The 72,089-nt window shown below is 39.2% G+C and overlaps 2 protein-coding genes across 2 annotated transcripts; both read left to right on the top strand.

Annotated features, from left to right (window-relative positions):
• Positions 1 to 33,665: 33,665 nt before the first annotated feature.
• Positions 33,666 to 34,929, top strand: LRAT (lecithin retinol acyltransferase). Its single transcript, XM_054383232.1, has 2 exons — positions 33,666 to 34,202; positions 34,777 to 34,929. The coding sequence occupies exons 1-2, from the start codon at positions 33,666 to 33,668 to the stop codon at positions 34,927 to 34,929; spliced, it is 690 nt and encodes a 229-aa protein (XP_054239207.1).
• A 19,128-nt stretch (positions 34,930 to 54,057) lies between these two features.
• On the top strand, positions 54,058 to 62,620 carry RBM46 (RNA binding motif protein 46). The gene is made up of 4 exons (XM_054383064.1): positions 54,058 to 54,211; positions 55,964 to 56,431; positions 57,924 to 58,706; positions 62,586 to 62,620. Exons 1-4 carry the CDS (start codon positions 54,061 to 54,063, stop codon positions 62,618 to 62,620), a joined length of 1,437 nt encoding a protein of 478 aa, XP_054239039.1. The 5' UTR covers positions 54,058 to 54,060.
• The last annotated feature ends 9,469 nt before the right edge of the window (positions 62,621 to 72,089 follow it).

The following is a 72,089-nucleotide window of genomic DNA, read 5'->3' as shown; positions in this document are numbered from 1 at the left end:
TGCATGCTGAACTACAGTTTTTTTCAAAGAGCTGTACCACCTCTGCTATGAAGACAGGCTGAGGGAGATGGGGTTGTTCAGCTTAGGGAGGAGAAGATTCTGAGGGGACCTTATAGCTGCCTTCCAGTACCTGAAGGGATCCTACAGAAAGGCTGGAGAGGGACTTTTCCTAAGGGTATCTACCAATAGGACAAGTGGAGGGAGAGTAAGCTTAGACTGAACCTAAGGCAGAAGTTCTTCAGTATGAGGATGGTGGGACTCTGGAAGAGAGGTTGTGGATGCCTCTGCCCTGGCAGTGTTTAAGTCCAGGTTAGATGAAGCCTTGAGCAGCTGAGTCTAGTTGAGATGCACATAAAGCTAATCTAATTTCTACTTTTTGAAGCAGAGTCCTCGGGAAGCTGTTATTTGGCTCGCTGTACACCATAAGCAAAAAGAAGCTGTAGAAATCTTCTCCAGAGAGATAGCACCAGCTGGAACTGGCATGGGTAAATATTCACATCATCTTACAAGAATTTTAAAGTTGTTGGGTTTTTTTGTTGTTGTTGGTTTTTTCCTGAACACGACTAGAACCCAGAGAATTAGTTGTGTTCAGTTTCATTATGCTGTACATAGTGAGATCTTATTTTTTTTTTAAGATATTTATGTTGGTGCACAAATGGGACCTTCAGACATTAAGAAAATTATAAAAATGAAAGTTTTGAAAGTCCACCTTTTCATTCCTTTGAGACTGTCCTTTTGCTGCTGCTGCTTTTTTCTGTTTCCTTATTTGCCTGTTTTCTTATCCATGGTTACACTGATGTACAACAGTGTCCTATTCTGTTTTACCATGTCGTTAAAAGTGAGGAATGCCCTTAGATCTCACTGGTAATACACATTCAGAATGTTATTCAGCTGGTAAAAATTTAACATAGTGTCTAGCTATAACACTGTAGATTATCAAGAGCTGTTCAGTTTGAGGGTTTTGAAGGGTCTCTTCAGCACGTAGATATCTGACGTTACTGCAGAGGATTTTTGTAAATATAACTGTTCTTATAACCTGTTTAATGTGTGGCTGCTTATGTTGGTCATTAAAAGTTTCAATTACATTTCAAAACCTCTTAATACAATACTGCAGTGAGAATGCTAACAGCCTGCATCTAATTCTCAGTTTAGCTGCAAGGATGCTGTGGGAGATGGTGTCAGATGCTTGCCTGAGATCAAAATAAACCACATCCACTGCACTACCATCATCTGTCCACCTGGTTATGTCCTCGTAAAAGGCTATCTGGTTGATTAAACGTGACTTCCCCTTGGTGAAACCATGTTGATTGCCCCCAGTGACCTTCTTATCCTTGATATGCCTAGAGACAGTACTAAGGATAAGTTGTTCCATCACCTTTCCAGGGATGAAGGTGAGGCTGACTGGTGTATAGTTACCTGGGTCCCCTTCTTGCTCTTTTTGAAGACTGGAGTGATATTTGCTTTCCTGTAGTCCTCAGGCACCTCTCCTGTTCCCCATGACTTATCAAAAGTGATGGAGAGTGGTCTAGCAATGACTTCCGCCAGCTCCCTCATCACTCGAGGGTGCATCCTATGAGGACCCATGGACATCCAGGATGCTCAACCCTAACCCAGTCCTCATCAACCAGGGCAACTCCTTCTTTATCCTGACGTACTCTGGGGCCTCAGGGGTCTGGGGCTCCTGAGATCAATCTCCAGCAATATAAACAGACAAAGAAAGCATTCAGTAGCTCTGCCTTGTTTGTATTCCCTGTCATCAGGGCACCCACCACATTTAGCAGTGGGCTTACATTGCCTCTAGTGTTGATGGACATAGACTTGTAGCTCCAAATTATTAAACTCTTCTTCTTTCATAAAGCAACTGGTGTGCATATAAAGTTTGTTTAAAGTCTGAAAGTGCTAGGTTTGTTAAGGTTTTATTTTAATTTCTTCATTTTTCTTCATAGAATAAAAATATCAAAAGTCTTTGCTGCCTGGGTTGGGTGGATTATGTCCAGTATTGAAATTGAGTTACCAGAATATGTGTCTTAATGTGGCTGGCAAGCTTACAGTTCATGTTATCAGGCCTCTTTGTGATGAAACAGATGCATTCTTGTGGAGAATCAGGTTAGGCAGTCTGTGGACAACACTGAGGGTGCTGGTTTTGTTTCCTAAAGGAACAGCTTAAACTTTTTGTAACACCCTGCAACATTTATTCTCAAAAGGAAAAGTAAGTCTGTTTCAATTCGTGGAATTGCTGCTAATGAGCAGCAATGAGAAAGAGCCTATTTCTGGAATTTTGGGGGGCATCCAGTGATAAATAGCACTTTTGCTTGCCAGGTACAGGACTGCAAGAAGGTTTTTGGCCTCCATGATGTAAATTACTAGTGTCAGAGGGTATCAGAGCTGTTTACTGACATTCTTCCAAGTGCTTGAATCACCACTCCATAAACAGTATTTTATTTAATTTGTGGAAGATACATTGTGACCGCTTTATTCAATCACTTTTTTCAGTGGCTGTTTTGTGGTTGACTTCTATATTACCTGCCCAGATAAACTGTGTATGCAGACAAAGCTCAGGTTTGGGATCTAAATGCTTAGTAAGCTGCTTGTTGATGTGGAATGTTCTTAAAGGAGCAGTTATGAAGTCTCTGTTCTTATTTTTTTCAGTGAGACTTAGCAAAAAAAAAAAAAAATGTGCAGTGCTACCAAACAATAATTAGCAGTGTACTAATAACTGAATCAGATTAATGATGCTTAGTTTCTGACAATGGTGTGGGTGGTCAGAACTTGTTGTGAAGAGCAGAACGAGGAATGCTTGCTGCTTAATTGTCTTAGAACTGGCATCTTTGTAGGCAAGACAAATTAAAGCTCTTATTGGTTAGATGTGTAAGCAGTCTTGGGAACAGAAGCCAGAACCAAGATGACTTTTGTCCTGGTTGAGTACCAGCATCGGATGTTCGTTTCCCTCTCCTTCTCCCTCAGTTTTTTCCCCCTCCCCTGTTTTGCTAGGCCATTTTTGCAAATGATTACTGTTGTCCAGATTGTAGCAGCTTCATCAAGAAGCAGAGCATGCTCCATGGGCATTCAGTCACTCTTACAGGAGGGCTGGAGAACCCAGAACTTCTCCAGTATCCTTAGTAAACGCTCTGAGCAATGAGCAGCTGGTGTCCCTTTTTGTACAGGGTTGCACCACATTTTCTTACAGGGTGTTGAGTATAAAGAAGCTGTGGCTGCTCTTATATGAATGGAGCATGCCTGTCAGATGTGGTTTTGCACATCCCGTATGGGTCTATGTGTGATGTAACCTTATGTGGCTTTGGCTAAAGTGGTGGCAGTTGTGGTGATGCATACCAAGTGAGGTTTTGAGCGTGTGTGACTTTCCTGATGAAAACACACACACACACTTTAAGTGACAAAATCCTGCATTTTGAGGATTGTCAGCTTCGTCGTGTTCCTCCCGCTCTCCTGTTCCAGGAGAGGTATTAACTCTGAGAGTGACTGCAAATAACTCTTTGCTCTTATTTTGTGTATTTTTTTAATGTAAAAATGAGGAAAAGCAGGAATAAATTATAAAACCTTCATAACTAGCAGCAAGGAGAAAGGAGAAATTGTTGTCTTGCAGGGTGATGTCACCTGAATTGAAACACTTCATTATTTTTTGGCTATTTTGAGAGTGACCTTTAAGAAACAAGACTTATTCCATCTGTGTCAGACAAAACTGGAAAAAAAAGGGATAGTTTTTTACTTCTGCTTGGACTGTATCTAGTGATTATGAAGTACTGTCTTTAACTACAGCACCTTTGATCCAAGAATCTTCAGCAAGCTGTGTAAACACCATCATCCTAAGCTTTCTAATGTCTAGTAAGAGTGGAAAGTATTCTGTCTGCTTTATAGATGGCTTCATGAGGTAGTAGAAGGAAGCATAACCACAAATAGAATTTGAATCAGAGTCCTTGGTTCTGCTTCCCTGTAAGAAATGCTAGAGAGGGACTTCACCAATATTTAAGGGGAATTACATGGGGAGTAGAGGAGGAGATGGCTAGAGAAAGAACTGATGGTTTGGATTAAGGGTTACTGCTCTTGTCCATGGGATTTTCCAGTACTCATGTGTTTGAGAGGGAGGCAGCACTGAACCTAGGCTTTTAGATTTACCTGTGTTTATCAGCTGCATCTTCTGAGATGACATCTCAAAGCAGGAGCACTGAAACTTGTGGTGTTCATCAGATTTTCAGCCTGCTAGCTGCTGCTCGTGGAAGGAGTCCTGAGCTAGATTTGGTAGGCAGTTTTATTTTGGTTAGAAGAGTATCATGATATGGAATTTATAAATTGTAAATAGTAGAGGTATTGATTTCTTTAATAGCCAGTACTAAACCCCTAGTTTTGGTTGTTTTAGACTGAATTTAAATCACTTGAGTCAACATTTTTAGAGATACTTGCTTGTTAAACTTTTTTGAGGGGGGATTTCAGTTACTTTATTTCAGATTTGCAGACCAAAATATTTTTTTTCTTCCTGTGATTAAAAAGCATATTACAACAATATTGATGAGGAGTGGGCTTCCTAATACTTCACAGCAGAGGCTTAAAACCTAGGATGTTATGTCTTGAGTGTCAGAGATGTGATTTTTAGCTCTTCTAGTGAATTTAAAGTCTTAATGACATTAATTCTTAAGTTTTGATTAATTTTATGGCTTTGACTATTTCAAACATTTGTTGATTTGACACATCTTTTTGTTAAATGTATATGTAAAGGATAATTAAACCTAGGCCTCGTTAAAGGGGAGTGCTGTATAATTTCTGGTCAGTATGAAAGTGCCATTCCACCACCCCATTTATACTTCTGGAAATCAGTAGAAAGAAAACCATCTCAGGGTGTTGTGCTGATTCAAAATTTCTTATTTTTTATGAAATCTCATCCTCTGTGTCAGAAAGAAAAGATAGAGGAATGCTACTTATATGTTGGAATGGGCTGAAGCATGTGTGTTTGTGCTTGGCAGTATAGACAAGGAGTTAGATCTACAGAAGAGAAGATTGGGAAGATGGCATCTTTTAGAAAGCTTCCATAACCAAGAGTGAAAGGCTGAGAATTCCATAGCTATTCCCTAACATCTTTATCTAAGGCATTTTTAATTCTCATTGTTTTTGTTTAACACCAGTGGATTACAGGAGTGCACTTGCACAGATTTTATGGAGCCTTATTAAATTTCAGATGAGATTGTTAAACCCAGGGAAGATTTTAAGGTTATTGTTTCTAGACAAGCTATACACTAGAGAGTCTTTTATTTTCTGTTTGGAATGGAAAGCTTTTCCTGTAAATTTCTGTTAAGCAGGGCATGTAGTTTGCCTGTTCAAACACTTAATCTGATTGTTTTAATTTAGATTATGCTCTACTGGTGGTCTTAAAGGGATACAAATGATTAAAAAACCCACAAAAAACACAAAACAAAAAACAAACACCAAGAAGAAAAAGCAATCAAACAAAAAAAACCCCAAAACACAACCAACAAAACCCGACAAAACCTAGAGAAGCAATGAAGAAACCACCAACAACCAAAACACACCTAATCCAATGTGTTGTTGGGTTTTTTTGGTTGTTGTTGTTTTGGTTTGGTTTGGTTTGGTTTTTTTTACAGTTAACACCTGAGACTGTTAAACATTCATTTGGTAAGGCTAGGCTTTCTCTTTCTTCCTCAATACTTTGAAAGTTGATAATAGCCAGGATTTTTACCAGCAACTAGCAAATTTGTTTAGTTCTGTGAATTTATGGTCTTCTGAAAAAAATAAAACCTTTATATGTCTGTGATGTTCAGTCTTAATACTGAGGTCTTTGGAGCTATTTTCCTGTTCTGTAAAGTAAGTTTTTCTATACTTGGCAATGAAGAATCCTGGACAGACTGACTCAGATTTTAAAGTCTAGAGTAGGCTGTGGGAGTTCAATGCAGTTCTGCATTGCCAGGCTATAGAAATTCAGCCTTACTTCATAAAAGGTAGCAATCACAGACCACGTTTGTACTCCACAGTGAAAATGTCTTTATATACTGTCCAGTATAGTTGGCATTGAAATAATTTGTGTTGATGCAGTATATTTATTTTCTCCTTTTAAAATTCACATTTTTTTTTCTGAATAAAATGCGGTATAGAAGAGGCTCAAGAAGAGCCTTTCTGTGGGAAACTGACATTTACAGTTTAATAGGAGTTCAGTAGCAAAGAATTGTTTTACTAATAGCTAAATTCATGTGCTGACCCTTATTTCACATTAAAATGACCGGAGTTTGACACTAAGATGACAGCTGGTTAACACAACTTGAGATTTTAAAGTGCTTGAGTATATGTAAATATTATGACTGATTTCCTAAGCATGTTGGAAGACAGAACAAGGACATTTCTGGAAGTAAGAGTTTACTGCAGTTATTTATTTATTTTATTTTTTAGAATAATATTGCAGAAGATAGTTTATCTGTTGTATTCAGAAGACAGAGAATAATTAAGATCACACAACTGACCCCTGTAAACAAAGATGATATACTTGACTGTACAGAAGAAATTAAAATCTTGGATTTCAGATTGCTCTGGTTTAATCACTTGAAAAAAATACAATTTTTGTCTGTTTCTTATATATAAAGACATCATTCCTTAGAACATGCAGTAAATAGATAACCTTTTGGTGGACCTAATTCAGCTACTGGAAATATAAGTAATAAACCATCTGGCATAAAAAACTGTAAACTGATGAACAGGAGGCATTCAGAACTCAGTCAAGTTTCCAAGAAGTAAGTGTCACCTGTTGAATTTAAAGTACTTAAAGCTTTTTAGATTTCTAGTAGTCAGAGTATTTTCATGCTTTATTCCAAAACATTTTACAAAATGTTTTATGCAGTCTATAATTTTTTTCCATATATTGCATAATGTTTTATTAATATATTGCTTAATGTTTTATTGAAAAGTACAGGTATTTGTAGAGGAAGATTTATTATTTTTTGATAGAAGTAGATTAAAAAGTAAGAATTAATAAACTGAACTTGGGTGTGGTTTTTAAAGTAGAATTTGAATAGGTTAGGGAATGTATCAAGGAGGCAAAACATGAGGCTTTCCTACCATCTGAAAATCCAGTTACCAGAGCTGGAAGGCATGAAGCTTGTTTTGCTGGGAATTTGCATCTCATAGGTTAATTCCAGGTTCCTACCAGAACTTTTCCATTCTCAGATGGGGGTTGTAAGGTGAGGGAAAAAAGGTTGAGAGGCAGCTGGAGAGAGAAAACATACATGTATATTCAGAAATGGTAGAGCTGCGGTACCAGGGAGTATATTTTGAGTGGTCCTTGTGTTACCTGCAGGCATATCTGTTAACTATACTGCTGCCAAATCACAGAGTGGTGGCAGTCCTGCAGTGGTAGCATGCTTTGATATTTTTGATATTCCTCTTCGTCTTCAGTTTTGGGTGAAATTTGCCATAGGATCAAAAAAATGTGATCTTGCAGGTCTGCTGGAAGAATTGTGAACTCAAAGGAAAAGAACTCTGACAAATACACATTCATAGAATCATAGAGTGTTTTGGCTGGAAAAGACCTCTAAGATCATTGAGTCAAACCATTGACCTATCACCACCATGTGGCCATTAAACCGTGTCCCAAATTGTCATGTCCACATGTTTGTGGAACACCTCCAGGGATGGTGACTCCATCACCTCCCTGGGCAGCCTGTTCCAAGGCCTGAACACTCTTCCAGGAAATAAATTTTTCCTAATATCCAGTCTGAACCTCCTCTGGCACAATTTCAAACCATTTCCTCTCATTCTATCACTTGATACTAGAGAGAAGAGACTGACCCCCAGCTTCCTACAACCTCCTTTCGGGGAGTTGAAGAGAGCAATGAGTTCTCCCCTCAGCCTCCTCTTCTTCAGACTGAAGAGTCCCAGTTCCCTCAGCCATTTCTCATAAGACTTGTTCACCAGACTCTTCATCAGCTTTGTTGTCCTTCTCTGGACACTCTTCAGTAACTCAATGCCCTTTTGTAGTGAGGAGCCCAAAACTGAACACAGAATTTGAAGTGTGGCCTCACCAGTGCTGAGTACAGGGGCACGACTTCCCTGCTCCTGCTGGTCGCAGTATTCCTCATCCAGGCCAGGATTCTGTTGACCTTGGCCACCTGAGCACATGGCTGGCTCACGTTCAGATGGCTGTCACCCAGCCACCTGGAGAATTTGCAGTTACTGGGCGAGGTCCTCAGGCACTGCAAGGGGAAATGCTCTTGGAAATGGTGAGCTTTTGGGTCATGTATACTTGAAGCAAAGTAACCATATAGACCAGAAAAATATTGTACCTACAGATGAACATGAACAGAATATAAGTAGATTAAAAGGAAGGTCTCAAAGGCATTTAGCTCATTTTGCAGTGCATCAGTTTTGTGCCGTTTGAGGCACAGAATCCGGTGAGTTGTCTACCAGCTTGAAGCGAAACACTTGTTCAAGAGGGTGAGCGGTGACAGAGAGGATGACACTGAGCTTAGTGATACTTTATCTGTCTTGAGGAACTAATGAACAAGAGCTCTGATAGTAAACAGTAGCCATGGAAAGTTTCTGGGAAAGAAGATCAATGAGCTTCAATTTAACTGATGATATAATCAACTCAATAGCACAGCCTGACTGATACTTGTTATACAAGTACCACAAATTATTCCTGTCATTGTAGCTGAAGATAAGTTTTTTTCCAGAAAGGAGGGTGGGAGAGCATCTGTGCAGATATCTAAGCAAGAAATGTAAAGTGAGCATAAAGTACAGATCTTTTTAAAGCAGATCTTTTTAAAGAAGATGTCTTGTGACAATACTTGATCTAAGGATATCACAATTAATTTACAAGAAGTAGGTCTAGCCACGGTGACAAGCTCACTATTACCTGATTATGTTTCGCCTTCCATTGCTGTCTTTCAGTTTTACTGGAGAAACGTAATGAGGATCTGAGCTCTGGGTTGAGATGAGGTGGTGTAGCTTACAGCTGCTTACACAAGTAAATCACTGATGATAAGCCATAAGCAATTTAGAATTTGCTTTGTCTTCTCCGCCTGAACTCTAAATAGATAAAATTTAATTGTACTTGCAAGTGACTGCATCTTACTTACGTTATCATAAATCATGAATAATTGTAATGGATATCATGGATAACTGTAAGATAGAAATTAGTGTTGCAGCTGGAATACTGCTGTAGCTTTGCTTTGTAATTGCATATATGTGCAGGGGTAGCTGTAGTATGTCCAGAGGCAGGTCTGCTGTTAACTGATGTCTCGTGCTACTTGCAACACTACTTATAGCAGGCAACATTAGAAGGTTATCATAGCCTCAAGGTGTAAGCAGTGGTTTCTGTTAGATGGATTGTTTCCTTGTCAGTGTTTAGAAAACTGCTTTGTTGTAGGAGGCAAGTTCCATTGTGTGAGAGCAGGCAAGTGAAGAACTTTCTTTGAGAGCTTTCAGGAACTTAAAACTGATGTTGGAGCAAAATCTGGTATCCTTAATGAGCAGGTCAGCTGTCCAGAAGGAAGTGAGCAATGTGACAATCCACAGATAATTTAAATTAACTAACTTCATGAACCTGTATTTTCAGTATGACCTTACCATATCTAGCATTGTCCTCCAACAACCTAAATAAACAAACTAGTCACATAATTCAGTAAAATAATTAAAATTGGTTTTAATGTTGAATGGCATTTTTCTGCTTGAGACTGCACTGGTATAGGAGTTAGTCTTCACTGAATCATTTAAAATTGTGTAACACTAAGGGTTTGTTTTGCATTTTATCCACTACTACGTATTTTGCAACAAAAATTACTGGGTAGGGAGGTGGTTATTCATTGCTTGTCATTGTTACTGGGTTGTAATTGTTATCGTTTTTATTTTTTTTTCTCATACAAAAGAACATAGACTTTTTTTGGGGGAAAGAGGGGGCATTAATACTAATACCCTATAGCCCATTGTAAAGGTTGGTGTGTTGTGAAGTTCGTTGGTTGGGGTTTTTTTCAGCATCTGGCTAAAAATACAGTCAGTGAGGTCTGCTTATCTTGTGAAGTAGTTACAATGTGTGAGTACTGTACTAGCACACTAGCCAGGCTAGCAGAGTGATTATGGACTAGCCTCAGGCAAAAGACCTCTTCTGTAACTTCAGGTTGATTCACTGTAATTACCATCTCTGAATCAGTCACTCAGATGTGCACTGAATTTTAGTTTTGTTGATTCCAAACATGTCTACAATTATAAAGAAGCATAATCAAGATAGGAAGGACTGTGTAACATCATCCCTCTTCAAAAATTTCCTTAAAACACCTTGTTAACCATTATTTCAGGGAAATCACTTCCAATGAAGATGAATGTGGTAAGATTGTAATCCATGCTGCGTTGTACCATCTCTGCTGCCACTAGTATGTGTCTGTGTTACCAAGGCACTGAATGCAAGCTGAAGCTGAGAAGCAGAGGTTATCAGTGTTAGTTGAGCACCTCAGCAGCACAGATACATGGCTTCTAGTCTGTTGGAGCACAAACAGTGAGAATTCACACCTGGAGGAAGCATGAAACTAGTTTTAGCCAGGATTAACTTGAGTAAATACAGAGTGTGGGCAGCTTTACACATCATGTAGTTTTATGGGACTGCCTGACATACCTGTTAATTCCTAGACTGATTGAATATGTGCACTGTACTATTTTTTTCTCCTGCAGTACTGTTTGGAGCTCTGCTCTATTGTGTATGCATGCTCTCCATGATAGAAAGAAGGTTGACATGATGTGCTCAGGAGAGCAGAACTGTTTCTTTCAGAAATGCTGAAATGAGTAGAATGACAGTGAAGCCTGGCCACCTGATAATGAGAAGCAACCAGAATCTAATCACAGTGCTGACTTACTGCAAATCTGGGATGGTGTTTGTGACTTAAGCCCCTAAATTTCCTATCTATACCAAAGAGAGAGTGGGATCTGCAGTGGGATCTGCTTTTTCCTTGAAAAAGCTGTTAGCCAGTGAAAAAGCTAAAAAGATCCACATCAGTCTGAAGCAGTTAATAAATGGAGTCATCAAACAAGCACTAAAGCAGGCCATGGTTCAAATTTGGCTTGTTTCTCTGCCCTCTTTAAAAGTAAATAAAACAGCAACAAAAAGACCAAAGCTATCAAGTGACCATCGTTGTTATACAAAATACTCGGAAGAAGAACCTGAAGATGTAGTTTAAGCTTTGCGTGTTTTGAGACGTTATTTTTTTTCTTTATTTCTTTCTTTCTTTCATTTTTTTTTTAATTTACAATACCTTTTACATGTTTTACCTTTGTAGCTGTTGCATAAAATGTTTAGCCTTATTAATTAATGGGAACATAGGAAATTTGTTAGAAATTTCCCAGTATTAATTAAATGTGTATTGTAAGAACAGTCCAAGCTATGGTAAGCTATGAACACTAGTGTATTGAAGATGGTTTTAACAGTTCTTTTGTGAATTTAATTTCCATTTCCAGCACCCGGCCTCACTGGAGTTGTTGGAGGGCGTCCCAGAGTGTAAGTTCACTCCTGATCATTATTAACTTGTAATGTATGATGGTGGTGTTCCTACCACTCACCATCAAAGGCTTCTCCACCTTGAAACGGCAACCACGGAAGCAACTAAAGCCTTTCCAGTGCTTAATAACTGATAGCAAGCTAATAGTGCTACAAGATATGTAAGCAAATAATAAAATTCTTTATTGAAAATGAGTTATGTAAGTCTCTGATTAGTTCATAACAGTCTCTTTGCTTCAAATGTGACTTTATGGAAGGGGCAGTAGCTCAAGCGTATGTTAACACATGCAGATTTCTGGACCAGATATCTGTCTGTTAGTTTGGAATATAGGCATGGCAAGTTTTTGTCTGTACCAGCTCATTTCAGCCAGGAATTTGAGGTTAAATGTCCCCAGACATCCCACAAATAGCTAGTATGAACCGATTATGTGAGTGAGCTTAAACATAATAATGTTGAGCATGGGCTGAAAACAAAATCTTGGTTTGTTTCAGTATTTTTCTAGATATGGTTAAAGTCTGCTGATGATATATATGCTCATGTTTTCATACTTACTCATGAGAACATCTATAAAATGGTGTTTTCTCCATTATGTCATGTCTTGCATGTAAAGGTGGGGGAAGAAACTCTGGATAAATATCCAGTAGCTTTGTGTGACTAGTCTAGGTGTTACTGTGGAGCTAATGACAGTGAAATAGATTTTCATGGCATGAAGTACACCCTTTGTCAAGAAAATATTTTCATTATTTTGGCTACTCTTCCTCCCACTCCCCCCAGTTAATATTTACTTTCTTAATAATGCTTCTCAGACTTTTGAAAATTATCTAAATAAGCATTGCTAGTTATGGCTACATAGCTTTTGATTTTCCAGGTGTTTGTCTGGAGTATGAATAGGCTAAAGATGTGTGATCTATTATATTCATTAGTTTCTGGAGTTATGCTTGTTGTTTTGTGTGTCTAGGTCTCCAGTTTTGAAGCCGTTTTTCTTTTATTATCCCAAAAACAGTGTTCAGGTAAGACTTACTGCTTAAAGCCTACCTTTTTCATTTTGAAGTAACATGGAAAGTTCTGTTGACTCTGTCATTTTTTGGTGCCTTTGAATCCTAAATCTGAAAAGTATTCTGGTAACTTCGATTAAAAAGTATTTTCCCAGAGACTAATGTTATTCACACAGAACGTTTTACAGCGGTTGAACCACAGATACTATTACAGGCTGCTGCTTAGAGTGGTGAAAGGAAGCCTTAGGAGCACAGGTTGAGGTTTGGGGGTGGTGGTGGGAACAAACAAAAAGCAGTTGATTAAAAAACCAACTGTGCAAAACAGTTATCAACTGCCAATAGATGTGTTCTAAGCCTTTTAGAAAAGGAATGTTGCGTTTCCATTTTCTAACATGCATACTGGTGCTTAGCACATAGAACCCCAGATGTTAAGTTTTTCTTTGGTGCTCTGCATTAGTGGGAGATAATTTAAGATTGATTTCACAGAGGAAATGCTATTTAGTTGTTAAAACTAAGTTTATAAACTGTATAGTAGAAAAGCATTTAAAAAATCTTAGTGCTTCTTGTTACTTAAAGAAGTTCAGGTAGTTTTGATTGTCATTTATGTTTTGCTTTACACAAATAGGTTGTCTTTGCCAAGTTTAGTATGAAATTACTATTGTTATGGAAGTTTACCCTACCTCTTCTTTGTTCATTAAATTAAATGTGAAATTACTAGCTCTGTGATCCAGACATGGTAAAGTGCTGTTGAGATTAAATAGAAACCTAATTTAGCAGGAAAAGAAAGCAGTTTCTCATCTATTCTTTCAAGTACAGAAAATCAAAACCCTTGCTCAATGTAGCTAATGTGATGAATGCACTGATCACTATTAGCGGCAAGCCATATGACCCATCAGTGTTGTATTGCACTAATAGAGGTTATGTAAAAATGTGGTGTGATTCAAGACCTTGCATGAAAGTTTTAGCCAACAATGGTCTAGCTAGATACTTTCAAAGTAAGGTATGAATTAACTGCTTTTCTAGATTGAAATTTCAGTTATAAAGAGTCTAGTTGCTCTAGTTCAGCATTTGACCTAAAACCAAAAAGCCTCCATAAGGAGATTGTCAGGTATGTTAACCTTGCCACAGTGGGTTCTTTTGTTTTGTGTTTGATAACAACTTTAAGGGTGTCAGTCTGGATTCAATATATTTTTTGTTGTTTCCACTGCTCTTATGCAATTGTCCCAATTTTGTCATAGATCACCGGTGGTTTTACAGTGCAAAGAGTAGTTATTTTTTGTATGTGCTTTTTCATGTTTAAAAAGTATCCTCAACTTTTCCTCAGGGAGAAAAATTCCAGCAAACCTACTGAAGGCAAGATCAGTACTTAATTAGAAATATGCTATATTTATTCCTGTCATACTGGATTTCTAATTTGATAATTTGAAACTTTTTCCAGATCAACCTATTTTTAAATGGGCAGCATGTTGAGAGATTTGAAGAGGATCTCACATTTACATCAGATGAGGTTGTTTCATGTGATCCACCTAAGATTAGCAGTGAATTGAAAGGTATGTTTATCTTTTTATTTGTGAATCTATTTGCTATCTTTGACCTGGAAAATCATGGGCTAGTTTTTGACTGTGAAATATGTTTTACCTCTTCATACTATATATTTTCAAGTATGCTGCAAAACACATAAAATACTTTTCTTGGAAGAAAGGAGGTTAGCATCACACAGTACAAAATGTATTTGAGACTATAATAAGTATGTAAGGAAATTGTTATTCAAAAAACCTAAGCCTTAGTTAGACACAACTGAAGGTAGTTGAATACTGCTTTGAAATTGAAACATGGATTCAAAGTATACTGCAATCTTACTTTGTTAATCCCGAAAACACTTTGGTTTACCTTATATCAGATTGTTGTCAATGTAGGGGACAGACTTATAGAATACTTACCATCTGAATATTAAAATTTGGGCCCATTTTGTATGGCAGCATTCACAAAATGAACAAGAATGGGATGAACCTGGAACTAGTGACTTACAAAGAAAACCACACTTGGCTAATGATCCAGCACGGTAATTTCTGTGTTGCTGTTAGACTTGACTAACTAAATTCTCTGCAGAAAGAAAAGGAGAAACTTGAGAAGGGCAAACCAAGGAGCTGAATGGAACATGTCAGGATGTCTGTAGTGAAAAGGAAGTGTTCAATCAGAGTTGTTCATACAAGCGAGGTACTGCATTATGGATTATTAGAAGTGCTAGACACTTGAAAATGTTTATATTCTTTCTAATGGAAGAACTATATACACTGTTACTTAATGTATAGCACACTTCATAATTCCCTTTTCGTCCAAACAGAATCTTAATTACCTTATTCATGCTCACCAGAAAAATGAGAATTAAGTTAAAGCTGTGCATAGCAATTTTCAAATCTAAATCAGGTGACTATGCTTAAAGATTACTTGATAGAAATATTTCTAAAAATAATACTGATGCTGAAAGAGTAATTCAGTCATGTAAGAATGTGTATACTCAAACATCTATTCAGTGCAATGATTTATTTTGTGAAGAAACATACTCAAATATTTTTTCAACTGTTGCATCTATTGCAAATCTAATGTCACATCAGGTACCTGGGAGTTCCCAGGAGGACAGTGGGGGATTTGATCCATTAGACTGGTTCATAGAATCAGTCAGGGTTGGAAGGGACCACAAGGATCATCTAGTTCCAACCCCCCCTGCTGTGGGTAGGGACACCTCACACTACATCAGGCTGGCCAGAGCTTCATCCAGCCTGGCCTTAAACACCTCCAGGGATAGGGCTCCAACCACCTCCTTGGACAACCCATTCCAGGCTCTCACCACTCTCATGGTGAAGAACTTCTTCCTCATGTCCAGCCTGAATCTCCCCACTTCCAGCTTTATTCCATTCCCCCTAGTCCTATCACTACCTGATATCCTAAGAAGTCCCTCCCCAGCTTTCTTGTAGGCCCCCTTCAGATATTGAAAAGCCACAATAAGGTCATCTCAGAGCCTTCTCTTCTCCAGACTGAACAGCCCCAACTCTTTCAGTCTGTCCTCATAGGAGAGGTGCTCCAGCCCTCTGATCATCCTGGTGGCCCTTCTCTGGACACGTTCCAGCATGTCCATATCCATCGTGTAATAGGGGCTCCAGAACTGGACACAGTACTCCAGGTGGGGTCTCACCAGAGCTGAGTAGAGGGGGAGAATCACCTCCCTTGACCTGCTGGCCACACTTCTCTTGATGCAGCCCAGGCTCTGGTTGGCTTTCTGGGCTGCAAGTGCACATTGACAGCTCATGTTGAGCTTCTCGTCCACCAGCACCCCCAAGTCCCTCTCCTCAGAGCTGCTTTCTAGCCAGTCACTGCCCAGCCTGTATTTGTGCTTGGGATTGCCCCGACCCAGATGCAGGACCCTGCACTTGGTCTTGTTGAACCTCATGAGGTTGGCTTGTGCCCACCTCTCCAGCCTGTCCAGGTCCCTCTGGATGCCATCCCTTCCCTCCAGCGTGTCTGCTGCACCACACAGCTTGGTGTCATCAGCAAACTTGCTGAGGGTGCACTCAATGCCACTGTCCATGTCACCAACAAAGATACTGAACAAGACTGGTCCCAGGACTGATCCCTGAGGGACTCCGCTTGTCACTGGCCTCCACTGGGACATGGAGCCATTGACAGCCACTCTTTGGGTGTGACCATCAAGCCAGTTCTTTATCCATCTCGTGGTCCACCCATCAAACCCATGTGTCACCAGTTTGGAGATCAGGATGTGGTGTGGGACAGTGTCGAAGGCTTTGCTCAGGTCCAGGTAAATGACATCAGTTGCTCTCCCCTCATCTATTAATGTTGTGACCTTGTCATAGAAGGCCACCAGTTTTGTCAGGCAGGATTTGCCCTTGGTAAACCCATGCTGACTGTACCCAATCACCTCTTCACTATTCTTCTGTCTCAAGGTTAAGGAATAGGAAGTAATTTTTCTGATTAATAAAGGGGTTGGCAAAGGTCTTGTTTTGGTTTTGGGTTTTGGGGTTTTTTTCAAGGAGACTACAATGCCAGATAGTGGAGAAACAAAAAGCTATTAGACTTCCTTTTTCTTACAGTTTGAGAAGGCTTTCTGAGATGCCTGACATCAGCATTTAAGCAGGCAAACCACCACTTTTGAGGGACAGCAGAGCTCCTCTGCTTGTTTCCCGTGTCCAAACTTTTGCCCTTAGTTGTAAATAGAACTGTTTTCGGTATGCGACTAAGTACTTACCTACTTCTGTGACTTAACACATGGGCAGCACGGATGAGAAATAGACAGATGAGTTAGATTGTAAAAGGAGCAACTTCTTCCAAAACATTTTCTGTCAGCATTTAGTAAGGAGGGAAATATTTTTTTTTAGTTTCATGGTTATCTCAAGTGTGAGGGACTGTTAGTTGTCTTTGAATAGATAAGAGAAATATGTGAAAATGGATTTCAAAAATCCATGCTGCTAGATGTGGTTCTGGGAGAGTGGGATTTGAATTTACCATTTGCCCTAGCCTTGAAGGAAATTCTTTTGTAGATTCATTTAAGATGTTTATTAAATTAAAACAATTTCCTGATAAACAGATCATGAAAGATAAATCAATTAGGGTAATAATAAATAAGAGCACCAGAATACTCTAGAACTGGTTTTGTTCAAAGGGAGACTGTCAAAGACTGTTTAAAATGTCTGACGGAGAAAAGACTTCTACATCTTAGACAATTTACACAAACATTGTCATCCTTCAGACTTTGAAGAAGCTCTACATTTTTTTCTTGAATTCTGTATTGAATGAAATTATTAAAACTTAATGTGATTCCTGTGGTGCATGAAGTGTGGTAGTCTTGTCCAAAATTAACAATGAGATTTAGCTGGATTTTTTCAGATCCTCTCTCAGTGGAGATGCTTAATAAAAAATAATATTCTCCAATTAAATAAATATACCTTTTAATGTTTTCTTCAGAGTTTCGTGGCACATTTCTGCTTGCATTTTACGTGGAAGTGAACATGGAAAAGACTGGGCATCCAACTCAAAGCAAACTTCTTGTGTCAATTCTTTCATTGTATGTTTTCACCATTTCAAATTTCATGCTACTATGACACAAATGCCAATGAAGATCTGTTGTACCACATTAAACTGTAATCCCTCGTTCAGCTCATCTTTGGCAGTGACCTAATATGTGTTATAAAACTTTAGGTCTTAGTTAAAGCAGCTTAACTCTGACATATTGTTGTTTGGTGTGTGGGTGGAGCCAGTTGTGCCAGTACAAGAGGTTGCTGCAGTGAGCCCCTAGTTGTTGGCTATTGTTTTCCCTGTTACTGCTACTCAGACGTGCCAGTAAACCTGCTCTCACAGGTGTTGCCTGATCTGTTTCAACCTAGTACCGGGACACACGATACAAATAATGTGTCATGTTGTGGAGAGGCATTTTTGTCATCCGTGGTATCTTCCACGCCATACCCAAATGAACTTCTGTCCAGCTCCCACTGCCATAGACTTGCAACCTCCCTTTCTGATAGGGAACAGTGAAAAATGCAGCCAGTAGGATTTGGACATAGTTTCTTCCTTTGCCAAAGCTCTTCAGGTCAGCTTGCCTCATGTCTGAGGAGTCATCAGTTCTCTGTGGGCAGGAACGGTTAATGATAATGTTGATTTGGCTAGGGCTGAGATTACCTGGTTGCCTAATGCAATTCACAGAGTGCTTATCTACCCATGCCTTAATAGTAGGTGCATTTTAAATCATACTCGAACTTGTCACAGTGTTAATTATGTTTTTAAGTATAGCTATAATATAAACATTCATTTGTATCTTGAGGATTAATTTAAATGAATGTAGTTACACTACTTACTACAGTCTGCCTTTGGCCAGCATTTAGAGCATAACATCTTTAGTACTGGGTCTCTTAATCCCTAAAAATAAGAACAAAATCACAAAACCAGCACAATAGTTTGATATCCACAGCAGAAGCAGTAACAATACAGAGAAGACAGACTGATGTGTTTTCAAATTGTGTTGTTGGCTTACAATATGAAGTTTGTCCAACAAAATTGATTTGTGAGACCTTCTTTTCAGTTCCTTTTAAATTCGACAGTTGTTAAAACACTAGACATAAATTGTCTGTGACAAGTATATGCCCAGAGCACACATTTTTTTGTGTTTTACCAAAAAATGAAATTATCTTTAGGACATTCACCTCCTGTGGCTGTAGCAGCAGCAGCTTTGACAAAGGAAAGCAGGAGGGCTGTCAGTTCCTTGCGCTGAATGTTCCCCCTGCTGGTGCTCAAAGAGCAGACACTGGGAGAGCTGCAGGAGGATGAGAAAACGATAGGAAAAGGACAGACGAGAAAGCAACTGAGGAGTGAGAAGCCTACTGTGCGAGTCAGGAGCACACATGTTTGGTTGGAGGTGCTGGGACTGAAAAATGCCAGGATGCTGGGAGAGCTGATGTGTTCTCAGGGAAGTTGGATCAGAAGCAAAACTGGCTGGACTTGACTGGATTCTCACTGCCTGAAAACTGGGATATAACCAACACTTCTAGTTCCAGTATTATACTGCTGTCAGCAAATGATTGAAACTTAGTGGCAAAGTGAGAAATCAATCTCTGCCTTTGGGAAACATAAACTAGGCAGTGACAGCCTACTGCTTGTAATCAATGATTGCAAGGGGTCTGTGCTCTGTAACTTAACCATCAGATCTCACATGTAAACTGTGTGGATCCCAGAAGATTGAATTTCTGGATCTGGACAGAAGAGAGTTGGCTTTTTTAATATGTCTATGGATTTTTGTTTGGTGAAATGCAATGTTCCTAAAGGAAAGTCTATTGAAAGTCTATTACTCAGAGATTGACAAGGTAACAAAATAGGACTGGCTTCCTATAGTACATACATTTATGACCTTTTCTTATATAATATTAAGATATTTGCAAAATTAGTAACTCAGAAAAAAGCTCTTGGTTTTATTCTGTGCAGGTGAATAAGTAACTGCTGCAACAGTACATATGAAAGTGAGAGACACACATTGTCTTGAACTTTAAATTGTGACTGTTTTCTGCAGACATCATTGGAATAAACAGACATTACAGAATTACCAGGACAGTAGCAACTACTTGTATTTTCCACCTGCATGGGGAGCAGGGAGATTGGTGTGTTAAGGCAACAAAAGTTGTCAGCTAATCCAGAAATTATAAGTAGCTGCTATGCATCCTTTAGAAATACCACATTGCTAAGACCAAGATGAATTTTCACATTCAGAGGTGGTGGAAGAAGGGTGCCTGTCACAGTATTTGGCTTTAAAAAGGTAATAGGAATTTGGGAGACAGAGCAGAAGGGATCAGTTTTGTAATTTTGGCATCCAGCCTCACCTCTTATTCTCTGGATGCTCTTGTGGGAAGAAAGTTTGTGTTTTTAGGAGTACTACAAACAGTGCAGAAAGTATTCACTTAAAATGACAGTTACTTATTCAAAATGTACTGTTATTTGTAGTTATCACTAAAACACATTCATTTATCTATTGAACAGATTTACCAAGTGGTCCACATACTTACCGCTTAGAAGATCTTGCCTATACTAGAAGTGGAGACAAAGGCAACTCTGCAAACATAGGTATTTTTTTCAGGTTTGCTGAAGTGATGTAAGGTTTTCACCTAAGAGTTATTATATACCAAGAGCTCTTAATTATTTTGAAATCACATGACAGTTGATTTTGATTTTTTTTAATTTGTCTCAAAATAATCCATACAACCCAAGGACTTTACTAATTAAATATATGTAGTTTTCTGTTTATCAGGTGTTGAAATCTAAGGTACTTAAAAAAAAAAACTTTCATGTCATACTATAAAGATTTCTCTTGAGGTTTGCAAAGTCAAGCTCCCCCAAGAAATGCCTTTTTAGGGTTTCCTTTAAATGTTAGTTGCCACTCCTTCTTGTGCATGTGTTATGTTATATAATATCTTGGTTGTCTGATCTCATGTATATTTCCATACATGAATTTTGTAACATGCATATGGCTAAAACATTGACGGTGTTGGGAAATACCAAAGGTGTTCTTGCATGTAAGAGAAAGCTTTTCATACACTGTTAATCCAAATGGTGTATTTCAGTGTGCAGTCTCTTTACATTGATTCTGCTGCTTCTTGCATTGTTTAATAATTCCTTCTGTTCCTTACTTCTGCATGCAACAATTGGGTCTCTCACTTGTTGGAAGATGAGAGTGTGTGGTGTTCAAAACTCAGTATGAATTAAAGGTGCGTTTGGGACTTGATTTGCCTATTAGCTATGATGCTAAAATGGATTAATTTTGTTCATTTAGGAATAGAGTTTTCTTGTTCTTGTTTGAAACCTTTTTGGGTTGAGTAATGAAGGAATGCTGATTTTTCTTCTTTTCTTTTTTTCTGTCTTTCCCAATGGTTAACCACTGTTGCAGTGTAGGATTGACACATCATGAAGGATGCATAGCTGATAGACTTCCTCAAGTGTAAAGACACTACTTCTTTGCTAAAGAACAAGAGTAACAAAACAAACTTGACCTTTAAGATTAATTTAGCTTTGCAGTCCGCAGATAAAAAGATCCCTTTGACACAAATCTACTTTCCTGATCCTGTTGTGGAACTTGAGCTTCAGCATAAAGTTATCTGAAGCTTATGAAAGCGTATTTACAGCAATAAAAATGTAATTGCAATTTCTTACACTTACGTCAGGATCTCTTGCAAGGAGTGGGGCAAGGACCAAACCTTCAGTCACCGATCAGGCCTTGTTATGGTTAATTGCAATTACTTATCTTAAGTCTTGCAAATCATTTTGGGGTAGACAGCTGCCTGTGGGTTATGATATTTATGTCCTTTAGGTGTCTCTTGGTGGTAGTCACTTTTTACAGCCAGAAAAAGCCCAATAATTGCATAGTCTGGGAGCAGTTTTTATGTCATGCCCCACACTCTGTCTTTACTGACAGGGGGGAAGCTGTTACACTGTTGTTGTATTGTTTTATTAAGGAGCTCATTAAAGAGGATGTACAGTTTCAGTTAAGAGGAGAATCTCGAATCAGTTTTGAAAGGATAAGTACAAATAGGTTTTAACAGCTCCTACTCCAGCTAACACCATGTACACCTACCAGGTGTGATAGCACGGCATCCCCTCTACTACCCCTACCTGAAGAAAACTTTGACTGCTGAGGCCCTGCAGAATTATTTCCAACATCTTTTAGAGCAAGGAAAACCTGAGGAAGAACTAGTAACAAGGTGAGTTGCTTGCTTGTGTAGTCCACAGTTGTATGGTAAATATATGATGAGAACTTATCTTAAAGTAAATATCTGATGAGAACTTATCTTAAAGTATGTTAACATAAATATTGCAAACCTGTGTGCATCATCTTCAATATTTTTGTGTATTCTCCTTTGCATTTTTAAATACCAACCCTTGGGTGTAGCCCATCTGGCCCTATAGACTTGTGTGCGTCTAAGGGGTATAGCAGGTCACTGACCACTTCCTCAGTTATTGTGATGACCTCATTCTGATTCCCTGACTCCTAGTACATGAGGCTGCCTGTCCAGGGAACTGCTGATTCCAGTGCTAAAGACCGAGGCAAAGTAGGCATTGAGCACCTCAGCCTTCTCCTCATCCTTAGTCACTATGTTTCCCTCTGCATCCAACAAAGGATGGAGATTTTCCCTAGTCCTCTTTTTGTTGTTAATGAATTTATAGAAATATTTTTTATTATCCTTAACAGCAGTAGCTAGGTTGAGCTCTAGCTGTGCTTTGGCTCTCCTAATTTTCTCCCTGCATAGCTTCACTGCATCTTTATAGTCCTCATACACCCCTAACCAGGACACTTCTACCTGGTGTTCATTTTCCAAAGAATATCCTCTGCCAGCAGTCAGGATATGTAACATTTTTGTTTTCACGGTATACTCAGCTGATGCTCAGGGTCCTTCCTGGGGAAGTGAGGCATACACTGTTCTCATAGCATGAGGTGATAGGCCTAACTCATTTTCCAGTAAATCAGTCAATAGATTTTAAACCTTTCTCTCTCTTCAAAACCAACCAAAAGCTCAGTACTGCAAGAAAGCATTCAGTCTTCTAAAACCTGTTTTGATACAATGCCAGTTATTCTGCAGATACAGAGACTCTGCCAACATCACTCTATATTTCCATGGGTAATGCATAAACTGTTAAGTGTCTCTTTGCTTGTTCAAAGAGCCTGAGTTGGAAAGGTGTAGCTTAAACCTCAGAGGGAGCTTGGAGTTATTTTAACCCCTGATCTTTTTTACTTGTAAGTGCTGTTCTTTGTCTTCGTAAGCGGCTCAGTGCAAATCTCACATGCTGTTTCATAAGTGCTAACAAGTCTATGTATCTAATAAACTGATAGCAAGACATGTAATTGAATTTCCCCTGAAACAGAGCAGAGCAAGGAATAAAAAAATGTTACTCCTCATAATGATGCTTCTAGAAATTCATTCATTGTTGTTTCTTAATGTTGTTTGTGTCAATAAATACAAGTTGAAATTTGCTGTGTCTGGATAAAGCGATTTTATTTCGCTTAATTAGATTATCTGTTCCTGGGTTTGGCCCTTTAATGACGTGATAATGGAGCTCTGTGAGTGAATTGAAAAACTACTGGGGAAAAAGAATAAACCCTTTTGTGGAAATATTTAGGATTATAAGGATTATGCTCATGTGTTTCAGATTGTATAGTTTCTTTTTAAATTACTTGTTTATTTTTTTAATTTTGATTGTCATAAAAAAAGCTGTCTTACTCTTTCATTTCCCTTCATTTCCTTTATTTAAATTGTGACTGGATAAAAAATATGTATTAGTTTTGCTACTAAAAACATATCCACCATGGCTCTGCCTCTCTACAGAATAGAAATTGTCAGCCAGCTCCCTTTCAATCTTTTCCATTAAAGCTATTAAATAGGTGTAGTAAACAGAGAAAGTGTGAGATTATTTTGATAGAGAACACTGAAAGCTCATAAACTTCCAGATTTTCAGGTAACATACTAACAAAAAATAGTCTTTCAGGCACCTCCTCCATACTTGCAAATCCCAAACTTATGTGATTGCTTCCTCCCTTGTGTGGAGTGCATTCTTAATAGATCTAATATATTAAGATACAGCTTAAGATAAGCAACTTTTCATTTTGTGGTATTGAGTCAGTCACTTAAGAAGGACAGTAAAATTATCCTGTGAGAATTTGCTCTTTCATCTTCTGAAATATGATTATCTTCTTTATGCTTTGAGAGTATCCTGATACTCAGAAAAGCATGAAAACTGATTTTCTTCTTACGGGATATTTTTACTAATTGCTGAAGAATAAGAAATGTGGATAGTGATGCTTCTAGATTGCTTTTTGTATATCTGGGGGCAGGGGCAGGAGTTCTCTACAGTATATCTCATATACAAACACCTCTTTAAGCCTATTGACTCAGTTCCTGCTTTCCTCTGATAGGAGGATTTTCCTTAATCCAAATGCATTAAACAGGTTTTGTACCATTATTATTTCCATGCATTTTAACAGGAAATTTACAGGGAAACCTGACTTCTTTGAATATGTGCAGAGAGCACTTCAAAGGAAGTAGTTAAGCAGGCACCCCATTGTGCATAAGCATAGGAGTTTAGCTAGAACAGTGAATTTTCCTTGTTTTACTGGTTTCTGTCACAGACTTGGTATTCTTTGAAGGGTTTGTTTTCTGTGCTTTTTAAAAGCACCTCTTAAAACCTGTGATTTAATTGTACAATTAGATAATATTTTATTCCTTTAGATCTCAGTTAATGAAACTTGCATTTATCCAGCATAATTAAACAATGTATACCAGCATTTTGGTTAATCTATTGTTGCTGCTTAAGACTGGTAAGGTGGTTATAATGGTGTTTGAGGCTTTTTTTATTTTAATTGTGTAAGTGTATTTTTGTGTATGTGCAGAAATATCTTGGATGCTCAGGTGCTTCAGACAGGCCTTAAATTATTGAAAGTGCTGACATCTTGTATGTTGCTTCTTAATCCTAGTTTTAGCTAGAGTATCTCACTGCAAATGTTTCTTTAGAGTACTTGAAACGAATGTGCCATTCTGTAAGGTTCCAGATTAAGATCTGTTGCTTGTATTACACACTCTCTGCCAGAATTAAGTGCAGAAAGCAAAGTTAAATTCTCAACTCTTCTTGCTATTTGCTTTTACTTTTGTAGACTCTTCAGTTTCTCTCCTGATCTGTTTAAATGATTGATTTTCATGAAACTTGTTCTGAGAGCTATTAGCTTGTGGGATGCATAGTCCATTGGTCTAATTCTTGTGGAGAGATCTGCCAATTGTGAAATCTGCTTCCTGGAAGTTTTGGCCATTTTTTTTAGAGTAAAATTTACATTGTAATGTTTTGGTAGATCTCTAGCTCTCATAGTATATGGTTATTGGTAATTTGTATTGATATTTTTAGCTGAAAATTTTGTGGGCTACTCCGATCCTGCTATGTAGTTGATTATTCCGTTAGATTTAGTAAATTGTGTGGATAGGTTATTGTGGAATTTTCCTGGCAACTAATTTTCAGGAAAGGTCAACAGAATGCTAACACCAGGTTTTTTTCTTAATAACTACTAATAATTCTAATACTAAAGTACAGTGTGGTAATAAAAGTGTAGAAGAAACAGTGCAAACTCCTTGCCTGGGAGACAGGCACTGACACTCCATTACTGTTTGCAAGAGCATAACGCAAACTACTTTTTGCCGGGTCACTCAGCAGAATGATCTCCTCCCACAGTAAGTTCGAGTCACATGCCTAAGATACAAGAGTCGTGAATATCAACAGCCATCACTTTCATAATGCTCAAAAGGAACTGAAAAATAACAAACCTCAGAGTGACAAAGTAGGCAGCACCAAGAACACCGCAAGAAATTCCAGCTGTTTCAGAGTGTAGGTTTGAAGAATCTGTCCCAAACAGATGAAGATACAGATAGGTAACTAAAGAAAAATAGGTGGTGTTGGAGGAGGCTTGATTTAAATTACAGCAGTCAAACATCTGGAAACAGAGCAAGAATTGGATATCATCTTTCTCTGTTATTCCCCATGTTTTAATGATGTTCTGATTAAATCCTTTCCTATGGAAAAAAAGGAGTCAAGTCCTTAGGCAAAGAAAATGTTGGAGGAAAACAGAAACAAAGGAAAACAAGCATGCAAGGAAGATGACAAAACACTGAAAACCTGTGCAAAGAGAGGCAAATGGAAATATACTGTAGACCTATTTATGGAATTTTAAAGAACTTTGTGAGGAAACCACGGAGCCATTTGCCAAACTTCTACAAGTTTCCAAATTGGAACTGCACCAGTCAAAAGCAAGGATGGAAAAATGCTTATAGTAGCAGTGGAACGGGAAAAAATATGTCTGTCACACTGAACTAAAATTTTATCTGAACAAAGTACCTGGATCCAAGAAAGCACTGGAATATAGCTCTACTTTTCATTTGTTACAAAATTTATCTGTAGTTAGTTTGAAGAGTTTGATCTAGTGAGTCAGTCATTTCTCAGTAATGAAGAGGAAGCCTTCCCAGTTAGCTGGTAGCCTATGTTAGCGAAAGTGAGTTCCAGGAATTAAGTGATTGTATTTTGCAGTATTAGAAGTAAGAAATACTAAAAGTGCCAACCTCTGCCCACTGTGTTCTCTGAGTTCATGCTGGATCTTGAACTTCTCGCCTATGGAGCTTTCTGTATGGGCGTTGCATCTTGTGAAGTAAATAAATAAATATAGAAACCAGTCTGATTAGAAATTTATGAGTTTTAAAGTTGAATAAGAGGAGAATGATTGCGTTATGGTCTTACCTTAAAACTATTAAGGGCTGCTGATTAGGGGAAAGGGGAAGGAATAAGAAGGCAGGGATGGCTGTGGTTTAATAATCTTGGGTTAACTTACAGGCTTGACTCAGCAGTGGGATGGCATCAGAAGCATGACATTTTTGCATGCTGTCTTTTACTTGATGTTCAGTACAAGTATCTTACAAAATCTCCTGAGAAACAACGTGTAGACTTTATTTTACAGATACGAGTTGCCAGGAATCCATGGATTAAATTTTGTTCTGAGGAATGCCCTTGGTGGTGGTGGCGTAGCATCGCTAAGAAGCGACCCACAGGCATGTATAAAAGCATTGGTTTTAATGTAGTTATCATTTATAACTCTATTACACAATCTCTTTATAATGAGTTTTTGAGCTAGAACTGTAAACTTTTGGGTTTGACTCTTTAGTTCCTTTTTAATTTCCTGGTAATACACATTATCTGCTTACTAACACAGAGAAGTAGAAAGTCGATTTAGAATATTTGGTGAAAAAGATGTGTACAAGAAACTGTTAAGGAGTCTTCAAATCAGTTGTGCTCTTTATTGTGTGCTACCTATGCTTCTAGATTCACCAGCAAAATCAGCTTCTCAGAAAGGTTGTTGAGTCTTAGAGAATGCGGATTTACTAGACAGCTCTGATGAAGTGTCTCCATGTGAATATAGGAACTTTTAACTGTATGACAGCACCTCTAGCTTAGCCTATGACTCCTATATATATAATTATACTGATAATTAATATAAATCCGAAGGAGAAAACTAGATAGATAGGACACACCTTTTGTCTTGCCAATGTTATGTGAAACTGAAACTAACATTTTTGTTTTGCAATTGTACAATGAGTATTCAATAGTTTAAACATCTAAACCTAGAGGTGCTTTAATGTGGCACTCCCATGGCTACTGCAAAGCACAGTTGTGCCACCATAGGCTGAGAAATGCTTACATGTACAAATCATCTCATCTTAGTCAAGAAGACTCTTCACAAAATACGATTATGCTTATTTAATAAGATTGATGGTTATTTAGGATGATGTATGAGTCAGATAACAGAACTGAACACAAAAGAAATTTGATTGAGCACTAGGTACCAAATAAATTGAAGCTATTCAATCTGTTCAGGTTTAGATGCTTGAAAACTCAACTGTAGAGTTTTCCTTAAGTATATTGATTCACAAGTGAAAAAGCCAGATAAATGGAAAAGGTATATATGACTTTGGATAACCAGCAGTCCAAGGTTTGGAAAAAAATCATCTGAAAATTATATATAAATATATATGAATAAATGCACACAAGACTTGGATGACATAGAGAATTCTTACGCTGATTATAGGAGAAATACCCTATAAAACTTTTTAAAAAATAATTTGCAGAGGTGGTAAAATGAAATGTTGGTTTGCTGTGTTTTGTTTTATCTTTCTTACAGGGCAAGGCATTTGGACAGATGCTGTTGGACTTCCAGATTAAGAATGTTCCTGATTTAAAATCACTGATAGAGTAACAGGTATTTCATACATATGCTTTTAACACTGAGTGGTAGAAAAACATGTTATAAACAAGAGCTGGTTTCTTGAGTGAGAGGTTTTTTAAAAGTCAAAGAGTAGAAATTAGTGACAATTATCTCTCAGAGGCTTAGCTATATGGCACAGATTAGCAAATGTTTTGAGTAATACCAGACTAATAGCTTTGTCTGTGACTGATAACATTTCCTGTCCAGATAATACATTGGATGAAGAATTAATTGATTTCCTGTAAAACAGAATTTATCAAATTGCAACATAACATTTAATTGAGACAAAATAATCTTTGTTTCAAAATGGAAATTGTCTCCTGCTTAGTCCACCTTTCTTTTCGTTCTGTCAATCTTTATTTGAAAAATAAATGGACGAATATTGTTGAGCTCCTTCAGCTGTGTTTGTGAGGCTGGGTAACCTGCTGTGCATTGCTATGAAGTCAGCACTGTCTGATACTGGGGAACAGCTTTCACTGTTGGGCAATTAATTAATAATTGTTACTGTTATAGAGTGACTAGTAGTAAATGCTGGTCTTTGCTGGTGATCCACTAAACTTCCAGCACTTTGTCCAGTGAATGACAGATTTTATTATTACGGTTTCCCACATCTCTTACTCATTAATCCATTGTTGAAAGCTCTGACTAGTAGTAAATTGCAGATCTTGGCATGGGAGTAAACTAGAAGATGAAAAAAGGAGAGTGCTGTGATCTAGCCTGCCCACTCACTTTCTTGTGATAGTGCAATCCTGTCAGGGAGGAAGCGGGGCTGGTGGAATAATACCTTGTTTTGTTTCAGGGCTGTATGTCCTCATTTTGTGCAGCAGAGTCCTGCATTGCCCTTCCCACAGAAAGATCAATCTCCTGCTGTGAACAGATACCATGGTGAATGCTCTGTGCTCCTTTTCTCTTCTGACTCCCAGTTATCACCTCTCCATCTACTTTCCTGCACAATATGACTAACATCTTTAAATTAAGGTACTATTAACTTCACCTGATTAAGCAGAAAGTTAAAAATCTGAATTGTACTTACTGGAACAATATGAAGGTGGAAATTGTAGGCCAATAACTGTCAATATTTCCTCTGCAGAAGCCATAGGAATATTAATCGACATGTTCAGGCATTTTATATTCAGAAATTAATATTTTCCTTTGTTTTGGTGAGTCTGGTAATTGTTTAGTGCTGACAAAAGGAAACATTACTAATATCAATTTATGAAAAAAAATATTCTTCAATTGTCACCAAAACTATCTCCTAGTCATGCCTAAATCTCAGTCTGTGCTACCATTATTATTAATTTCCTAGCCTCTTGCTTGCTAATGAGAGCTAGACAAGAAATTGTTCCCATCTTTTCTGTGGTTTTGTTAATTTGAAGTGAAGGTATCATAAGTGACTGTTAACATCCATCTAAACATACTATTCTCTTCACAAGTCGTAAGGTCTATCTGTGTATACAGCATGATTCAATCTAGTTGTAAAAAACGAATCATTACTTCACTGCACAAAAATACACAGTTTAATAACTTTGAAGGGAAAACAGCAGTTGTTTGGTTTTATGTTGTTTGCAGTCTTCGTTAGAAAACTCTTGTTAATAATTTGAAGCCTGTTAGTTTAGCAAAACAAAAGGATTCAGAAGAAATAAAACTGATAGACCTCAGCAAGCAGACCTACAAGGACAAAAACACTACAGTAAATATTTGCATAAGTGACTCTGTAAATGCATATGCAATAATGTTTGAATAAAAGTGAACCTTTATAACTAGTAGATTTGTTTTAGTCATTTTTGTTGTTTCTTCTGCTGGAATAATGATACTTAGTTCAAAGGTTCTTTGTATTGCAGTTGTTTCGCTTGCCTGCAGTTTTGTGCATTGTCTTGCTGGTTCTCGTTTTCCTTCAGACTTTGTCTGTTCTGTTTGTAGTTTTTGTTAAATGTGAAAACTGGAAAGGCAAATGATACTGTTTTCTAGAGAGCTGGTCATTTGCAGCTCCACGGCGGAAGCTGTAATTTGATGAAAAGAATGGTAGGGTGTTCAAATAGATGGGGTATGGGAATACATGGGTGTTACATTTTATCTCTGGAATTGCCCTTTTGGAGGCTGTGAAACCAGCCTTCACAAGCATGTTTTCTGTCTATTGTTTATTTCAGTGCACCATCTTAAAGCAAGTGGCATTGCTTTTCAAATACTTTCCTTTCTAATTACAGCCTCCAAAAATCCCTGTCTGAAGATTTTACTCTTCTTGACCTCCTTAATGTGTTTGCATTCATGAACCTTCAGTCAGTTAAAAAAATGCATTTTGCTTGCTTGTTAAACCAGGGCTGTTCGTCACCCTTCCAATTTCCTTTTTTTCCTGCTTTTTCCCCACTGTGTTAGCTGTGAGGGCAGGATGGAATTAGTAACTCCTAGCACATAAATAAGGTTCCATCTAATACAGGAGTTTCAGTGTAATGGAAACTGGCTCACTCCTCTTACCTGGGAAGTTTTTGTGCTGTGCCTTCTCCGCACTACAGAACAAAGACTGCATTCTCTTACCTCTCACAGCTTTCCTAATGCATCTTACCTTTCAAATCATGAAGTTTATCTTTAAACTATTCTGCACACAGCTAGCAGCCCCAGCATCCTTTGTCAATGTTTGCTGTTTAATATTTCAAAAGTGATTTTCCCACTGCAATTTGTGTATTAAAGACACAAAAGTAGTTTTACAGAAGTGCTCCACTAAAATATGGGAAGTGCTTTATCCTCTTCAGAGGAAAAGTAATTGTAAGTATGCCTTTTATGTTTTGTGTTGTGTCATAGCAGTTTAAAAACACTGCAGCCCTTAAAGTTGAAAAGCAGAAAATGTTGGGTTGCAGGTTACCTTTCACAAATCTCAATTAGTTTCATTCAGAAATGACTTTGAGATGTTGTATTAAGTGCTTTGCAGGCAGTTGCGAAGTAGTGGCAAAGCATTGCCTGGGTGGGTTTCACTTGCTGCAACTGGGTATGTGTTGGCTGGAAGAGTGAAGCCATTTCACAGGCCTGTCCATTGTGTAATGCCTTTTGTGCTTGTTCCATTAGGGTTGGGGTGTCCAGGCTTGATGGTGAAAGAGTAGTTTGGGGGAAGGGAGAGGGGAGGCTCATTAGAGCCTCAGGTATGAGGAAATTGCACTGCAGAAATGCCACACCTCTCACCTTAGGTCTTTGAAACCATGCAGTAAGGCTCTTTGTCTCCTCTTAATGGAGATTCCTCTTCTTCAGTTTCATCCTGGTTTCCTTTACGGATTTACTTGAAATGGACCCTGGTGATTTTGGGATTAAAGCTAAATGGCATCAAGAGAACAAAGAAAGAATGCCTCCAAGTAAAAGATCCCACTGGGAAATGTCTTTTTCTGACAGGGTGTTCAGATGAATTCTTCTACCTTCCTTAGGGCAGGGTAGAGGAATCTGAACTGCAGGACCAGAGCATCTCTAACACCTACTTGAATAAAGGCCATCCAGATGCTTCCTTGACAACTTTGGGGAAGGGGAAGCAGGGGGCAGGGGGAGGTGTGGGAACTGTTTTGAAATGGCAGCCCAGGGCAGGCCCAGTGCTTATATTGCAGAAGGGAGAGAGGAACTTTTCTCTCAGGACTTTCTGTGGAATCTTTGATGACCACCTGGCTATGGCACAATGCTCCAGCTCTGGACCAGCTGCTGTGACCATCACCAAATGGCCTCACGGGCCTGTTACCATGATGAAGGGTTCTAAGAGAGATGGGTGGATGGATGGATAGATAGATATTTTTACCTGTCCCTTAAAAATACTGTACTATTTAAAAATGAGAAAAGCTCCCCATCTACTCTGTTTTTATTTACTAAACTAATAGGAAAAGCTTCAAACTTTCCAAATACAATTTAAAACCAAGATTTTAAAAGATGCTATTATGTGTGGCTGGTGGCTTATCCACAGGGTTCTTGGCAGCATCACAAGCCGCATCTGTATTTTCTCTTTTGTAAGTGATGTGATTTGAACTAGAGACTTGAGAGGGCTTAAGCCTCTGTTGTGTAAAAATTTGGCTAAGACTCCAGAGAAAATCCCCAATGCCTGATCACCCAGCTAAGAAATGCTGAGGTTCTGGTCTGCAACAAATGAACATACAAGAGGTTATGGTGAACCTCTCTCTTCGCAGATGAAGCAGGGTGCTTCCTCAGGAAGCTGCTCTCTGCTTCAAGCAGGAGGAAATGAGAGGGGCACATCAGCCATCCTTTTATGGTTGGCAAGCAGTGAGGTAACCTGCTTCCCTGAAATACTCCTTTTCACTGAGGAGTGGAAAACTTGCTTTGGGTCATTGGTCATTGATAAGCCTTATCATTCCTGTGCACAAAATCCCACCAGATCCCTGTTTCAGCATCCATGGTGATAGGGAGACGCTCACCTGCTGGGCCCATCACATCCCTTTAGCCTTTCTAGTCCTAGCAGAGCTGATCCCTGATGGAAAGAAAAGGGGATGGTGAACATTTCCTCTTTTTTTGCTGGTGTGACTGGCATGAGGGTGGTCTGGGGATGTCATTCTTGATCCACAGGCTCTCAGGTTTAAAGTGACTGAGATGGGAAAAATAATTTGATGTTTCGACGAGGTTTGACTATGGAGACATGCCAAGCTGTTACACACTCCTCTTCTTGCTTCTGTTTTTGGTGCTTGGCACCGAGTATGTTTGCCGAAGCATCCACAACCTGCAGGAGGAGAGATCAGCAAGTTGGCAGCTTTAGAGCTTGGGTTTGGGTGAAGATGCTTTAACACACTACCACTTCACCAATATTGCTTCCTCCCCCGCCCACTCCGAGTTTCCCACAGAAGTAAAACCTTCGCTCTGCAGCCGAAGCTGCAGCGCTGGAGCAGGAGCGCCAGAGAAGCCCGTGGCAGCGGGACGGGGAAAGGCGAGGGCTCGGTGAAAGGCTGCGGCGGCGGCGAGTGAGGGGTCGGGAGGGCGGCCCCCTCCCCTGCCACTCTCCGGGCCCCGCCATCTTCCAGGTAAGATGAATGTCTGTCCCGTTCATCATCCCGCAGTCCCCTATGCAGCGGGAATTTGCCTGGCTACTGAAACTTCGGAGCCTCAGACGGGGCGGCTTTGTTGACCTGACAGGGCTATTCTTTTGTGGGCCCTGTTGCCAGGATTTATCCATTTACATAATGGATTAGCATAAACCAAAACGCAGGAGAATGCCTGTCCGCCTTTTCCCACTCTTTTTTAGCTGGCGGACCTTTCGGGCGAGTTCATTTATAAACGTGACTTCCTTCCCTCCTCGGAGCCCTGTTTTCTTCTCAGGAAGAAAAGCGCGTTCGGGAGCCAGGAACCCGCTCTTCACTCCCGCCATCGAACGAGTACTGCGGCAGCTCTATTCCACTGCCCCCCGGCCTCCGAGCCGGGCGCCACTTGCCCCGCAGGGTTGCTGCCCGGGCGGGTGCCCAGAGCTCCTTGGGTCCCATCGGCGGGAGAAGGTAAAGGAAGCGCCTGTGGCCCCGGGACCATTCGCTGAGCTTCCTGGAGCGGATAAAGGCTTTAAACGCACCGTTCTTGCTCTTCTACCTGGGCATCCCCGAGGACAGGTCGGAGAGCTGCGGGTGGCACACTGGTCCGGGCTGCGGGCACGCTGCTATTGCGAGGGCCGAGCCGAAGTCGCGCCACCAGCTCTCTGTTCGGCTCAGTGTGCCCGTCGCGCTTCCCAATAAAATGCGGCTGCTCCTCGGGGCGGGCGCTCCCCGCACGCCGCTCACCCGGTAGGCTGGCCTGGGTGGCCGCCCCGCCCCGCCCGGTAGCCTAGAAAAGCGGGCCCGGGGGGTCGGGGCTCCTCGGCGGCAGCGAGGGCGCCCCTCGCCGACGATGAAGAACCCGGTGCCGCAGGCGGCATCGCTGCTGGAGAAGCTGCTGTTCCTCGTTCACGTCCGGCCCCTGCCCGCGGGCTCCGATGAGGAACCACCGCCGGCCCCCGGGTACTACGACACCAGCTGCTTCAAGCGGGGTGACCTGCTAGAGGTGCCCCGCACCCTCTTCATCCACTTCGGCATCTACTTGGGCGAGAACCGCGTCGCCCACCTGATGCCCGATATCCTGCCCGCCTTTACAGGCGACCGCCGGCAGATTCAGCAGGTAGTGACCAACAAGCGGCTAATCCTGGGCGTCATCACCAAAACGGCCAGCATCCGCGTGGACACGGTGGAGGACTTCGCCTACGGCGGCAGCATCCTCGTCAACCACATGGACCGGCTCTTCGAGGACCAGGTGCTGGGCAGCGAGGAGGCGGCCCGCCGGGCGGAGAAGCTGGTGGGAGCCACGGCCTACAGCCTCCTCTGGAACAACTGCGAGCACTTTGTCACCTACTGCCGGTACGGTGCGCCCGTCAGCTTCCAGACCGACAAGGTAGGGCCCAGCTGTGGGCGCTCGGGAGCCTCGCCGGGAGCCGCTCCGCCGGGAAGGTGGCAGCTGCCAGGGGAGGTGTTGGCGGCGCCGGGCTGACCTTCGCGGCGGCGGCCGCTGCTGTGCTGGGCACTCCGCTCCCCAAAACTAGGTCAGGCGCCGCCACCGGCCCGGGACGCTGCTGCCCGGTGCCGCACGCCGCTCCCAGACGGAGCAGACGGCCACGCTCCCTGCAGCGGGTACTGCTGCCGCCGCAGAGCTGCTCGGGAGGGCGGGTGGCTTGGCCTCTGTTGGCTTCAAGCGGAAAGGAAAGTGAAGCTGGATTCCCAGGACAAATGCTCTCTAAATGCTATGAAGTTACTGGTTCCTGCCAGAGCCACAGGCAGTACTGGGTTAGCCCCAGTTGGGTTGCGAGCCGGTGCCAGACTCGCTCCTCACTGTGTACTGAGCCCACCTGGGAGCCTGGGTAGCAACTGCTGGTTTGTAATAGAGTGTGGGCCTCTCCAGTTGGCCAGTTAAAGTTCTTCTCTTTAACCCCTCTTTTTGTTTTCCCTTGTTTTATTTTCCTGTTTTTCAGTTCTGTGAGACTGTGAAGATGATTATTCGGGACCAGAGGAGTGTTCTCGCTTCGATGCTTGTGGGATTAGCATCAATAGTCTGCCTAGGTTTGGCACCTTCTACCACGCTCCCCACTATCTTTATTCCCTTCTTCCTGTGGATGGCTGGCTAACAGCCTTCCTGCAAGTTCACAGCCAGGGTCTGTATATAGGATGTATACTACTGTATTTATGAAAGCACAGATTACTCATCAGCGCCTTAACCTTGTGTGCCATTTTTAAATGCAACTTTGTCTATAATACAGTGCACAGGGCATAGCTTACTGTGTAAGCCAAATTATAGATTTCCTGAAAATCTTGGTATATTTTAACACACCTTTAAATCATGAAAAAGTAGGGATGTGATGCAGTTCTGCTCCTTGCTTTTAGTCATAAGTGATTCTGGTAATATCCTTCATGTTCTTCAATTAATTAGCTGCATACCTAGGTGCTGTAACTATTAACAAAAATGGATGATGGAATTTTCAAAGTGATGGATACTGAGACACTACTTACCTCTTCCTTTTAAAGATATAGTCTATATTCAGAAGTTACTGTCTCCCTTCCTGAAATACTGTTGAGTGGAGACACAAGTAACTAAAGTGGATGGTTTTGATAACAAATAGAATCAACCCTAGGCTGGGTGCTGTGTGCTGCAGCAGCACATCTGGCCAGATTGGCTACCATCATTTCCCTTCTGGGAAACGTTCACAAGTCACTCATTCATGTTAATTGCATAAGCACTTGCTACGGTATTGAACTTTTTAATTTGGTTAGTGGTAAGGAAAGACAACAATTTTCCTTGTTACTGGTTGTGATTAGTATGGCTAACATAAATGGCTACAGAATGTTTTATGGGACACAGGAAGGAACCAGCTTGTTTTATGACAACTAGTGACGCACAAATGTCGACAGTTTCCTGCGTTCTAGGGCACATGGTGGGGAGGAGGAAGACAGATGCCAATTTAGTTCCTACTTTCCCTCAGCTATGGGTGCCATAAAGTATCAGGCATCATTGGAGCAGTTTCTGTGGTGGCTATATTGTCATTTTGGATATTGCCTTAAAACAGCATGCCTCTTAAGAGATGTCTGTCTATACTCTTCTCTTGCGAATAAGTATTTACTTGCAAGCCAGCAGTTGGTGCTAAAAATGTTTCGTCTTCAGTGTTGGGGCCTTTCTCTTTATAAAAAAGAATGTGTAAAGTTGGATTTGAAATCAAGTTCATCTAGGCAATTGTTCGAGTGCTCAAAACCTTTGCTATGTTTTTTCTTAGCAATATCTTGATGTATGCAGAGAAATTGTTCAGCTTCTGGAATGCCTCGTGTGTGATACACACACATGTTCACATGCTATGCTTGCCTACCTTCTAGTCAGAGACAAATACAACGTTGTCATCACCAAGAACTGAGTCTGATTTATTTCTTTCTGTGAGTGGTAGTCAATATCATTAGCTCTGCTACTTAAATGACCACTTACCACATTTTTAGAGATACTCAACTGCGCTATAAACCTCCTCCTTCCTCTACACCTTACAGCTGCTTGAAGATTGGATTTTTGAACTGTGAGTCGACTTGATCTGTAATCATCTTTCTTCTTCTGGCTGCTCTACTATAACTGACAAAGAATGTAAAGACTGGGGTGAAATTCCAGACTCATAGGAAACAGCAGCATGACCACTGCCATCAGCTGAGAGGGGATTTCAGCCCAGCTTTCAGTACACGTTCAGTCAGCAGCCCAGCTCCAAGCAGCTGGATATCAATTACTGTTTGATCCTTGTAAACAGCTTCTGTTCTGCTTTCAAAGACTGCAATGCTCAGTGTAACTGTTTCTGGTAAACTTTTAAAATTAAGATGTTTCTTAATTAAAATTAATTGCTTTTTCATAGTGTACGCCTTAGCAATATTTACATACATTCCAGTGTGGGTTTTTTACTTGGCTGTGTGTAAGGTATGAACTGTAGTCGTTACTGTAATTATATAAATAGAATTTATTAGTTTAAAACATTTACTGTCCTGATGAAATTGAGTATAATGCTATAGCATTTTGCTAACATATCCCAGTAGAGCACTGAACAGTCCATTAACATGCAGTTACATGGTGTCTGATTACAGGTGGGCTTTATTTTTGCTCTTTATTTACTTGGGATTTATAAGAATTCCAGTAATTCTTACAATTCACTTATACAATAAACAATGGGGTCACGACCAGTAACCAAATCATAAGTGGGGTTGTTGGAAGGCAGAGCAATGCTTGTGCTGTAGCTTCAATATCAAAGGATCAATGCTTTGCTAATGCTGTTGAGCAAGAAGCATTGAGGTTAGGTTAGGGAACTAAACTGGGATTTTCACAGATGTCTGTGAAAGAAATTAGAACAGTTCCTTGCAGATTCCCAGCTGTATTAGTAGATAACTTTCATTCAACATGTGAATTTAAGTTTATGAAACACTATGAAATGGTATAGAATTTTTTGCTGTATCTTTTCATCAAAGTAGTAATGGGAGCACAGCAATAGAAATTCAGATGCATGTTTAAGAATTTTTCCTACGAACTAGAATTCTAACAGATGTGGAAATTTTGTTAAAGCCAGGCATGAGTCAAATCAGTCATACTCTGAGGGGAAGAACAAGACCGGCAGACGTGAATTCTCATGTTCAGCTCAGTGGGTGGTGTTTGTGCTCTGACATATTTTGGTAAATGTCAGTGTCAACTTTTTTCTGTAATTACTTGAGTAAAAATAAGCACTTGCCCTAGGTGGAGCATTGCCTTTCAGACCTGAGCTCATCTGTGATGCCACTGAAATGAAGGAACTAGTTAGAAAAATACAGAAAACTCCAGGGCAGTTTAGCTGTTCAGAAATGTGTGTGCTAATTGTTTGTAGGTAACTCTAAGTGATGGTGATGGGGAGTGTAAATCTAGAGGTGTAGCTCATTTTAGTGGTGGGACTGTTTTGAAATGCTGCACAGTTAAACCAGAATATGTAATGAAGGAGAATAACCGTCACCCCTGTGCCACTGGGAAAGGAAAGTAGAGAAGATGACATCAAGTTAAAAGCATAGATGTTTCACTTCAGGCTTTCCAAAGAAAACAAAAATAAAATGAGCATTCACAAGACTCAAAATGTTTTTACAAAACCCATGTTTAGAAAAAACCAAAGTTGCTAAATGACATTAGAACAGTAAGCTTTCTGTTTGAATTTATTTTAGCTTGGAACACAAATGATTACTCATTTTGCGGTAAACAGTCGTCTGCTGCTTGATTTCACCTTTGGGTCCTCCTGTTCTAAAGGAGAATGCTGCATATAAATACCATTAGAGGCTTTTAATGAAAACAAAATCATAGCAATACTTGTTAAAGTCTGAGGGGGTAGGGAAGAGGGAATTAAACTTGTGTGTGACTTGACATCGTCCAGACAGGTTTTAAAGAGCAAGCTGCAGCAACAAGAAACATTAGAACAGTGATCTCTAGAAATGATACGGTGGTGTGTTATTTATTGCATGTTCTCACATTAAGTAAAGCGTCACATGCCACTGAACGGTACAGAACTGTGTTAGACAGTCATTAATTAGCATGTCCTTTATCCATTGATTTTTTTTTTCTTAATAAAAAATTCTCAGATGACTCTAAGAGTTCCTTATAATTTGTAGCAGCTTAGGACCTGATTCCTCTAAGCACTTAACTGTCATGAATGGGCTTACTGAGGGGAAATGATGATAGAAAAGCTTAGTCTTGAGGCTTTTTACTGCAGTGCATTGCACTCTTACGTAAATCTTTCAGAACACTGTGCTGGTAAAATAAACTATCATCTGCTGTATGAATAGACCACTAAGTATATTTGAGGGCTATTTTTGGCATAATTTCTTAAAAATTGATTCTGTGCTGTGTTTTGTGGGTTAGCTTCACTTTTGAAGTCAAGGCAACATTTAGGATACGGTTTTGAGTGCTCATAGACTGAGGGAGAAGAGGGGAAGTAGGATGACCTTTATGAGACTTCAATCAGTTACACTGATTGCAGTTTTGTTTCACAAAACTCATTATTTGTGTTTACTATTTCTGCCTCTCATAAGGGTGGAAAACTTTCTGTAAGATGTTCTATAGCTTTTAAATGTTTTCCCTGTGTATTAGGGAATTTCATTTAGCCCTCTGACCTTGTTTTAGTAGTTTCCTCTTCTCTAGAGTGTTATCTGTGAGCTGGAAAACAGTTGGTGGTTGCACTCTGTGATAGTGCAGCTTGGAGCAAATCAGCCTCATGGTCCCCTACAACCACATCATAACACCTGCAACTAGGTACTTGGTCTGAATGAGGCAGTGAAAAGTGAGATGCAGATGTAGGTTTGTTTTACTTGCAAGGGTAGGGTATATTGTGTTGAAGGACCAGTCAATGAACGCAGAAGTGCATGCCTGTGAAGGCTCAAATACTGCTTAGCTGGGCACAGTGGTGTGTCTCCTCTCCTGTCCCAGCTGGAATTTAGGGGGCTTTAGACAGGATTGCATATTGGGGCTGAGACTAACTGAATCAACTCACCTTCTCTTACATGCTATTAATGCCACAAGCTGTAATATGACCTAGTAAATAGAACGAGTTTGGGTTCATCTTCCATCCATGTGGTGTGCGCTGTGAATCATGTCCATATAGTTGAACTCCCTCACCGCTACAGCATAGCTTCACCTCTAGTGGCTATTTGTCCACAGCCTGCCTTATCTCAAAGCACACTCCAAGACAGCACTCATTACCAGCAGCTGCAACTGGCATCGTGTAAACAGCATCCATGTGAACATGCACATGGATGTGAAAACTTATTCTGTGACCTTGTTTAGCTGATTAACCCTGCCAGAGTTTTAAGTCAGACATGCCCATTTTTTACCCAAAAACCTCAAGTCCCTTCCTGATCGAGCTGTACTTTGAATAGAAACAGCAATAACATTTTATAAAGAGAGAAAATGTGATGATTACAACATTACTGGGGATTTGGGAAACCTGTTTCTAGGACTTTCTCAGTTCATCCTGCAGCAGACTCACCAGCCTTTGGCTAATGCTATGAGGCGGTGACCCTTTCACCTTTTCTAATTTTACCTCATTATTAGGACAGTCATTATTGAATGGTGTTTAGTTTTGTTTTTGTTTTTTTTTAAATCAAGTTGAGCAACACCTGTGGCTTTGAAGGAGAAAATGGCTCTCGGGTCACTGTGGCTCTGTCTGGGCTTCACATATTTGTTTCCTCCAAGGGGAGTGTCACTTCTCATGGTTTATGGGCCTCAGTGAGGTTCTGATTGGGAACCAGATCCCTAGATGCAGTGAGGAACTAGAAATGCTAAAACTGGTACATTTCTGACTTTAACACAACACAAAATGCATTGAGACAATTTTCAGGTAAAAATAAAGGAGAGACAGTCAGGTTAGATCAAAGGTTTGCTGCAGTATTGTTTCAGTTAAAGCAAGCACTTTTAATTAAAGCAGATACCTGCTGTGCCTCTATTGCCTACAGTTCCTCTTTTTATTTTTTCCCCATTTCTATGACTGGGACAACAGTTTTTCTGGCTAGCTGCAACACTATGTTCATATTTGCAGGTTCCTGCATTGGACATACCAAATAAACATACAACGTAGTTCCTTAGCAAGAAGGCAGCTTCTCTGCCTGTGAAACCAGAGTTTTCTGTGAGGCTAGGGAGGTTCACTTTTATATAATTAAGAACATATGCAAATTAAGGGTTATGCTCTGCTAAACTTGCCAAGCCACCTTATCCTCTGCTTCTGCATAGTCTAAAGACCCAACTTAGATTTGCAGTTGCATTTCTTGCAATTTTACAGAAAGTACCTGCACATTTCCTTTTAGTACTGTACAGAAACACAGGTAGGCGTGGGTCTGCCACTGCCACACAGTAGGCAAGAAGTTAGTAGTTAATTCTAATCAAAAGTAAAGAAATATGGGTGTGAAGATGAGAGGTCTCCTGAAGCCCTGATGGAAAAATTAAAGTTAGATATTAAATAGAGTAACTTTTGTTATTTATGTTTGCAGATAAGATTGTATGTAGCTCCAAGTGAATGCTTAGTAGGAGGGCAGCATCTGGTTTCAACCTCATTAATTTGGAGTCTGTCTAAGATATGTGGTACTGTTAAGCAGTCTAGATCTAACAATGACTCGGTTGCTTCCAGAACCAGAGACAGCATAATTGTGAAAAAAAATCAGAACTGCATTTAGACATAGGGGGAAAAGGCTGTTTGGTTCAGTATTATGCTATCACAGCTCTGTCGATTTTGGAGCCTGAACAGAAAGTGCCTCACGATCCTGTCCCCTTTTGCAGTCTTCACAGTCACACCGACTCACCTGAAGCAGATATGCAGACATGCCCCAGACTGTTTAAATTCCATGCCAACCCTCATTGTATTCACAGGTTAATTCACACAGGTTCCAGCTCTGCCAGTTCCTGAGGAGTCCTTCCTGAAGCATCTAACTCTTCCCAGGCTTTGGAAGAAGGGCCTGAAAGCCTCAGGATCATCTCAGATTGGTAGATATGTAAGGCTGCAATGCTTAAAGTACACATGAAGATGTAGCCCATGGTAGCCATAGTCATGTTGCTGTGTCTCATTTCCCTCAGTCCTTCATCAAGCTCAGGACATGCGCAAAACTTAGTTCCTCTGGAAATCCAAATGTGTAATAAACTAGGACAAAGCTTTGACAAATAGAGGCAAAAGTAAAATTTCTTCGCCCAGTACATCAGCCACATAGCACTGAATCACAGAGGAAAGACAACTTTTTATTTTGATGTAGTTATTACTCTGAATTTCTGACAGTAAGTAGGTTTGGTCATGCAGTATATAAGAAAGAACCACTCGGTTGTACAGTTAAGCATTCAGAATAATGATTTGATCATGTATTGATAGACAGGGTGTAGGCTGGGAATGACATTTCAAAAACTTGCCTGGAGAAAGCAGTAATTCTGCTTGGCCAATGCACTAAAATTCCAGTGAGGAACAGAGTGTTTCTATTTCTGATGTCTTGAATAATTCCAGTAACTAATACTGCTAAAGCATTGAGAATTGCACAGGCAGTAGACCTGATGCATAGACATGAAATGTGTTTCAAAATTATAATGAGGTTTTTATGACTTGCAAAGAGGTTTTTTTTTTACAAGCAAACTGAAAATATCCACCCAAACTAGTTACAGAAATTACTTTCCCTCAGTAACTTTCTAGTTTGCATTTTTCGGTTTGGGGAATGTTTTTGCTAAAAGCTCTCTTACAGATTAATGGGAAAGACACTGGGTTTGTGAATAAATTGTGAACTCACTATATAATTGAGCAGGAAGGGAACATGGGATGTGAGGAAGGCATCTGCTTACACAATTTGATCCTAATAAAAAAAATAGAGAAGTTACTTTAAAAAGTACTGCATATTTTCAAATTATCCCATTAGGACAGGTTGTCACTAATTGAGTATATAGCACTCCAAGCTTTACTGCAAGAGCATCATTGGGTTATCCTTCTAGCTAAATTCGACATGAGCTTTGTCACTGTCTCCATAGAGAGCAAGATTAAGTTTGTAGTTTTGCCAGCCATTCCCTGGCCTCTACAAAATCTTGTGCCTGTGGAAATTTAATGATGATATTCAGAAATGAAGCTCCAATTACTATGAACTTTATAGCAAATTATCATTTGAAGAATAGTACAGAAACTTACAGGTCATAAACTGTATATTTTTTTTTCCTACTTCTTTAAATCTATTCAGACACCCACCTACAGATGGTTGCTTCTGTGCCACCACCAGTATTTTCGCCTATTTTTTTTTTGTGCTGGTCTAAGCAGTGCACACTTCAGCTGGCTTCTGAGATTTTTTTCTCTGAACACAACTACTCCCATTAATCTTCAAGCATACAGGACTCTCAATCCAGGACAACCAGACACAGTTAACTACCTTTGAGAGCCTTGGAGCTTACAGACATGGGCCAAATTTTTCAGCATCATAGGAAGACAGGAATGAACTTGGCAATATCTGCACATCAGTTTAAGCTCTGTATAATAATCTGCCAATAAGCACCAGTGAGAACCTGGGGACAGGGTACAGGCACAGATAGAGTCTTGGTATATTCTCAAAAATTTCCATAAGCAACAATTCACAAACTTCCAGCTTTAAAGCTTGCATTCATTTCATCATGTTTAATACTCCTGCCCTATGTGAACTTGTCTTACTTTTTTTTCAGCTTACCTGTCTGGCCTCTGACAGGTTCTATGGCAAGATTAATTACGACATATGAAAAAACACTTTATTTTGAATTGGCTGCCTGATGATTACATTACCTGTTCCTCCCCTTCTCGTACTACAGGGAACAATGAAAAATCATTTTGTGTTCATTTTTTCCACTTACAGTTTTCCAACTCTCAGATATTCCCACTGTGCAAGACATTTTTTTTTTCAGTTTGGTTCTGAAATTCTTCTGAAAACAGCTCATTTGGCACCATCTTTCTAGTACCATGGCTGCCCTCAGAAATTTATTGCACATTACACCTATCAGTCTAACAATATCATCCTGGAGTTTCTTTAGAATTGACTAAACCCAGACTGGTCAGTTGGCTACTTTGAGTTTATTCATCAGCCCTACAATTTTTCTTACTGATCCCCTCAGGTTAGGACTAATGTGAAGATGTATTTCCCATTAAAAAAAAAAAAAAAAAAAAAAAGAAAAGGTGGATGGGTTTCCTTTGAAAACTTCTCTATAGTTTTTGTATTGACTATGGGTTGTTTTTTTTTTTCAGTCTGGGTCTTTGGGGCTTTCTACATAATTATTTTAAGTGGAGTGCTTGTGGTCCTTGTTTAGATACAAGATCTTCTTTTTGGATGGTATAACTTCTGTTAAGACTTTGCCTCTATTTTGCTCCAGCTCAAGTCTACCTGGGCTGATGGAGCAGCAAGGCAGGCAGTGCCTCCCCAGCATCCAGTGTGAACATGAGCCTCGAAAAATCCCAAATTTATCCCAAACATGACATGATGTGAATGGTATTGCAGCATCTCCTGGATGCTGGGAAAAGCTTCTTCAAAATGAAAACAGCTAGGGTTGACAAACCTTCTTTTAAGATAACATGCTCCCACCTAGTGGCTTTCTTGTATTCAGGAAACTGCACTTGTGCAGATCTCCTGTAAGCTGGAAACAGTAAACTATAAAACTCACATTTAAAAATACATCTAAATCAAACGTTTACTAAGTTGACATAACTGCTCAGTAGATTTGGAAATGTTGATTTTGAATTCCTGATTCATTGTTGTAACATATAACCAGAAATCAGGAAGGCACAGTTAAACTGTGTAACACTGATGTTCATAGTTGCCCACAAGGTAGTGATTCTTGGTTTAGTTTGCCACTGCAATTTTGGTTTTGTCACTAGGCTTTGTAGGAAAGACATCTAAAAGCATCTACAAAAGAAATCACTGTTAGCTGTACTTAATGAATACTATAAAAAACCCCAAAGATAAATCATAGGATTCTATATCTGTGTAATATATATATATGTAAATGAAAGAAATGTACAAAAACATTGGTTGCTTTGCTTTAGACTTTCTTAATTGTGTCTCCAAGCACATCCCCACATCCTTAAAGCTTCAGGAAACATATAAAAAAATTAACATCGAAGCATTTTAAGTTGATGAGGGGACAGAGTGTCTGCTCAGCGAGTTTGCTGATGACACCAAACTGGGATGCTTGGCTGATACAGCTGAGGACTGTGCGGTCATCCAGCGAGACTTGGACAGACTGGAGAGCTGGGCACAGAGGAACCAAATGAAGTTCAACAAGGACAAGTGCATCTGAGGAGGAATAATAAACTGCACCAGTACAGGCTGGGAGGTGATCTGCTCGAGAGCAGCCCTGTGGAGAGGGACCTGGGAGTCCCAGTAGATAACAAGTTATCCATGGGACAGCAATGTGCCCTTGTGGCGAAGGCGGCCAATGGGATCCTGGGGTGTATTAAGAAGAATGTGTCCAGCAGATGGAGGGAGGTTCTCCTCCCCCTCTACTCTGCCCTAGTGAGGCCTCGAGTACTGGGTACTGTTTTGGGCTCCCCAGTTTAGGAGGGACAGGGTCCTGGAGAGGGAGAGGGTTCAGCGGAGGGCTATGAGGGTGATTAGGGGACTGGAGCACGTGTCTTATGAGGAGAAGCTGAGGGACCTTGGGTTTTTTAGTCTGGAAAAGAGAAGACTTAGAGGGGATTTAATAAATGTTTATAAATATCTGAGGGATGGGTGTCAGGAGGGGACAGGATCTTCTCACTTGCTCCCTGTGATAGGACAAGGAACAACGGATGTAAACTGCAGCACAGGAGGTTCCACCTCAACATAAGGGGGAACTTCTTTATTGTAACGGTTACAGACCACTGGAACAGGCTTCCCAGTGAGGTTGTGGAGTCTCCTACTCTGGACACTTTCAAGGTCTGTCTGGATGTGTTCCTCTGTGACCTGAGCTAGACTGTATGGCCCTGTTCTGGACTCAATGATCTATTTGGGTCCCTTCCAACCTCTGACATCCTGTGATCCTGTGATAATTGTCATTGAATGTCCAGAGTTTCCTGACTAAAGAGCTAGTTAGAAGCACATAGCAGATGGATTATAAATTTAAAGTATGTGAGCTTGATACATAGATCACTTTTAGGATTCTCAGAACAAGCTGAAATTCAAAGTGAAGTATGGCCTAAAGAAAGAGCAGACTCTTCCAGTTTTCAAACTTTAAATATTTAAACCTAGGAAAAGTAGAAATTAGATACTGTTTTCCATTGCTGCACTCAGTGTAATTTATTTCCAGAATAATTAAATATTCAAAAGGCAATGTGATATAAAAATCATTATCGTCCCTGGTAAAATTCCAGTTAATGTCTGAGTCAGGCATGATCAAAGACTTTACAGTTTGATTTCTGAAACCTGTTTGGTTCCAATGATGAAACGCGCTCTAAGATTTTCACAGAAGCTACCACAAATTCAAGTATTTTCTGACAATATTTGCAGAGAATTATAAAACTAAGCAGTGACTTGACTAAGAGGGGACTGTTTCAGATCTTTCCAAGCCCTCTGGTGAGGACTGAGATATCAGCAGTATGATGAAAGGAAGCCCATCTTGTAGCTCTTTGTTTCACATCCTTGTGGACAGAAGACTTAGGTTTCAGTGTTGCTGGAGCGGTAGCCACTTCCAGAAGCACTAAAAATGTCAAACCTGTTTAATTGCTGCTATACAGACGTGTGGAGGATATACTGACATTTCAGAATTAATTTAAAACGTCTGCCTTAAAAGCAAACAGGAAAGTATTCTGTAACGGTGGAGTGTCAAAAGACCAGTATTGCAGGACAGGATTCCCCATCTCCCTCAGTCCTTCCCTCCTCCCTACCCTTTCTTTCTATTTCCTGAAATTCACCTCTTCTTCCACCAACCCTTTGCTGTGTTAATTTCTTCAGCAATTCCCATCTGCTCCATCCTTCTGGGGTTAGCCATATCGCCAGAAAACAGGCATTTCACTGAGTGATTACAGGTACGGCTTTGTCACACAGGGTCCAGGCTTTTAGTGAGATAGAGAGCAGAAAGCAAAAGTTCTGGAGGTAATGGGAGGAAACACGCAAAGAAATTTTAGACACTTCGTTATGCACATTTTACATTGCTCTGCACTCAGCAATATTGGCTTAACGTTTATTTAGTTCTATTTACATCTCTGACATTGTTGATATTTATACTCATCTAAGTGAAAACCAGACACGGTTCAGGATCCATTTTTTCATATTCATGCATGTTAAAATCATGTGGCACGTGTGTTTCAAAGTGATTCACCAATACAAGAAAGCAATTATCTTTAGTGTTTTCTCTGCAATTAATATTTTAAATACTTGTTCCTGTGTTATGAGATTTTCTAATTTTATAATTCTTCCCTTTTACGGAAGAAAGCTGAATGACAGCAAACAGCACCTTTCAAGTAAAGAGATCCTTTAGGCACTAGAATGCCTTGCTAGGAGGATTCTACTACACAGACACTGCAGCTCCTAGACAAAATTAAACCCCAAATAAAATGGACTGATTGACTGAAGTCTTTTTAGACAGCTTACTATAATTAGATTTACAATCATATTAAGTCTAGGCTTTCTACAGAGACCTCCGTCTAAACTTCAAAGGACATCTACTTCCTTTTAAAGTATTTCCACATATCAAACCTGTCCAGAGTGCAGAAATACTACATATCCTCTTTTCCTGCTCAAGGCCATAGTAGAATTTACACTGGGAAAAAAAAAAAAAAAAAAAAAAAAAAAGCTTACACCTCTATTAAAGTATATTGCAACTGCAGTAATAGCCCACTCCAGGAACATATATGCCAAGGCTTGCTAGCGTTCCAATGAAAAAGAAGTTAGAAAGCATCAAGGACTTCTATGTTATAGCTACTTAAAATAACTTAGAAGGAAAAGAAAAGCAACTGTCTGGTGCAGTGCTATAAAATATAATGTGTAAGAAAGAGACCTCTTTCACATTTTCAAATTTAGCCAAAGGAATAAATGTCACAATCTTGGCAGGACTCTGCCCTCATTCCTCATCCATCAGATCTGTGATAGTTTCAGAAAAGCGTTTGTGTTATTTAGTGTTAATAGAAACCGTATAAAGCTTTGCGGTAAATAGCGTATTACTTGCAATTTAAAGTAATTTTCTAACCAGAATTTGTGCCAAATGCTTTTTGTAAATTATGCTGTAACTCTTGTGAAATAATCCAAAAAAAAGAGTTTTAAAATGAGTTTTAAAGTTCAACAGATATATAGTGAGGTACTGATTCAATAAAGCAGTAAAAAGCTAAATATTCTGATAAATAACAAATATTGTTCTGGGACTGGTATTTTCCCCTATCCTCTGGTAAATATTAAAACTAAGTGAATTAAAATACAAAATTGATTTGAATGAGTGGTATTTATACATGTAAGAAGAAAAAAAACTGTAAAAAACTGTCCCTTTGCTGTGAACAGTTGCCATTCCTAGAAATTTGATTTAAAATTTTAATGGTTCTTCTCCTTCTACCACACTTACCCAAACAACAGCTACTGCTACACAAGTGAGATACAACTCTAACTGCTCAATGTGATCAAGTGTTATGTGAGAGAAAGGGGAGGAAACTAAAACAAGGTCGAATTTATTGGAAGCAGTGCCTACTAGAGGAGGAAAAAGGCAGCTTATTCCCTACAACTGTTCCAACTTGATGGAATTAGACATTGTGTTTCAGGGTAAAAGTAACTAAATCTAGCTTTTTAAGATGGGAGATTGCCAGAAGGGTTTGCTTGGTGAGGATTCTGCTTGTTGTAATACAAGAAAAACAATGTCTCAGAGAGTGCTGAGGCAGACAAGCACTTTTGATTAAGCCATAAGAATCTTCCAGATGTGCAAACTTTTTCTGAATACCTGAAAAAAATTGGATATATTGCTTGATTTAATAAAATATATTGCAAGCCCTGTAAATCTTGTCTTAGTAGAAAAGAAATTGAGATATTCACCTCAGAATTTATCAGTAGTCACAGCAAAATCCAAAATAAACACAAGTTAGAAACAGTTGTTCTTAGTAAATCCTAATTAAACAAAAAAAGCAGGTAGCACCTATGGGCAAGAGGCTAGTGAAAACTCTGATACCCAATTAGCACACAGGGAACAAAGGAAGAAAAGGATCATTAATTAGAGAGGCAAAGGCCAAAGTGATAATCAAATTAGTATCTATGTCTGACTTCGATGTTTAGTAAGAGAAAAACGTAGAAACTGAATACTTCTTGCTTATTTTGATTTTTAATTCTTATATTCACATAATGTCATAAAAGTAAAAAAACCTAATGACAAATTTGTATGTTTTTCTTGAGACCTTCTGCTGTTAAATGCTGGCACAGGTTAATATTTCCAGCTGAGCAACTGGTTCAGCAAGCAGCTGGTTCTACTCCAGAAAGGCTGTAATGTGGTAACCCATTCAGTAAGACGTAACATACATGAAATAAAGAAAAGAAGTTGTGCACTGTTGAGTTTTTTTCTCCACTTGACATTACGTTCTTTCAGTACTTCCCGTCAGCAACACCAACTGAGATGCATGGAGTTTTCTGCCATGGGGTGAACTGTCTCCAAGGTAACACGGAAACCAAGCTGCAGTCAAAAGGCTCCAAACTTTAACATGCCCAAATTTAGACAGACTAGCTTTGTGGCTGATTTAGGTGTGGTCAAAAACCCAAGCAGACACAAAAATGAAAATACAGTGAAATTTATTATTGAAGGTGGTAGGCTTGGTTACACTGATCATTCAGAACTTTTCAATGAAGACTTATAAAATACATTACTGTATTATGTCATTATTGATAAAAGAATTATAAGGCTTTCTTTGAAAAAACAAGCAAACTCAAACAGGGAAATGTCTAGTATTTGTGATGTGACAATTTCATGGCAATGCATATTTAAAACTAGATTGCTAAAAGCTCTGGAACATATTCATAAAGAGAAATTTACATAGGTTATCACATAAATTGAAGAACTCATAAGCTAATCCCATATTCTTTTACTGAACCAGATGCATTTAATGTCTGCCCATCAGAGAGCTGTGCCAGATTGCATGGCTGTGCTGCCTAAGGAGCTTTGATGGGAGCTCAGGAGCAGTACTCAACATTGCACAGCCTCCAGCCCAACTGGCTTGAAAAGTGCCTGTAATGGTTACTAAGCTAACGTTCATTTCTAAGAGATGGAAATCATACAATGGTTGGTGTTGGAAGGGATGTCCAAAAAGTCATATTGCCCAATCCCTCTGCAGTCAGCAGGGACATCTTTCACTATATCAGGTTGCTCAGAACCTTGTTGAGCCTAACCTTGAGTATTGCCAGGGATGGGATCTGAACTACCTCTGGGCAATCTGTTCCAGTGTTCCACCACCTTCATGGTAACGAACTTGTTCCTAACATCCAATCTAAAGCTACTCTAATTTCAAACCACTGCTCCATATCCTATCACTGCAGGCCTCTGTAATCAGTCCCTCTCCACTGTTCTTGTGGATCGCCTTCAGGTAATGGAAGGCTGGTGTTAGGTCTCCCTGGAACCTTCTCTTCTGCAGGCTGAACAACCCCAGCTCCCTCAGCCTGATCTTGTAGGAGAATCTTTCCGGCCTCCTTATCATTTTTGTGGTCCTCCTCTGGATCTGCTCCATCAGAGCAAAGTAGCAGAATCACCTCTCTCAGCCTGCTGGCCATGCTTCTTTTGATGCCACCCAGGATGCAACTGGCCTTCTGGGCTGCAAGTGTACACTGTTGACTCATGTCCAGCTTCTTTTCTACAGGGCTTCTTTTCTACCACCACATCCCCCAGCATGTATTGATAATGAAGATTGTTCTGACCCAGGCACAGGACCCTGCACATGGTCTTGCTGAACCTCACAAGGTTCACGTGGGTCTACCCCTCCATCTTTTCAAAGTCCTTCTGGATGACACCTTGTCCCTCTGGTGTAGCAACAATATCCCTCTGCTTGGTGTTATCTGCAAACTTTCTGATGGTGCACTTGATCTCACTGTCTGTATCATTGATAAAAACCTCAAACAGTACTGGTCCCAGTACAGACCTGTGAGAGACACCACTTACTACCAATACTCATCTGGACTTCAAGCCATAAACTGCTATCCTCTGGATGTGACCATCCAGCCAATTCCTCATCTGCTGAACAGTCCACCCATTAAATCCTTAACTAAACACTATCAAATACTACCTAGAGCAACAGGGACTGCAAACAGGCCAACCGTGGTAAAGCTGGTTAGCACGGACCTACACAACACTAAATACTTCCCTAAAGCACAACCGCACACCAGCTGCATATCCTAGCAAGGACCTCTTTTAAGACCAGAAATAATACGAGCGATACCAAAAAACACCAGCCAGGTTCTGAAAAGCTAACGGGGAAGTCAGCAGCCGGCCCTCCTTCCCGAAAAAAGGGAGGCTCACGGAGTGCCGCAGGGGCGGGCTCGCAGCCAGCACAGCCCTCAGCAGGGGCTTTATGGCGGCGGCACTGCCCGCCTCCTCCCGCGTGCCCCGCCGGCACGCGACGCCCCAACGGCTCCCGCAGCCACGGCTCCTGCAGCCACCCCGCCCGCAGCAGCCCCGTCACGCACCCCGATCGGACTACTACATCCAACCGGCACCTGTTTTAAAACAGCTCGCGTGCTGGGGACTACCCCTTACCTTGCTATGACTGGTTAGTGTTGGCTGTCAATTGTGCTTATGCCCGCTGTGGTCGGCTGGTGATTGGCTAGGCGGGGCAGAGCGAGTGAGGTGGCTGGTGGACGTGGTGGGCGGGTCTAACCCCCGATCTGGTCTGGCGGCGTGGCGTAGGGTTACGAGCGGGAAAGCAGTGATCGTGGCGCAGCCTGGCCTCGTCTCTCTGATAATAGCGGCGGGTTCGGGATCTTGCTGTGCTGTGGCGAAAGGCACAGAACGGCGTGAGGGACGAGGGTGTGTGGAAGAGTCGCGAGAAGGGGTCGCGGCGGCCGCCCTTAACGTTCAAATCGGCGAGGGTACCGCAGGGTATTTCTGGGGCTGCTGTTTTTCAATTCGTGCCCCACATGTGGTCGTGCTACCTCAGATGACGTTTTCACCCTGGGGCCAGTGTATAGTTTGCTTACTTCCCTTACAGGCCTCTTACCCTAACTCCTCTGTGCCTCTTCACCTCTTTGGGAGTGCTGTGGGCAATCTCATCAACTCCAACGATTTTAATTTGGCCACCCCTTTCAGTTTTACAATAAACGTTGTTGGCCGAATGTTTGAACTCGCTGAGACAAAGAGAAAATTAATTTACCTCTCTCCTTTGCCCCAGCTTTGTTGTCTTCATACCTTGTTAGGGTCTGAAATGGCCAAGAATTTTTCCTGATTATAGAATGTTGGTGCAGCTTTTAAGGCTATGAAACACAATAAATGTAATTTGCTTGCTGAAAAGAAATAATGGGACACTACTTACAGGAGACAGGCATCATGCTGGTGCTGCTTTTACAGTGCTCTGCTTCATTTCTGGAATCTCATTTTTAGGAAGGCAGGAGTAGTTTAGGGATTGACTCTTTCAGTAGCCTGTGGTGGGTGTCGTATATAAACTTTTCAAGGGTGGTTGATTGCACAGATTTTTGTCCCAAAGTGAATACCATCCTTGTAGAAAAGACATGTATGTCTGCACTAAAAGACTATTAAAATGGAAAAAAGTGCGGTTATGTTCTATGACTAATCTAATTAAGGGATGTGTAATCTGTTGTAATGTCATATGTTGCTGTTGTGGAAAGAATGCCCTGAAAAATATGTGCAGTTTCATTATTTGATTCAAAGCACATTTGAAATTGCAGAGCTGTTGAGGGATGAGGGGAAAGTCCACCTCTGGACAGTAATATCATTGCATAACTTGCATAAATATGTCAGTGGAAGGGGCTTAATGATTCCATAAATATACTGTATAATCTTTCTGGAAACCTTTAATTTATGCAAGATAGTTTGAGATACTAGGGTAGTTTTCAGTGGAATGTAATGTCTAAGTGAAGAATAATAGGACTGGCAACTTTGGGGATGGTCAATGCTTTGACTCTGAAGACAAAAGCTTGCTTAGTGTGATTGGCAATTGTCTGAAAATCTTTATATATAAAGATCGGTGGCATAACATTTGCTGTATTAACTACTATGTGTGGCTGCATTTTTACAAATTTTTCTTTCTGCCAGTTGTGGGGAGTTACATAGTCGGCTGCCAAGTAAATTAAACAATATACGTAGATAATGCTCATTTTGATAATCAAGCTAAAACTGAGAGTTTAGTTAGTTCAAAGACACCAGAAGTGACAAGCTGAAAAAGGTTGTTTCAGCCTGTGACTGAAGAAAAAGGATGCAATATTAACTGCTTCTGAACTCTCTCTTGGCAGTGTTCAATGCAACAAATTTGAGTTTACTGCAGTGCTTGAGATAATTGGTTTCTTGGAACCTTCAGTAGTGCTGTCTCATAGAGACAGAGGCATGAATACTTGTGTTACTCAAGCACTTTTTACTGTCCTTGATTTAGTGTTTTTATTCTCTGCTTTGCAGATACCTTACCCAGTGAAGCCTTAACTAGGAAGCCTCATTGTTCAGCAAATAATAGTGGGTTGACAAGAAAAAATTTGTGAAATTTAAGTTGTTTTTAACTCTTTCTTGGAAAAAATGAACTTCTGATGTCTCAACACATTATTTATTGGAGCCTGATCCTGAAGACAAAGCAAGTTGAAAGTGGGATATTAAAGAAAAAACAGGAGTTGTAGCTTCTTTTTCTGGCAGTAGTTTCTGGGGAAGCATTTATTTTGGAGAGTGAGTGGTGTAGAATTTGGGCATACCATTTGTGCAAAGGATTGAAGTGTTGAAGATTTCTTGTTTAAGTATCGCAGCCCTTAAGGTGGGAATTGTTGGGAAAAGAAGATGTAAATTAGGGAAGCAAAAAGAAGCAGGGGGTGGGGGGAAAGGCTTTTTGTTTTGTTTTGTTTTGTAAGAGCTTGACTAGTAAAGTTAGTAATTACCAAGTGAATTCTTGGTGTGGTGGTTTCCTATCACCTGGATGACAGAAATATAAAGCTGTTGGATGAGATCGTGTCACATCAGGGAAATAATGGGTAGAACTGCAGCAACCATATTGGTAACCTCTTTTAGTTTTGGAAATTGTGAAAATGGATAAAGTAATGAAACTAAGGATTCCAGAGCTGGGATTACTTCAACCTTTTAGCTTTGTCAGACAGTTCTGCCTAGTTTTATTATATAATGTTTTTAATTAAATGACTTTTGTTCTTGAATTCTTTGTTAGGCATGGACATAATTTACATTAAGTATTTTGGTACTCAAAACTATAGAAATCTGACATTTCTATAAATTTTAGTAACATGAAAGTGGCACTTTTCAAGTAGCGTATAGGTTTCTATGTAACTATGGTAATGCAATTTATGAAAATTCATTCTACTTGGAGGACAGCATGCTTTGAAGAGAGTTGTGATCTCATTTATGAAACTTTGAGTATAGTTGTTGGTTAAAGTTCAAATTATCAAGTTACAGAACAGTGTTTTGAAAGTGAGAATATAGATTATAGTAGCTGCATGCAGAATTAAAGAGAATGTAGTAGTAGCTGAATGTACAATTCAATACTAAACAAAGTCACAGTAAATAGCCAAGTATAATGTAAGTTGTGTTTCTCTGCCTTGGTAGCTTCTGTATGTATATAACAACTTATAATTGTCTGAATTATCTGCAATGTTGTGCTGAAGCTATTGCAGATATGCAGGAGGGAAACAACGCTGCAGCAAATGGATGTGGCAAAATCCGAAGTGGCACGCAGAATGAGGCTGCTTTACTGGCCCTGATGGAGAAGACTGGATACAGCATGGTTCAAGAAAATGGGCAAAGAAAATTTGGCGGTCCTCCACCAGGTAATAATTTCTTTTGGGATTATGAAGCTGGAGTGAACTGTATACTATTCATTGCAAGATTAAGCTGCATCAAAGTTACTTCTCTTTGGGAGCTTTTCCTGTCTAAAATTTCCTACATCTTTTTACTAGGCTATGTAAAATAGCCAGAGGAAGCCCTATGAAATTACTTTGAAAATGACACTGGAAAAAAGAACTGCAGGGCATCGTGCACTGCTTCTAGAGAGCTCAGCTTGTTCTTAAATTTTTTTTTTACATTACAATTTTTAATGATATGAAATGGTATTAAGTGTATTTGTTTGGAAAAGTTACTTTTATTAAATTTGTTAATCTTGTCTGAAACTAGGTGTCTGACCAGTTATCTTCCATAAGAAGCATTAATTATATATCTCTCCTTTAAATCTTCCAGTTTAGGCTGGAAATTACCCTGTTACTATAAATGGTTTTCTAGGCCAAATGAGACTTGAATGTCTGAGGTGGCTTGTAAGAAATTGCAGTAACTAAAAATCAAGATCTTCATTGTGAGTTTTGCTTATTTATAATGTGATTTCTATAAGCTTGTGTTGCTGCCATAGGAGGTAGTCTCACTGGCAGCTCTATTGTCCTGTTACCATCGTGTTTATACAGCTGTTTATTGTTATCCAGAGCTTAACATTATCCTAAAAGAAATATTTTTTTCCCACTTCAATTGGCAGCAGCACAGTTCTTGATCATCTTAAGCAACTTGTGGAAAGCCTATCTGTAGAGTGTTTTAACAACAACAACAAAAAAGTTAGGAAAGTTAGTTATTACTGCTTTTGGTTCTCTGCTTCGATTGCCACAGATGTAAATGATGTTGTTATGTAATTCATTAGAATTACATGAATGAAAATGAGAGCTGGCATGATCTCACTAAGAGTGGGAAGATTATAACATAGATCGAACTTTGCTTACTGGAATTGCTGAAAAAAAAGGGAACCTGGTAATCTGTCATACAGTGATGAATCAGGAACCCAGTCAAGGAGCTCTGGTCACCTGGTAACCTGTTAACTTTTTAAGGAATGGTGCTTTTAATTAGCTATCTCCATGTTTGCTCTGTGAAATACATGTTGCTCATTGGCAGTTGTGGCGCAGACCAGATTTTCTTTAGGTCAGGGATTGTAAATTGTTGCCATATGGTAGTAATGTAATTTTTTTTTTTGCCTTGCTTCCTTATAGTTTGTCTTTTCATACTAGTACCTACTAGATTTTGTGTTATTTTTTTTCTGCCAGCTTTGTACTCCTTGCTTTCTGTCCTGTGGAGAACCCTTCTTACTAAAGCTTTAGAAAAAGCTGTTAGTTCTGATTTAACAGTTTGCCTGCCTTTGAGCCTTCTGCCTGATTTGTCTAATGTGTTTTTAAAACAAAACAGAAAAACACTTCTTTTTTTAACAAATGATTATTTGCAGAAATGTAACTCCATATTTTTAAATGTACATATGCATTTTTGCATTATCTGTTGATATTTTTTTTCAGTGTGTAAGGCAGAGATACAAAAGAATGCATGAAAGTCCATGGTTTAAGGGCAGAGGCCTGTATCTTCTTATAACTTTAGATGTAAGCTAGGGACTTACTTATTCTGGGGATTTTATTATTTTTTAAAATAAGAACTAAATAATGGATGAGGATATGCTAGCTTTAAATTAGGACTGAAAATAAATAACTTATGCTCCAGGTGAGGGGTCAGGGGAAGTGTACCTCTGGCATTTATACTAAGATCGAACTATTTATTTTAAGGTTGGGAGGGTCCTCCACCACCTCGTGGATGTGAAGTTTTTGTGGGTAAGATTCCTCGTGATATGTATGAAGATGAATTAGTTCCTGTTTTTGAGAGAGCTGGGAAGATCTATGAGTTCAGACTGATGATGGAATTCAGTGGTGAAAATCGAGGCTATGCTTTTGTGATGTACACTGCTAAAGAGGAAGCCCAGCTAGCCATCAAGATTCTTAATAATTATGAAATTCGTCCAGGGAAATTTATTGGTGTCTGCGTAAGCTTGGACAACTGCAGGCTATTTATTGGAGCAATTCCAAAAGAAAAGAAGAAAGAAGAAATACTGAACGAAATGAAAAAAGTTACAGAAGGAGTGGTGGATGTCATTGTTTATCCAAATGCCACTGACAAAACTAAAAATCGTGGCTTTGCTTTTGTAGAATATGAATCTCACAGAGCAGCTGCAATGGCTAGAAGGCGGCTAATCCCAGGTAAATCTATTTGTAATTGAGTTTTTTGGGGAATATGTGTCTCCGTTGTGCAAGGGACAGGGTGGTGAATCCATGCCTTTTGTGCTTTCTTTTATGATATTTTGAGAGTTATAAAACTGCTGTAGTAGCTTTCAGCTCCAGGAGGAGTTATTTTATTGGTTCATGAATCAAGTGGGTTTTTTTGTTTGGTGTTCTTTTCTGTTGTACTTTTGGGGGGAGATTTTTATTTTATTTAAAGAGGATGAAATTTAAGTGTTCTATAAATGCATGTTACTGTAGTTTACACCAAGATACATATTTTCTTGGGGACACATCCAGTTTTCATCTGCATGCATGGATCCCTGCACATAGTTCTCTTAAAGCTAAGCCTGCATCTCTGCACATGAATTTTCTTAAAGCTAAGCTTAAAAAAATAGAATGCTTAGAATGTGGCCCTTATTTTTTTGGATTGTCATGAGTGATGTTATTGATGTTTCATATTTTAAAAATGTTTGAAAGTAGGTTTTAAATATTTTACTAGAAAATAAGAGTTTAAAAAGGAGAAGATCACTTTGCACTTCGTATCTTTTGAGGGAAGGGAAGTAGAAGGGTTTAAATATACTGAAAGAAGAGAGAATAGGTCAACTTGCAGTTAAAAAGGTATTTCTGGAAGAGAAAGGAACAGAAATTAGGAAATGAAACAATGTAGTTGGAGAAGCAAAGTCATTAAAACAGGTAATACAGCATTGGCCTTGCCAAAATGAATGGCAAAACTCCCTGTAGTTAATTAAAGCTAAGATGAAGGCAAGTACAGTGTTAATTATTGGTGGAGTATTACCTAAGACTTACATAGGTCCTGCGAAGTAATGGGAGAAATATCGCCAGATCCCTGAGCCTAAAATAAACTAGTTGTATAATATTTAAAATGTTGCCCTGAAATGAGTAAGAAGGTGGGTTGTTTGGGTTTGGGGTTTTTTGGTGTGGGTTTTTTTTTGTGTGTGTGTGTATGTGTGGGGTTTTTTGGGTTTTGTTTTTGTTTTTGTTTTTTTTATTTAGTTTGTGATTTTGGTGTCTTCTGCAACATAGTATAAGGCTTGTGGTACTGCATATACATTTAGATGATGGTTTTCCGTGTGTTCACCTACTTTCTAAAGTGGTAATATTATTGAAGAGACAGTGTTAATGTATTAACTAGTAAAGTAATATATTGCTTATCATTGCTTTACAGACGTGTACATATGTGTCACGGAATCACTAAGTCTGTTTTGACAGCTTATGGTACTTAACGAATCCAAAGGGTACAGATAGAATACGTTGAATTTTTGCAGAGTCATATTTTATTTAGTAATTGAAAGTAACACTATTTTACATGTTTTGCTTAAGTAGATGCAGGCAAGAAAAAATAGTTTGATGTGGCATGCATTATGCTTGCTTTTTTTTTAGAGGTAGTTGACAAGAATGATTTTGTTTTACTTTGCATATTTCTTATTAATGTAATGCTTCTCTGCTGTAGGAACATTTCAGCTCTGGGGTCATGCTATTCAAGTAGATTGGGCAGATCCTGAGAAAGAAGTGGATGAAGAAACAATGCAGAGAGTTAAAGTATTATATGTAAGAAATTTAATGATGTCTACTACAGAGGACACAATTAAAGCTGAATTTAACAAGTTCAAACCAGGAGCAGTTGAACGTGTAAAGAAGCTCAGAGACTATGCTTTTGTTCATTTTTTCCACCGAGAAGATGCAGTTGCTGCTATGTCTGTAATGAATGGAAAGTGCATTGATGGAGCTACCATTGAAGTAGCACTAGCAAAGCCAGTTAACAAGGAAAGTACTTGGAAGCAACATTTTAATGGTCAGATAAGTCCCATTTCTGAAAATCTCTTAGGGTTTCCTAACAAAGAAGATGGTCATCAAAAATCCATAGGGAAACCAGCAAGTCTTTCAGTTCGTCTTAATGGTCAGCACAGTCCAGGCCCCTATGAAGTTGAGAGATGTACCTACCCATTTTTTCCAGGAATAAAGCTTACTCCAATTAGCATGTATTCTTTAAAATCCAGTCACTTCAGTTCTGCAGCAATGCATCTGGATTATTTTTGCAATAAAAATAACTGGACACCGCCAGAATACTACTTGTATTCAACCACAAGTCAGGATGGGAAAATACTCTTGGTGTACAAGGTGCTTATTCCTAGTATTGCAGATGGTTCCCAGAGTTACTTCATGCCAGACAAACTCTGTACAACAGTAGAAGGGGCAAAGGAATTGGCAGCTCAGTTCACACTTCTGCATCTAGGTAAGCAAGGACGCTTTTGACTGAAGCTAGAAAAGTTACTTTAAAATTGTTCTTTGTGTATATATCTTGGCTTTTGTGTGTATCTATATTGAAAGTATGTTAGTCTATAGGAGAATTGTTTCTCATGTAGTTAACTGAGCCTGGATCAGGAGGTGAGAACACTGAAGAAACACTGTAAACATCTCTACAGTGAAATGCTAGGGTCATTTTTTGCTTGGTTTAACCTACTGTGATGATTTGTAAGGAAGAAGCAGATGACATGGTAAGTGACTTGAGGCATAAGGTCATCTGTGTGAAGATCATAGTGCTGTGAATTTATTTGAAAGTCTGTGTTCTTGATTCATTATTAATAGGGAAAACTGAAGTGGTAGATCCGTATTCAGATAAATAAATAGATTTGGGAAGTCTTTCTGAGGCTTATGGCTAAAGCAGAACATCATTAGATGGCTCTGCTTCTGTTATCTATGGGTGGAGTGCTGTCATTTAGTGTTTTAAGGTTTTTAACCAGAAAATGGAAGAAAATAGGGATACCATTGCTCTTAATTACTTCATTTATATATATATATTCTGTTTCTTTAAATTAGAATACGACTAATAGAAAAGGGAAATTATCATGTTATAAAAAGCTATGGTAAAATCTGCACTGCTGTTCTGACAGCATTATCCTGTTGCTATATAAAGTAAGTACATAAATAATAGAAAACATACACATAACGCTCCATCCAATTCCTGCCCTGCATTTCTTAGAACATTCAGCACACAGCATTCAGAACACAGAATTGATTTCTAGTGCCAGATTGTTTCATTAGTAATTGTAGCCATCATTTGATCAAACTTAATCCTCAAAGAAATCAGAATTTTGGCTCTTTGGTAGTCAGTTTCGAAGACTGTTTCCAAGCCATAGCGGTTTGAAAGCTCTTCATACTTACAGGCAAAGCGTTGTATATTTGTTCTTTGAACAGTTTTTCTTCAGTTTAGTCAGCACTTTCCTGGTCTTTACACCCTGGTATATATGAAAATGGGATAGATCTGATTTTTGTAATTTTGTACATGTTTTGAACCATCACGGAATTTCCCTGATCATCTGAGTAATGTTTTTGTGTATTTGCTGCAGGGTTTCTTTTAGCATGACTATATCAGTAGATGCTGTATCATGAAATGAAATCTTACTACTCTTCTGTAGAACAACATAAATATTTTTCTGTCATTACCAAAACCATTTCTAATCACTCCTAAAAACAGGTTTATCTTTTTCTTTCTTTCTTTTTTCTGATTTTTTTTGGGGGGGGGCAGTGGGGGGTGGTTGTGGCTTTTTGTTTAGGTTTTATACGTTTTTTTTTTCCTTCAGTGTAGAATTTTTTTCTGTGAAGAATTGCGTTGGAGATGATAGGCTTCATCTAGTTTCTTTTCTAGTTGTAGAAAGTTTTAGAGGTTTTGGGTTGTGGGGGTTTTTGTTGTTGTTTTGATGGTGTTAGATCTGGGTTTCCCCTGTGCAATCTACAGAAGTTGCTTTAGTTCCAACTTAATATGTACACTGCACTAAAGGGAACATTGGAAGCTAAGAAAATTTGTGTGATTTGACAAATGATTTCTTCCTCTCACTGCTGTGCGTCGTATAGTTTGGCATGTTGAAAGGGTGGATGCATGTGTTGTGGTTGTGGGGTTTTTATAGAGTATTTTTGTATGGTGTTTTTTCCCCCTTTTTCTTGACAAGTAGCATTTGAGTGTGTTTCTTCTTGGAAGCAACTTACTATAAACATGAGTGTACAAATACAACACAGGGAATAATTCTTTCTGGTAAAGAACTTCTTTTACAAGAACTTTTGCTCACTTATTTTTAGTAATGTGTACAGACATTTTTTTCTTCTTAGAAGCATATAATCAAACTAAGTGAATATAAAAGAGCTGCTTTGAGAGAACTTTGAAAAAATGGTCTGTTATGATTAATAATCCCAAAGCTCTTTGGGGTTTTTTTGGTGATCTTTATTTCTGTATTTACTTTCACGTAACAGGATCCTTGCTTGTTACTGCGTACAGTAGTCCTGAACAGACAGCAGTACAACAATTAACCACTTGGTGTCACCTGAATATTTTGGAAACGATGGTTTCACTGAATTTGGAGAAAACTATGGTTTCACTGAAACATGAATAAGCTGTATTTTAACGTTATTAGATAAATCATGAATAGATCAAGGGAGTGAAAAAACTCTGTCTTGTTTAAATATATGGAAATGATGTGTCTGGATGTCCAGAGAAAGCAAGCAGAGATACATGTTGAAGTTCCAGATGATGAATGTTGTGAGGGGAGAAACAGAATTGGAAAAAACTCAGAATGCCCCATAGAAGAAATGAATACCTTTCCCATTAACTTGAATCTCGTTGCAACACAAATAAGGCTGTATCTTCAGAAGTTACACAACACCTTCGTGTTTGCAGGATGGTGCTTGGCCATTAAATGTGGTATCCAGTTGGAAAAACATCCTACTCTTGCCTGTTGTGGCGACTGACTAGATAGGAGGCAGCTCCAGTTTGGCGATTGTATAGTATAGTTGTGCTAATTATCACAGACTCTAAATTTCACCTCTGGTCCAGAAGAAGTGTTAGGGCAGAGTCAATCCCAAAACTGGAGGCATTATTTATCATGCAGGTCCTTTCCATCAGTAATGTAGCTTTGTACCTTAAGGAATTAAGTTGGTGCTTCCAGATGACTTCAAAGTGTAGGCAGAAGAGAACTTGCAGTTACATAGATGTACTCTGAATTGTAGGGAAAGTTCCACCTGCTTTTCTTCAGTAAGAGTAAACATCTGAAGCCTTGAAAAGCAGAACATTCTTCTGAGAATGACTGGATGTTTTTATTTCTTTGGGTTGGGATTTTTGTTTGTTTGGGGTATTTTTTGTGATTTTGTTTGGGTTTTTTTCACTTACAGCTGTTGGAATTTCACTGGTTTAAGGCAATACCAGAAGATGTCAGAACCTTTTTCTAGTCCTTAAGATAACACCCACTAGCAAAGGTTGAGTCCTGGGGAGTTTGCTCCCTACTGAGCCTTACTTACGGGTGATGAGGAAGAAGGGAAGAAGTTTTGGTAAAGTTTCCTCAGTTCTGGGGATCTGCAAGGCTTTATTCATGTATTCCACAGTAGGGTATTTGTTCACTCACACATGCAGTGTCTGACTGAAACATAATTTAAGAAATTAAGTTTTAGTTAGAAGAGAGTATTGAAAAACATTTAACAGAACGTATTAAAAAGAAAAATATACTAATCTGAGATTCAAGAAAAAACTTTTTAATAACTAACTTTAGCCCATAAGTAATTCCAGTTCACCCTGTAGAATGAATATATATATATATATATATATATATATATATATATATATATATATATATAAAATAAACAGTACTTAAACAGGTGGAACAAGGTGAATTTACCTGTTTAAGCTTCTTAAACATTGCATGCAGGAGTGATTTACAATCAGGGTTAAAAATTTAAGTTCAAGGGTCTGTGTTCAGCATCAGGGTCTTGGAACAAATGTGGTTTTAGACTGATGTCCTAGATTTTGGATATTAAACATGTAAAATTCAAGTGATTTTTTTTTTTTTAATTTTACTGTTTTATTGTAGGGATTTTCTGTACTTCAACACTGACTTGGTTTGCTTTATCAAAATAAATGTGTTGCTCTTGGAAGAATCAACAGCTTGGGACAAAATGAAAGATATTAAAAAACACAGAAATTGCTGACTTTGTTTCGCAAATGCAGATGATAAGTGGTATTGGGGGTGGGGAGTTAGGCTCAGAATGTGGTATGAGGTGTTCCTTAACAGTGTGTATTTTTAAGTCTTAAATATTTATCAGATGACTAACATAATGGTTTTTATCACAGCCCCTGAGCAAGCATATATAACTTTGCTGTCCTGAATGCAACGTAGTTGGATAGTGCAGGTGAGTAAGTCTCCCAGGTTTGTGTTTAGTTCAGGTTCTCCTCCCCTCAAAAGCAGTCTTAGCTGTGCTGTTTATTAGAGAAATTGTTCTTAAGGTTATTTGCCTCTGAGAAGGCTGTAGAAATATCCTGTCCAGTTGTCTTTTTGAAAGAGACCATAGCTCTACTGCAGTAGACTTGCTGATGGATCATTGAGGCTGATGTTCATGTGGACTGTGTAGCACAAAAGGAAGGTTATGGTTTTTACTCCTAAAATGACTTGGAAGTAATTTTTTAGTCATCTTTGACTTAGATTTCCACCTTGGGTTTAAATTTATGTTCACAAATGGAGCTGTTACTACACCAGTGACTTGAACTATTTCTTTGTTTAGTTAGTTTCATGGAAAAGAGAGTTGTGTCTCCTTTGATTTGCAAAAAGTGTTATTTATAGCTTCCTACATTTTATGCTACAAGGGTGAATATTATCTTTTTCTGATTATGCTGTTGTGGATGAATTTAAGTGTGGGTGCCTGTCTCTTCAGAAGCCTCTTAAATTTTTTAAAGTGGGGATTACCATCTTCTCTGAGTGTTGAGATTGGTTTTAAAAAGCTTATAAAGCAGTTTGAAAATAGCATTAAATCTATGCTTAGTGTTGACTTTACTGCTGGGAGCTTCTAATTTGAGTTACCCAGGATTTGTTCTGAAGATTCAGTTATTTTCTCTTTTCTGCTTCTTATGGATACAGAACATAAAATTATAAATCTGGGCCTGTGTAGGAGAACTTGGAGAAAAATAAATAAGAAATACAACAGTGTTGGATTATGAAATCCATTAAATAACTTGTCTGACTTAGTGGAGTGAGTTGCAGAACTGTATTTACTGCCTTTTTTGGAGTTCCCTTGATGACAACAATGAAATTAGGTTTTGTTTATGAAGTGGATGACTAGCAGAACTCGGTGCTTAGTTCATAGCACACTGATCTAAAGTGTTAAATATGCAATATGTAAGACTGCTGCTATGATATGTATGATATAGGTAACAAACTCCTACAACTTGTAACAGTGATCTGATATGCACATTAAAGTTGTCTTAATATTTTGTGTTCAGTGGAGCTGAAATAAAGGGTCATTATAAAATTTGGTTAAGAATATGTATGGAGAGACATACGTATATAGAGTAAGAAAACAGACTCAGTATTGCAAAATGTTTGGGGTTTCTTTAAAGTATGAGGCTTTTAGGAAAAAAACCTCAGATATTAATATATTTTCATTTTTCATTTCCCTTTTTTTTCATAGGTCCTTTCTGATGTTGCTTGGACTATTGATTAAGTAATTTCTTAATGATTTGAATAGTCTTAAGGGTGCAGAAGAAAGGGAGGAATACCACATGGGCATAAGACTGAATGCTTTAGTTACACAATTATCTTAAGTTCGTTAAGTCCATCTTAGAATAGGTAATGCAGTGTGCTTGCTGAAATAAAAAGTTTCTTCTCTTCTTCCCTCTCTTTTTCTGCAGCCAACTGTTACCTTATTTGGCTTGAATTACCCTGAAGAAGAGAAGTTCAGAATTTGTTGCTTTGGATCTTGCCACAAAAAGAACACAACACTGATACATAATTACTGGAAATTCACATTACATGTTTATTGATTAATAATTCTTCAGAGCACATGTGTGTGTGTCTGTGTGTTAAACATTTAACTTTAAATATTAGCGAAACTGAATGTTAAATTGTTTTGGTCAGCTTGATAAACTTCATTTTGAAAAGATAATTTGTTTAAAAGATTTTTATTACCTGTAATGGTTTATATAACAGTAGCTTATTTTTAGTGTTGGAATAATTTATTACTATTCCTACTCTTATATTTTGAGCTTCATGCAGAATTTCTATTCTTTCTGCTGTGAGAAGTAATTCTTAAGCAAACATAAAGCAAGCAGAACCACACCACCCTGGTAACCCTGCCTTTTCATACATAAATATACATAATATGAAACCTAACTACCACACTCCAATTTGTTTCTCTAAAGTGATGTAAAATTTTATAGGAAGAACACGTCCAATAAAACCTTTGGTTCTGGTATAGCATTACATCAATGGAGGAGTGGTGTTTTGAAGGACTTTATGTCAGTGTGCCATCAGGCTGCATGAGATCTACTGCTGTAGTCATAACATTGCGGTTCAATACCTTTGATAATTCTGTGAGACAGAAATGAGCAAAAGAAAAATCTTGACACATACAAATTACATGTAATTTTCTGTGCAGATCACTAAGTTGTATTTCCTGTTGTTAGCACCTTTCTGCTGGGACATGTGTGCTTCCATGTTCAAAAAGGCCTTACTCTTACCCAGGCTATTGCTTGTAACCAGCACTTCTACTTGCCTGTGGTAGCCATAATGAGCAGCACCTTGCTCACTTTCTAAGCAGACCATGTTCTTCTTAAAAAACACTTATTAGCATTAAACTGAAAACAGTTTTAAATTTTTTTAATCGGGTATTGGTAATTCATTTTTTTGTGAGCCATCGTTATTTTTATTGTGACTATTTAACATTTGTCAGTGAAGTGCTTTGAATGACAAAAAAATAAAGGCCTCTTTTTCTTCTCCAAGATCTGAAAGTAATATGGTAGATCATCCTTCTTTTGAATTTGTTACGTAGTTTCAGTTCCTGATCAAGGAATGGGTCAAGTGGCATATGTTAAGAGTCTAAGGGCCTCACCTATGCAAGTATTGTTTATAATCTGTTTTGTCTGAAAAGCGTTTGCCAAAAAGGAATTTTATGTAGACAGACAATGATGCAATGGAAAGATTTGAAGTTGAATAATTTTTCTTAAAACAGTCACCTATTGTGGTTCATCATATTCGGTTCAATGTGTTTCATCACTATATTGAATTGTCTTTTTTGATGTTAATATAGACGCAGTTGTAGGAGTTAAATTTTATTTGTATTTGATATTAGCTACGTAGTAGTTTTAAGTGTTGTAATTTCTAATGTTGGAATCATGTGTTTGACTTCTATACTTGAATTAACATTTATATTAAATTTATGCTGTTAGTATTTGGTGTGTGGAAAAGAGAAGTACTTGTCTTACACATGGTCACAAACTTGCTTTGCAGGATTTACTTTGCTTTCTCTAGTATCAGGATTTGGCCAGAGGCTCCAGTGGAAGTGCTTTGCTCAACAGAGGCAGGCTAATTAAGTAGCTTAGTGAAACCCTGAAAAAAAAAGGAAAATAATTTTTAAAACCCAAGTTTGCTTAGTAGCTGCTATCACATTTGAAAGTTGTTAAACTGTTATGATTTCCTAAGAAACTGTTAGGAAAGAAGAGGGAGACTTACTTTACTTCATGTTTAAGCCAAGCAGTGCCTGAGGCCAAGACAAAAATAAAGTTTGAGGTAGTTTACTCAATATTATGCTGATGGGATATGGGGGAACTATTTAAGTGTATTTGGGCCTGGCACCCTGAGAATTTTAGTTTACACACTGCTGAAATGAACTTTAGTTTTGTTTTTTCAGGTGTCTTAAGGCTCACTTTTTATTGCAAGTGTTTTATTTAGACAGCTTTGGCACCTTGAAAATACAATAGGCTTTTTGCACATGCAAAAAAGATTTGATAAAACAATATTTTGTAAACCTTCTGATGGAAATTTGAGCGAACCAAATCTAGGTGGAATGGATAGTTAAATACTTCAGGGAACTGCACAAAGATATCATAGCATTAAAATGGATACCCAGAGGACAGATGCCTTAACCCAGTGACTGAAAGGACGTACTGACCCAGGCTGTAGAAAGCCATGGGATTTAGTTTTCAGGTGTGTTCTTGTGATAATTTCTAACTGTGCTGCCATCTTTGAAGCAGTCTTGTGCAGGAAGCAGTTTTGTTAAATTAGTAACTCCCATCATTAACATGAGCATGTACCTTGGCAGTCATTTTCAGTATTCCCAATAAGTGTGTGTAATAAAAATGTATATTTTTATATATTTTATAATTAATATTTCCTGGTGGTGGTATCTTCGAACACCATCATAACTTATTTACAAAATGTATTCACAGGTTCATTTATTTGGTTGTGGGTTTTACATCTCACATATAAAGACAGTTAAATGATTAAAGCACAGATCTAACCTTTCTAATACAGAAATTGAAATTGGAAATACAGGTACTGTGATCTGTGGTTTTCCCACAAATGGGATTCTGTGGCAGATTAGCCAGGTACTCACAATTTGCTCCTCCGTCTGGTGTTCTCCCATATGCCGTGGCTGTAATTCGAGCAGTCCTTGGCTTGGAGAGGGCTAGGGGGCCTCTCTTGTCATGCCCAGTCTCTGGGCTGTATCCTCTTCTGGGATTCAGTCCCCTTGGAGTTTTTCCCCTTTCTGCCTTGGTCCAGCTGCAAGGCCTGGACTGTCAGTCTGCTAGAGCAGGTTCTTCAGCTGCTACTTGGGCAGCATTTGACTCCTGTTGCTGTCTGGGTGAGAACAAGGCAAGATGCCTGACCTCTTGGCTGGTTTAAATACTGTCCCAAGACAATTAATGCCCTTTAGTAACACTGATAACTGGACCTCTAGGATGGGGCATATCCAAACATGGCCAGGGGCACACACAGTTCACAGCTGTGTTACAAAGTTAATTGCACGTGGTACATGTTTATCTGGACCCCAGGAAGTGTCCAGGTTTGCGCATTCACAGGTGCTTACAATGTTAATCACACATGCCATACATTTACCTCGACCATCTGGACCCCAGGTACTGACAGGTGCTTAGCCCGTTGTCTGGACTGGGGCATGCTTGGGGGTTTGACCCTCCAGGACAATGTGACTGTTAAAAACAATGATCAGATTGAGTGTAATGAGTACTGGGTGAATGTAAGCCAAATACAACGCTTAGAATTTGTTCTTTGTTTTGCAGATAAGAGCAGAGATTTAAGGAGTAAGCAGCTGAAGCAGCAGTAGCGCTTAGTAGCTGTAATTCAGGGTTTATGAAGTTTATTTAGAATGCATCATTTAAAATCTCTGTTGAGCAAGGAAAATTGCAAGCATTTTTTATATTTATAAAGTCTCACTGGAGCTTATTGACCTTTGGGAAAACCCCCAAATAATCGACAAACAAAACACCAAAAAACCAAAGCCCAAACCGTGTATTTCTTCTAAAAATGTTGTGACAAAGGGAGGACATGGTGTTAACAGTGCTGCTCTATAGCTCATTGAAGTAAATACATATACCATTCTGCTCTACAGCTGAAGTAGGAAATAGGAGGCCCCTCTGAAACAGAGGTCCCTGACTTAGTGAAACCAAGTTTGGTTTCTTTGTACTAAACCCATTGCCTTAAAAACTTGCCCTAAATAGGAAAAGATGGTCCTTATTCTTGCAGTCACCTTTTTCATTTGCTTGCATGCCTTTTAAAAAATACTACTATTACTACTTTGTAGTTATTGACTGATGGTAAAGCCAGTGCGATGGAGCAGTCATGGGCCTATTATCTTCCAGTCCGTTTGTTCACAGGGAAAAATCAGTAGTTAGAGTGGGAGGAACTACATCTGTTTGTCACCAAGAGCTAACATCCTATACAGTGACACAACAAGATTTACTAATTTAATGGTGATTTCTTTTAAATAGGAAACTGAGAGCAAGTCAGCTGGGAGTTACTAGGTTAACAAAAAAAAATGTTCTTGAGGTAAAAGCAATCCCCAAGTCTTCTCTGAATTTCTTAGCACTGTTGCTGTGTGTAACAAAGAACTGCCAGTTCAGCATCTCTTCATGCTACCTCACATTCAGCTTATAGACAAAGGAAGGAAAACAGGTACTGATCCAACAGTCTTTAAAGTTAGGAAGAGTCGTGATAGGCTCCCAAAAAACAGTCAAGAAAAGGAATGTTTTTTAAAAGGCATTCAGAGCTCCTTCCTCAACCCTTCATAGTTTTTCACTGTGTTAACAAGACTGTTACAAGCCACCATGACTTAAAATCTTTGTTACAAGTTGTCTATGGCTGAAGCATTCAGCTTAAGGGTTGGAAAGTGAAAAGATTGCCCTCATCACCACATCACAGGCTGCAACAAGTAATAAAATGACCAACAAACACCCTTAACTTCCTCAGGAGGCAGAGTCAATGTTGCCTCATGAAAGCAGTGATTAAACCACCAGGCTGGCACTCAGTATTGGGAATGGCACCAGGAACATGGGAATGGGGTGAGGGCAGGTCATTTCCAAATGTGCAGGCAGTGTAGAGCTACTGTGTGGAGGTGTTAATTGAGAATAATTTTCTAAGGATGCCCCCAATAATGGCTTAATTTTTGTTTACATAGTCTTCCATCCATCTGATAGCTGATTGACATAGCTTTGGCCTTAATTTCTCTCAGGGTGGTCCTTCTCTTGAAAAGAAGCTTTACTGTTTCCAGAAGCAGGCATAGAACAATTAAATGACACAACCACTGTCAAACTAGATGGAATTTTTAGGACTCTAGAATGTAAATAGCTGCTTATGGGAATTGAAAGAAAACTTTCTGTACTGCTTGCAGGTGGGTGACATTTCAAGGACATTTAAATATCGTCAAAAAGAGGCCTGCAAAACCAAAATTGTTCCACTCTTAATGTTTCGAGAATGCAGCAATGCTTTTAACTAAGCCAAAAGATAAAATTTTGTACTTGAAAGAGGAAGAACAATTCAGGGTAATAACCACTGAGTGCAGAACTAGCTCATAGATCAAACAGTAGTGATCATACTGTGGTGCTTCAGAAAGAAGGCAGAAGGCATAATGTTATGATATTTATATGGGGAAGGGAAATAATTGAGGTACAGGAGATTATGACTATCACAAAATAATTAACAAAATCAGAAACTGAAATAAAGCAATGCAGGAATCAAAAGCATCAACAAAGCAAATTCTAGCTCACAAAGGCTGGTCTGTTTGCTACAGTGCAGTTTAGGCAGGAAGTCAGGTTCTTTTTGAAAACTAGGGCAGAGTATGACTGACATGAAAGGCAACCCTCTCTGCTCTGACAATCCAAGGAGCACCCAGTACTGGAATATTTCACAGGTTATTTATGTGCTGTTAAAATCCACTCAAACAAAACCCCACAGCTATGTGAAAGTTGAAATGCCTTGATGGAAAACTTCAGGTAAAAAAATGTGCATACCACTCAGGCCACTTGCCAACAAACAAGTACTCATTCCAGTAAGTATAGTAATTATCACTTCAGGCTTCAAACATTTTTTTCTGTGCTGCCAGAGGCTTGTGGCTGCTATTGGCTTACAGTTTCCTGCAGAGGGAAGTATTCACTAGTGTATGAAAACTAGATTCTGAGTCAAATTATCTTTGTCAGAGTTGGAAATGTGTCTATGTATATGCAAAGAACAATAGACTCAAATGGCAGGAATGGCATTCACTGAGTTATGTGGCTTTTTAGAAGTCAAAATATTTCAAGTGATAAAATAGCTCTCTGAGCAAAGAAAGCTTATTATCAGATCATGGGGAAAAACAAAAGAGGCATCTTCAGACTTCCCTCTTTACAATTCAGGTGCCTACCTCTGGGCTGATGTTACTCTACAGAAACATAAAAGAATCTCTTAAAAAGAATGGCTCTGGACGTCCCTACTTTTCCCTGGATGGATGCTTCCATCTCAGCTCTGTATTCCTTTCTGCCAAAATTGATTCCTGTCTCTCATGTTTGAGCGGAAGACATAACTCCTGGATCCTAGGCTGTTGTGAGGTGATCATGCATTCCAGAAGCAGCCTACTCGTTCTCAGTGCCTTGGCTGATCCCTGCAGCAACAGGGCTCTTCTGTCCCAAATCCTTATGCCTCCCTTGCTATGCTCTAGAGATTGAACAGCAAGGGAGGAGAGGAATGATTTCCCATTTCCCAGTACCTTTTCACAATCAGAACTTAGTATTTGCAACACACTAGAGAACAGATGGTAGGTTGGATTCAGAGTAATGTGGGACTACACAACAAGGTCCAAGTACCCAATTTCAGTTTGTTCTTGTTCTTGTAGACAATAGGTAAAGTTAAAATTCTTCATGGAATTCAAGGAGGTGCTTGAGGTTTAATATTTTTATTTAGGGAATAGAAGTATGTCAGAAAACAGATGACATCTCTCTTGTAGCACAAGCTTTTTAAGGAGAGGTGGCGAGCAGCTTTTACTATGTGAAAACTACAATCATAGGAACACCAATGAAAGGTGTTTTTTTGTTCTGTTTTTAAAACTAGGGGCAAAAAAAAAGTAAAATAGGCAACCCTCTGCCACTTAAAACCCATGTCGAATTAACTCCATAGTAGCATTCATGAGAGAAAGCTACCTGAACTCTTTTTAACACTGAGGCATATGTTTTGATGAAATTTTCACTACATATTTTTCCTTTAAAAAAAAGCACGTGGATTTCAGCTACCGTGAAATCATATTTATTTTATCCATCCCAGTCAAGGATTGAAGCTCTGAGTGGTAGATTAAGACCAAAGGAAACAGTGCCCAATTTGTCAAGTAGTCCAAACATGACTGAATTTCATTACATGACCCTGGAATAAGTCAAATAACAGCTGATGAAAGCACATCTTTCAGAAAGGCATGGAAGTCCACAAGGTGCAGAGTCTTGCAACATAAATAGGATCAGAGTTTCCTAACTTTAAGCAGATGGAGTACTTCATTGCAAAGATACTTGATTTCACACATGCAGAGGGTATTACCTAAGTGCTTGGTACCTCCTCTTTGAGCTCAAGAAATTCTCAAGGCTACCTACCAGCTCCACATGCTGGTGACAACTTGTCCCTATGAATAGCTTTCATCTGTATTTTCCTGCTTCACTTTCACAATCTCATGGGAAACTTGTCCAGTATTTCATTAACTACTGAATAACTGTGTGAATAACACTCTAGGAAGATTCCAGCAAGCTTTGAAGCATGTCGAATTCAACTCTATTTAGCTCAGGTGAACCTGCACAACAGAGCTCATGATCTGGTCTTGTTCCATAGCTGAACTGGTGAGAGCTGTTTATTAACAGAGCTTGCTCCCCCTGGTCTGCCTAGTAGGAGGATTATAGCTTCCAATGTACCGGGACCTGAAGCTGGTGGACCACAGGTCTCCACTTTCTGAGAGGAGCCTGGGTGAGGTCCTCTGACCAGAGAGGTTGGCAGCAAAATTGTATGCTAGTATGCACAAAAGGACAGTATGTCTGATTGAGAAAGTCTTTCTGGGGTCATCTGGTCAAATATGTGTTTAACATGAAATGTTTTTATCCTAAAGTAGAACAGGAATTCTTTAAGATCATCAGATCTTGTCATTTTGTAAACAGTTCTACTAATGCTTCTTTAGGCTCCTCTAATGCTAGAGGCAAGGGATGTAGAACATGCTGTACCAGTTAGGACGGGCATCTGGTGAACTCTCAAATGCTTCTGTACAAAGCTAGCTAATGGATTAACACTACAGTCTTCTGAAAGCTCAGCTTGCAGTTTTCTTCCCCTATCCTTCAAACTTTGATAAA

Source organism: Indicator indicator, chromosome 8, assembly GCF_027791375.1.
Source record: "Indicator indicator isolate 239-I01 chromosome 8, UM_Iind_1.1, whole genome shotgun sequence".
Taxonomy (NCBI): Eukaryota; Metazoa; Chordata; class Aves; order Piciformes; family Indicatoridae; genus Indicator; species Indicator indicator.
Note: the sequence above shows the minus strand (reverse complement) of the source record. Positions and strands in the feature narration are given on the sequence as shown.

Excerpts from the sequence above, each read along its gene's own strand:
- LRAT (XM_054383232.1), top strand. The coding sequence starts at position 33,666 with ATGAAGAACCCGGTGCCGCAGGCGGCATCGCTGCTGGAGAAGCTGCTG. Across the intron at positions 34,203-34,776 it reads TCAGCTTCCAGACCGACAAG|TTCTGTGAGACTGTGAAGAT; the intron begins GTAGGGCCCAGC and ends CCTGTTTTTCAG.
- RBM46 (XM_054383064.1), top strand. The coding sequence starts at position 54,061 with ATGCAGGAGGGAAACAACGCTGCAGCAAATGGATGTGGCAAAATCCGA. Across the intron at positions 54,212-55,963 it reads ATTTGGCGGTCCTCCACCAG|GTTGGGAGGGTCCTCCACCA; the intron begins GTAATAATTTCT and ends ATTTATTTTAAG. Across the intron at positions 58,707-62,585 it reads GTTCACACTTCTGCATCTAG|CCCCTGAGCAAGCATATATA; the intron begins GTAAGCAAGGAC and ends TTTTTATCACAG.